Source organism: Lathyrus oleraceus, chromosome 5, assembly GCF_024323335.1.
Source record: "Lathyrus oleraceus cultivar Zhongwan6 chromosome 5, CAAS_Psat_ZW6_1.0, whole genome shotgun sequence".
Lineage (NCBI taxonomy): Eukaryota > Viridiplantae > Streptophyta > Magnoliopsida > Fabales > Fabaceae > Lathyrus > Lathyrus oleraceus.
This window is the reverse complement of record NC_066583.1, coordinates 241,102,342-241,168,310: the sequence shown is the minus strand read 5'-3', so window position 1 is coordinate 241,168,310 and position 65,969 is coordinate 241,102,342. Positions and strand designations below refer to the sequence as shown.

Below are 65,969 nucleotides of genomic sequence, written 5' to 3'. Positions count from 1 at the left end.
GTTGTAAGAGCTTGTAAGCCCTGTGTATTCGTCTTCTCCTCTAAAAAACACTTGTAATTATTCAAACTTCTTTTCTCAATAAATTGGAAGAAAAAGATTATCTGGGTGGAATATTCAGTCGTAATCCCGAATATTAGGCCCAAGTTGTAAGAGCTTGTAAGCCCTATGTATTCGTCTTCTCTTCAAAATGTTTGTAAATACTCAAACGTCTTTTCTCAATTAAATTGAAAGAAAAAGATTACCTGGGTGAAAGGTCCAGACGTAGTCCCGAGTATTAGACACAAGTTGTAAGAGCTTGCAAGTCATAAATACTCATCTTTCAAGCCCAAAACTACATCCAACCAATCAAACTATTTTTCTCCGCCGTGCGATTGATTAGAAGAACCTTTTCATAAACGAAAGACACTTTGTCTTAAGGTGATGTAAAGCAATGCTTCAGCCACAATTGTTGAGATGAGATAAGTGACATTTTCCCGAATGTTGATTTATAAATCCATTCGATGTGTGGTATACGTCCGCGCCTCATCTGTTTTGGGTAAAACAATGTTTTCGTCGATTAATACAATGTAGCTTTCGCTAAAATCGACCAACAAACAAACATTTTCTACCCAGAACTACGTAAGCCTTGAGTTCTCTATAGCACTCGGAGATACGTAGGAGCGGGATTTGTAAATCTTGTCAGGCCCATTAATAAAAAACTTAGGATTAGTCCCCTTCGTTTCAAAATCCAAAAATATTCTTCTCTCTTCTGTTATTTCTTTCCCTCATAATAACTTGAGAAGCCTAACATTTCAAGCTAACACTAACACGCACAATTAACCTAATGGTTCCCGTTGAGTACAACAGACGTGAGGGGTACTAATACCTTCCCCTTACGTAATCGACTCCCGAACTCTGATATTGGTTGCGACGACCATAATCATTGTCGTTCTTTCTTGGGTTTTATCGATATTTCCCCTTTCCTTTTTAGGAATAAATAAAGTTCGGTGGCGACTCTGTGCAGTCCATCACGAGAGCATGCGATTGCGCCTCGCTAAGTCGTGTTCTCATTTTTTGAGGTGCGACTGATGGCGACTCTGCCGCGGAAAAGACTCCCTAAGTGAGTCAAGCCTAGTTAGGTCGTTTGTGTGCCTTTGTTTGTTTACTTGTGTGGATTTTCTTTCTTGCTTTTGCTATCTTTACTGTCATATTGATAAAATCTGTTGTATTGGTTCCACTATGCTTTGGTACTTGGATACTCTTATTGCAAACCTTGTGGGAAAGGCTTTTTACCCGAGTCTCGAGTAAAAACATAAGATAGGACGAGGTTGAGTAGTACGGGTCTGCGAGATGAATTTCTCGTTGGGTCAGTACGAGAACCTCACTTAGAGTAGATCCTTTGGAGGATGTTGTTGCTCGGCAAGTAAGTTGCCGTAAGCTTCGATATTTTTATAAGGATCCATGACTCTAAGGACCATTTGTAGGACCTTAATCATGTGTCCAACTAGGAAAGATGGTTGCGTAGTGTGGGTCTGCGAGATGAATTTCTCGTTGGATCGATGCGAGAACCTCACTTAGAGTAGATTCTTTGGATGGAGTTAATGCCCGACAAGTAAGTTGCCATAGGCAGCAAACAGTCTAATGGATCCATGACTCTAGGAACTTTTTGAAACCCTAGATCATACCCGGTGAGAACCTATTCTTGGAAAGTAATCAGATTCATCACTACCTCAGACTTTTGAACCCGTGTATTGAGGAAAAAACAAATATGCATGGCTTGCGTTGCATTCATTCACATTCCATTGCATCTACATCTCATCATAATGCATGTCATTTTCCAGACAAAATACAAAAAAAACTCATCCATCCTTTGTCCATGATCAACAAAGTGATTCCTGACACGCGTTTAGAACAAAGAACCATGTCTCAAGAGATGATGGACGAGCTAAGGAAAACTCAAGAAGCATTGAAGGAGGAACTCAATCTTTTGAAGAGCCAAATGGGATGGGTCGTGGAAACCCTGCAAGCCTTATTGAGAAAAGAGGGTCATCCCATACCCATTGCTGCAACGGAGGGAGCTACTGCTCCACTTCCATCCGGTGTTACCCCAAGTCAGGGGAAATTCTAGGTGACAACTCCTCATCTACCGGCATATGACCCTCCCTCAGGATGTCATCATCAACATCATCTGGCTATTCCTCCTCAAAATCATCGAAGTCAGGTTCGAAACAAAAATCAGAATCAGAACAAGGGGAACAAAGATCACAACCCGATTCCAGTGCCATATAGCAAGGTCTACCCGCAACTGATCCGGAATGATTTAGTGACCCCTCGAGCTCTCACACCTACGTCACCATGCCTGCCATGGTACAATCCAAATGCAACATGTGAATTCCATAAAGGAGCAGTGGGACATGACCTGGATTCTTGCTTAGCACTGAAAGCCTTGGTACGAGAACTGATTAACAAAAAGAGCTTAGTCTTTGAAGAAGATCACCCGAAGGTCAAGTGCGGATACCATACTAGAACAATGGGGCACTCTATCGAGGAATGCAAGAGTTTTAAGTTCAAGCTGCAAAGATTGATTGACATAAGGTCACCAACACTCAAGGAGGAAAACTCAGGTACACACATCTTGATTTCTGGGCCAAGTAGTGAGAAAGGAAAAGGACCCCAAAACCCCCTTAAGGTTTTGTACCACAAGGAAAAGGTCAGGGATGTGGCTAACGAGATATCATCGTTTCTCCGTAAGAGCATTGAGATATCACCTTGGATTTCCAATGTCAAGGCTCATGCCAATCGAAGTAAAGGAGAAGTGAGTAGTGGATCCAAGAGGGTTCCGTCCAACGATCAGATTGAAGGAAAAGAATTTGAAGATCGTCGTGCCAATATCAAAAAGTTTGTTGATCCCAACCTTCAAGTGGCTGAAAATGAGAAGTTAGTAATGCCTAAAGTGCCATACCAACAACCACTACCTTTTGATCTTCATTACCAACAATCTTGGTTTGCTTCTCATCCAAATCAACGAGCCCAAGGCCCGAGATATCAAAATCAGCGTTAAAATCAGCCTAGGCCTCAAAATAACTTGGAAAGAAGAAATATTCCTCGTCATCCAATCCTCATGACATATAGCCAACTTCTACAACCTCTAAATCAAAACTCGTTGGTGGTTCCCAAGTCTCTCAATCCGGTTTCACAACCTTACCCACCCGGGTATGACCCAAATGTGAAATGTGGATATCATGCCGGATCAGAAGGGAATTCAACTGAAGACTGTAATGCTTTCAAAGCCAAAGTACAACAATTGATTGACAACAGGTATATCGCCTTTCAATAAGGAAGCTTGGTGGTGAACATTAACCTATCACCCGGATAAGTCTGAAGATCTCAAAAGGTGTCCCCCGAAGTTAATGGATAAAGTTTGAAGAAGTCAATTCCCTAAAGCTGGCAATCATTTGGTTGTTTCAGCATTTCTTTTGTAATGTCCTTGCATGTTGATTGTGATTTGCTCTTAAGTATTGTTGTTTTCTTTGAATTGGTAAGATTAATGAAATGTTTATGCATCTTTTGAATTAATCCATTCGTAATCACTCGTTTTTCATTTATGTTAAAAATAAAAAATACTTCTCCCACTCACTTCTGTTTATCAAACCATCGTGTTAACAAAGATTGGAATGAGGATGATGAAAACGAAACACCTAAAATTGTTGTGGTATGCTTTTGAAGAAAACCTTTTTGATGATGTAAGGCATTGTTTCAAATCCCCAAACACTGAAGAGACAAGGAGTTAATCCCTAGTCAACCACTTTGAGCCTAGAAGTTGGTGTTTCTTTCAGATTTAAAAACCCTTAATCTTAACCAGGGGCAGGGTAGTTATTTTCAGATAGTTTGAATGTGCATTCAATTTTCAAGAGGATTCACCCATCTCTACACATCCTCCAAAGAAGTTCAACCACTTGTTATTCTTCGCACATATCTTGAAGTGTTGTAGAAACTAAGAAAATAAAAAATTGTAGTGGTTCTTCCTCACCCACCAATAACATGGCAGTCACAATTTTTCAAAAAAAAGAGAAGAAAAAGCCCGCTAAGTCAAACACCCAAAAAAACGACTTAGGCAAAAATCAGGGTATCCCGATGGATCGAAAGCTTCAAAGTAGCCCAAGAAAAATTAGGGATAAAGAAAAACGAAAAAGGTCCTCAAATCCTCAACAAATAAAATCAAGATAAGGTGACTTCCATTTCAAGAAAATTAGTCTTGAATCCTCATCACACCTTCAAACCCTCTTGGAATTCGAATGCGTGTATCGAATTAACTGAATGTAGGAATTGGAGATCATCAAGAAGAAGGGGTGGGTTAAAATTAAATTTGAGCCTAATATCCTTTTGTTTAAAAAACCATGAACCATGCCACATTACAACCCTTAAAAGACCTAATTGAGGTATGGTTTATTCTAAAAGCATACTACAACAAGGTTGTGTTAACCTGACTCCAAACGATTTTTATTAATCATTTGATCGCACCGACTTGCATATTGTGAATGACTAGATCATTATTGTGATCTTATCAGTGACCCGTTCACTGTATTTCACCTGTTCATATCAATAAATTTTGATTTCAAATTTTTGCATAAGCACTGCATTAAAATTACCATTTTTGAACGAACAATCTTATTTACGAGTCAGCACTTAGCATCAAAGAAATTCCAATAATATACAGTTGAGGAACTTGATAAAGTGAAAGAAGTCCAGTCAGTGGAAAATCACTTTGAGTATCATTCAATGTGATCCAATAACCCCAAGTTTCAGTTAGCCAAGAGTAATTTACTTCAAGACTCAGACTGGGGCAAGCTACCTCAGAATCTCATTGAGTCTAACTATCCAAAGACAGTTAACCAGAAGTCTACCATTCCAGGTTTTGGTTAATTAGGGTCAGATCACTACGGTATTCGAACATTGGGGTAAGCCATCTCGAGATCGTCTCATGTCAAGTTGTTTCAAACTCACTTTCAAGGTGAACATTTTCAAAGATCCAGCAGACTAGGTCAAGATAAGCCACAGAGGGGGAAAACCTCTTTCTTCATGCTTTTAAACTGCTCAAACAAATTCTGCCATAAGTCAACAACTTTTGAGTTTAGGACGAGTGCCCAAAAATTATGCTAACACGATTCATTAATCCTAAAAAAGGATCCATTTGCTAAGTTTGTGGCTGTCAAGATTGATAAAATTCTCCTCTGACAATATCTATCACATATATTTGGCTGAGTTCTTGCTATTGAGGAATCATGATCTCCATAAAAAGCCTCTACAAACTCCCAGTCCACTTAAGTGTCAGCATTTTCATATTATGATCATTCATATATCATAAAAACAAATTCAAATCATGCATAGCCAAAATGTACCTCGTGCTCATTTTGCATTGAGCCTGGTCTTGTTGTTGATCCTATATCCTTTGACCTCTAATTCTAGTTTGTCTTTGGTGCCCTTAAACCATCATCCGATTTTCGCAGTCATTTTCAAGTCCAACTTAGTTGGCACCTATCAAAAAATTTATCCATGAGGTTCATTTCCTTTTTTTATTCTTATGAATTTCCAGATTACTCCTTTTGTCTGTCTGATGTATTTCCAGATCGAGTCTTGAATTCTGATGTATTTCTAGAGCTTACCTGATGTATTACCAGATGTGTTTGTCTCTCTGGTGTATTACCAAATGTTTCCCCACCTATCTAATGTATTCTTGGATATGTTTGTCTATCATTCTGATGTATTTCCAGAGTTTGTTTTATTTACCCGAGGTATTACCAGATGTGTTTATTATCTGATGTATTTCCAGATATTCCCTGGTATCTGTGATGCATTTTTAGAATTTGTTTCGTTTACTCTCTGATGAATTCCTGGACATGTCATTTTTGTTCTGACGCACTTCCAGAACCCTTATGCCATTCCCTAGCATTATTTCAAAACTCATTGGTGTCTCCTAAGATTCAGTTGTCACTAAGCATTATTCTAAGCTCAGTTGTTACTAGGACTCATTTTAAACCCAATTGTCGTTGGAATCATTGTCACTCCGTTTGTAAATACAATCGTAATTGGTATCTGAAGTTTAGTTGTCGCCAACATCATTTCAAGTCCAGTTGTTTCTGGAAAACTTCGGTGTAGCTGGCAATTGTTTTACTAATGCCCTCAATCAAAGTCCAATTGTTGTTGGCAAAATCCGTTAAAGGCTAGTTGTAATCCATTGCTTATGGTCAAAGTCCGATTGTTGTTGGCACCTATCCGTTAAAAGCTGGTTGTAATCCATTGCTTACGGTCAAAGTCCAATTATTGTTGGCACGCATAGAGAGTTTGATTACCCTGTATTTCCTGATGGTTCCATGAAAGTCATGTATGACTCATCATCTTGAGGAATTCCCAGAAGCTTGGAGGTTTTTCGTGTTAGAAAACTCCAATGATGTTGGTTTTGTTTGATTTCTTTATAAAGAATCATCGTAACTTTTTGCGTGGATGATCGACTTTTAAGAAGACTCCCGCTTATCTTTGTTTTACATAAGTTCCCTGTCAGAAATCTCCAAAACTGTCAGATGTATCCTAAAGTGTTAGGTCATGTATGAACCTATTGATGAAACTTGCTTTATTTGTTTTCCAATATTGCCAGGTCATGTATGAACCTGATGTTGAAGTTTTCTTTGGGTTTTCTAGTGTTGTCAGGTCACGTATGAACCTGTTGTTAAAATCTATGTGAAACCTCCAGAATTGTCAGGTCATGCATGAACCTGTGGATATACTTTCTTTGAATTTTCCAGTGTTGTCAGGTCATGTATGAACCTGTTTATAAAACTCCCTCAATTTTTCCAAGTATTGTTAGGTCATGTATGAACCTATGGATGAAACTTACTTTGAATATTCTAATGTTGAGGTCATGTATGGACCAATGATTTAGCTTCCCTTGATTTTCTAGTATTGTCAGGTCATGTCTGAACCTGTTGCTAAAACACTTTGAATTTTCCGATACTGTCAGGTCACGCATGAGCCTGTTGATGAAACCTTTTGATATCCCCCAGCGTTTCCAGGTCACATTTGAACCTATTATTGAAACTCTTTGAATATTCCAATGTCCAGGTCATGTATGAACTAACTGATAGAATTCTTTGATTTTTTCCAGTGTTGTCAGGTCATGTATGAACTTGTTGACTAAGCTTTCCTTGATATTCAAGTTGCCATCAGGTCATGTCTGAACCTGTCGTTCAAACCTTCTTTGTATGTTCCCAAATGCTTCCAGGTCATGTTTGAACCTATTAATTGAGCGCTCTTTGAATATTCCGGCTTTGTCAGGTCATGCATGAACCTGTTGTTAAAATCTCTATGCATATTCCCCAATTGTCTTTCCTCTAGTAGGATTTTTATCTCTAGTGAGTTTTTATCCTCATTTTTTGTTTTTTTGTGAGTCACCTTTACCATATGTCTCCACCATTCCCCACAGATCTTTGTTTCATTCTGTATCCATCAAAAAGCATCCTGCTAGGGTTTATCTTATGTCTGATCATATTCCTAGCATATCAAAATTAAAATGAAAGGAGTCATTCATGCATCAGCGCATATCATATCATATCATGTCATAGGGATTCAGGATCAAAATCCGGGTCTTCTTAGTATTTAACTATCTTCCACTATGATCATATGAAGAGTGCCCTACTTCATATTCTCTTGTTGAAGATACTTAAATAGGGGTAACTGTCACACCCTGATTTTGACCCTAAATCATAAATTTCATACACTCATCATAGTTGTCACATCTCTACATAGCATACCATGCATTCCACACCTCATAGTACCTAGAATATCAGTCAAAATAATTTTTTCGGATCTACAGGCAAACCGGTTGAATTAATCGACGAATGTGCGTCAAATCAGTGGACGAAAATTTTTAAAATCAAGCTTCCAGACATCAACTTTATTAATCTACGTTTCACGTAGTTTAATCTGGTGCGCTCGATTTATTTTTCAGCTAATTTTTCGGCCATTTTTTGATCAGCTCGAGCTTGTTTAACCGGTCAAAATTTATTTCAAAATAAAAAAAAAACGCTGTATTTTTCCAATAAGTTTATTTCGCACTGATCATTTTGATGCATTCATTTTAATTTTTCGAGCACTTTTGCGCCCGACCTTTATTCATTTGGAGACATTTTATTTTTATCTCTTTGTCAAAATGTTCGAAATAAATAAATAGAATTTTCTATTTTTTTGTTTCAAATTAATTTTGATTATTTAAACTAGTATAATTTTATTTAATTTAACTTGTTTCAAATTTATTTTACACTTTAAGAACATCAAAAGGGCATTGTTGGCATTTTAAAAATTAGAAAAATCCTACTAGTCACCATATATATATATATATATATATATATATATATATATATATATATATATATATATATATATATATATATATATATATATATATATATATATATATATATATATATATATATATATAGCTACACTTGGCATTTAAAGTGGGGAGAAAAAACCAACCACACACCAATAAGCGCCGCCCCGCCCCATTTCAACTGCCCAATCCCTCTCTCAGCTTTTGCTTTTGGAAGCAAATTTTTTCTTCATGTAACCCACACTCACATGGCATAACCTCTACTGCACCTTTAAAATCCAATTTCATTTTCTCTAAACAATATTCATCTTCACTACAAATCATACACACTACTCTTCCTTCCACCTTTTACACACAACCTCCTACCACATATTTCTCTTATTCCACTTCACAAAAATAATACTTCCTCTTCACATTCACCTACTTCATATCTCCCTCAATTATCTTTTTAACTCAATAAAAATACCTCATCATTCATATCTATATATACTACATTTAAAAAAAAATTGTGTTGAGCTTCATATATATATATATATATATATATATATATATATATATATATATATATATATATATATATATATATATATATATATATATATATATATATATATATATATATATATATATATATATATATATATATGTTTCCATTGTTATATATAGAGTTTTGTTCTTTTTGGTTTTATATATAATATATACCTTTTTTTAAATTATATATTTTTCGATTTGAGTATATAAACATAAATTTTTTTTTTGTTTTTATATGATTTTGTTTTTATGAGTTTTATATAATATATAATGTTATGTTTTACTCATATATTATACATACTTATGATGTTTTAGTTAGATATATACGTATTAGTCTTAGTTTTAAGTGTTATATATATATATATATATATATATATATATATATATATATATATATATATATATATATATATAATATATATATATATATATATATATATATATATATATATATATATATATATATATATATATATATATATATTTATATTGTTAATATTCTTTTCATATTTTATTTTATTATAGTTTTATTTCGATTCTATAACCATGCATATTCATTATGGGTATCACGTGTGTGTTGTGTTTACTTTTTTATTTTTTGATTATTTTGAGTTGATATAAAAACTATAAAAGTGTTATAATGATAATAAACATATTTGATTTGTTGTTTCATTTTTCATTGCGTTGCGATTCGGGAGTAAAAATCCAATTTGACTTTCGATAATCGCTTGGACGCATAGATTATGTCGCTCGACTTCTTATAAAGTGATTCACATATGAGTCCAGTTTAAGTTAGTTTAGAGTAAAAATCGATTTGCTTTCGATTTCGGTCTCGTGGCTTACTCTTGGGCCTTCTTACAATGAACTCTTAAGCAACATCAACTTAACTTTTAATAATTTCAAACCTTTGTACTTTAGTTATTTTAATTTATTATTTAAGTCATTCTCATAATTAAAATCTGAAGAAAAAGATTACCTGGATGAAATATTCAGTCGTAATCCTGAATATTAGGCGCAAGTTGTAAGAGCTTACAAGCCATAAGTATTTGTCTTCTCTTCAAAACACTTGCAAATATTCAAACCATTTTCATAAGTAAATCTGATGAAAAAGATTACCCTGGATGGAATATTCAGTCGTAATCCCGAATATTAGGCCCAAATTGTAAGAGCTTGTAAGCCCTATGTATTCGTCTTCTCCTCTAAAAAACACTTGTAATTATTCAAACTTCTTTTCTCAATAAATTGGAAGAAAAAGATTATCTGGGTGGAATATTCAGTCGTAATCACGAATATTAGGCCCAAGTTGTAAGAGCTTGTAAGCCCTATGTATTCGTCTTCTTTTCAAAATGTTTGTAAATACTCAAACGTCTTTTCTCAATAAAATTGAAAGAAAAAAATTACCTGGGTGAAAGGTCTAGACGTAGTCCCGAGTATTAGACACAAGTTGTAAGAGCTTGCAAGTCATAAATACTCGTCTTTCAAGCCCAGAAATACATCCAACCAATCAAACTTTTTTTCGCCTCCGTGCAATTGATTAGAAGAACCTTTTCATAAACGAAAGACACTTTGTCTTAAGGTGATGTAAAGCAATGCTTCGGCCACAACTGTTGAGTTGAGATAAGTGACGTTTTCCCGAATGTTGATTTGTAAATCCATTCAATGTGTGGTATACGTCCGCTCCTCATCAGTTTTGGGTAAAACAATGTTTTCGTCGATTAATACAATGTAGCTTTCGCTAAAATTGACCAACAAACAAACATTTTCTACCCGGAACTACGTAAGCCTTGAGTTCTCTATAGCACTCGGAGATACGTAGGAGCGAGATTTGTAAATCTTGTCAGGCCCATTAATAAAAAACTTAGGTTTAGTCCCTTTCGTTTCCAAATCCAAAAACATTCTTCTCTCTTCTGTTATTTCTTTCCCTCATAATAACTTGAGAAGCCTAACATTTCAAGCTAACACTAATGCGCACAATTAACCTCATGGTTCCCGTTGAGCACAACGGACGTGAGGGGTACTAATACCTTTCCCTTGCGTAATCGACTCCCGAACTCTGATATTGGTTGCGACGACCATAATCATTGTCGTTCTTTCTTGGGTTTTATCGATATTTCCCCTTTCCTTTTTAGGAATAAATAAAGTTCGGTGGCGACTCTATTCAGTCCATCACGCGAGCGTGCGATTGCGCCTCGCTAATTCGTGTTCTCATTTTTTGAGGTGCGACACTATGTATGCCATGAACTTGTCAAATCTCTTATTCCACTGTCGAGGAGATTGTTTCAGTCCATATAAAGATCTATTCAACTTTCACACGTAATCTTCCTTACCCTTTTCTGCATACCCTTCAGGTTGCCTCATCAGGATTGTTTCATCTAGATCTCCATACAAGAAAGTAGTCTTCACATCCATTTGTTCCAGTTCTAGGTCGAATTATGCCACTATGGCAAGTAACATTTGAATGGACTTGTGCTTCACAACAGGAGAGAACACATCATTGTAGTTGACACCTTCATTCTAAGTGAAACCCCTTGCGACCAATCTTGGCTTGTATCTCTTCGACATCACTCCTTCGATTCCTTCCTTAACTTTGAAAACCCACTTACTGCTGACTAACCTGGATCTAACAAGTTTCTTGATCAGTTCCCAAGTGTGGTTATTATGAAGAGACTTTATCTCATCATTCATGACCTTCATCCATTCAGTCTTATTTCAACTCCTCATAACTTCCTTATAGTCTCTAGGTACTTCATCTAGAACCTCACTTATAGAGGTTAAAGCCTAAGCTATGAGATCTACATACCCAAGTATTTAAGGTGGCTTGATGACACTTCTTGGCCTATATCGTGCCAATAGGTAGTCATCGGCAATTTCCTCATCTTCCTCAGTATCTTCAGAATCTTGTGCTTCTTCTTCAACTTGATCTAGGATACGCAGCTCAACATCGACATGCTCCACCTCAATAGGAATCTCTTATTATTTCGCCTCTTCTTCAGACATCTGTGCACTTCGACTAACGTCATCAGTTTTCTTGAAAGCCATTCTAGCTTCATTGAAAACTACATCTCGACTGGTGATACACATCCTATGACCTGGCTCTAAGAACCATAGCATATAAGCTTTGACTCCTTTAGGGTATCCCATAAACATGCATCTCATAGCTCTATCTTCGACCTTGTCCTGCCTAATGTGAGTATAGGGTATGCAACCAAATACTCTAAGTTTGTCGAGATTTGGTGGATGTCTCGACCAAATTTTTTCGGGTGTATTCATATCTAACATAGTCGAAGGACATTTGTTTATCATATATGTTGTTGTCGAAACAACCTCTGCCCAAAACACCTTCTTTAACCCAACACTAGTCAACATGCATGTAACTCTTTCTAAAATGGTTCGATTAAACCTTTCAGCCAAACCATTTTGTTGGGGAGTACCTGTAGTAGTTTTTTGCCTTGCAATACTAGAGGTTGCATAAAAATTGTTGAACGCATTATTGCAAAATTCAAGGCCATTGTCAGTTCTCAACCTCTTGACCTTCATGCCAGACTGATTTTCGATAAGAGTCTTCTAACTTTTGAAGTTCTCAAAAGTTTCATCCTTAGTCTTCTGGATGAATACCCATAACTTTCTGGAATAATCATCAACTATGGATAGAAAATACCTTGCTACTGAATGTGATGGATACCTTGCAGGCCCCCAAAGATTAGCATGAATGTAATCAAGGGATCTATGTGTTCTTTGTTTGCCTTTATTGAACTCCACTCTGCAAGATTTTCCAAGTACAGATGGTTCACAAAACTTCATCTTTTCGATTTTGTCTCCACCAAGTAGATTTTGCTTCCCCAATTCGACCAGACCCCTTTCACTGACATGGCCTAATCTCATGTGCCAATTTTTTGTCTTTGACAAAGGTTTCATGGATGCAACATCTACAGAACCACTGATAACTTCAGCCTTAAGGGTATACAAGCCTTGTTTCTTCACGCCTCTTAAGTCTTCCACCTGCATTCTTACAAGCCTTATTGTTTCGAAGCAATACAGATCTACCATATTGATCATATAGTTCCTCAAAGAAGCCTTTGTTTGAAGTCAAGTTCCAAGTGCAAATTGAATCAATAATCCACTATTTACTTGAGTCTTCGCTTGAAACCACAAGAACATCAGATAAGTCGAAATCATCTTGAACAATGGTTGTGTTTCCATTATCCTTACCTCCATGATCTTTCAAGCGTTTAAGACACAATTTTCTTGTATGACCCGCCTTCTTATAGTGATAAACTTGAATACCAAATGCATCACCACTATAAGACTTATGTTGACTTTTACCCTTCTTCTTGTCGAACTTTCCATCTTTCTTTGTGAATTTCTCCTTAATCGACAGACCTTTACCATTCAAAGATGACATGTTCTCCTTTCGTTTATTCAAATCCTTAGAGTACAAGGCTGATTGAACTTCTTCAAAGGCCAAAGACTCTCTTCCATACAAGAAAGTTTCTTTGAAATGAGCATGTGTTTTGGGTAAAACACACAACAATAACAACACATGATCTTCATCCTTGATCTTTACATCGATACTTTCAAGATCAAGAATAAGCTTGTTGAACATATCCAACTGCTAAGCCAGAACTTTGTCTTCACTCATCTTAAAAGATGTACAAAATCAATGCAAGGTCATACATATTCAACAACACACTAGCAGCCAGTAGTACAAAATTAGTGCATGATCATACATATCATAACCACATTCCCAATCATCAAACAATTACAAACAACAGTACAAAACTAGTGCAAGCATCATGTTATCATAACCGCATTTCCAAACAACAACAATGCCATGGCAGCAAAACAAACTGAACTTGCAAACTTCACATAACAGTCCAACCAAGTTAACCTCAGATCCAATTTCCAGCTCTAGACTAACTAACATAACATAATTTCCTGCAAAATAAAAAATTGTAACAGAACTCTCTCAAATACCCTTCAACAAACTCCAATAACCTGAAAACATATTAAAGAGAACTCCCTCTAACAGCTAAAAAGGATCGCTAACAAACTTCTCTGAAGGAATTTCCGGAACCACCACCAACTTATAAACTAACTGAAGTAGATTCTCCCCAAGACCATTCAAAACCTCCCTCCTAACCACATACAACCTCTAACCAAGTTCCAAAAAAACCTTCAAACAAATATTAACCAACCACTTCTCAGAGGCACATAGAGCTTGTAACAGAGGCTTCAAATGATAATAGAAAATTGAAAACAATTCTCAACAACAAAATCTCACAAAAAATCTTCATCAAACAGACGCATATAGTAGGAAAAATAAGAAAAAAAGGATAACAGGGGCATTGCAATTCAGAAACAAAAATACTTTCTCACCTTTTCACAATTACAAGTAGAATTCAATCGTCTTCACTATTCTCTCTTCACTTCAATCCATGATTCACCACTCTCGCCTCAATTCAGCAGTAATACGCAACGAACAACAACTACGATTCGCAACACGCCTACAACACAACTAATCAACGAATGAACAACAACAACAACGGAGAACAAACAAAGAAGAGGATTGAAAGACACATGGAGCCACCGTGTCGGAATCATCGGGTATGTTCCGTTTGAGCTCCCTCTGTCCACTGTACCGCTAAGTCTGGGCCTGCACCTTCATTATTTCTTAATCATCTAATTAATTATTTTCCCTATTATTTTAGGTTGTGATTAGAATAGAATTAGAGGTTAATTTTAGATTTTAGAAGTAGTTAGAAATGAGGATTTAGAATTAGGATTAATTAGAATTTAATTAGAGTTCTAATCATATTAATTATAGAATATTAGGCCATTTAATTTAATTAATTTTTGGAACTTGATTAGGTTTTAGAAATTAATTAGATTAATTTTTATAACTCGATTAGGTTTTAGAAATTAATTAGATTAGTTAGTTTTTTTAGAGCTTGATTAGGGTTTTAGAGTTCTAATTAGATTGATGATAATTAGATTTTAAAATTGGTAGAATATGATTAGAAATATTAGATTTTTAATTGATTAGTGATGGTGATAGTTAGATAATTTGGTTGTTTAGTTGTAACTAGATCTTGATTCCTAATTGTACCACTAACCTTAATACTTAGGGTTTTGAATCTTGAAGTGCATGTTCCCCTAGCTTAGGACTTATAAATCATCTGATTAACTGCTTAATCTTTAGATATGTTGTGTACATAAATCAACTGATCTTTTTCGATTGATTAGTGTTGATCAAAGTTCACTTTGATCAACGAAATCTTTTGCACTGTGCTCAATTCCTCAAACTTATTCAAGTGATTAAAGACCCTTGATCGCTTGATAGGGCAAGTCTCTGGTATTCAAGTTGTATTAGAAATGTTGTGGATCTCAAGGACTCAAGTTCAGACTTCCAGTCAAGGCATCCCAGACAAATCAAGCAGTGGACTACTATGCAAGACACATCAAAGGTGTTTCTTTAAGAGTTTGTCAATCATGATTCCAGTTGTGTGACATGAGGCTTAAGAAATAGAGAATGTCTGAGAGTGGAAAACTCCTTAACTAATTATGATATCTTTGGGTATGGAACGAATGACCCAGTTGCTCATCGTATTTACTTCTATTCATAGACTTTAGCACAGTTTGAATCAAATGATTGTCAAGTCTCTCCTCATAAGCAACATTGCAACAATCAGAACCTTCGTCAACACTTGTTAATCATGATAAGAGTTACACATAACGAGCCTTAAGTAACAAAAAATGATAAGAGTGGAGCATTCTTATCCTTGTCCAGGATATCTTTGGGTACGGGACAAATGACCCAGTTGCTCAAGGTATTCTCCTTTATTTATAGACTTTAGTGTAATTCGAATCAAATGATTGACAAGTCTTCATCACAAGAAGCAGTAAGGAGAGTCTTCCTCATCAACTTGAAAGTTATAATGAGAATCATATGCCATGAGCCTTAAGTAGTAAAGAAGGAATGAGAATGGAGAATTCCTTAACTCATTCTGAATATCTTTGGGTACGGGACGAATGACCTAGTTTCTTATCGTATTCACCTTTACTCATAGATTTTAGTATGGTTTGAAGGAGAAGGGCGATCCAAAACGCAACGGAATTTAAAATTTCTCCTTTAATGATCCTTACGAATGGGCATGATCAGTGATAGAATCATTACCTCTTGTGGCAATTGTAACCTTTGATGCAGATCTACGGAGCGATCACGAACGTTGAATGATGACAATGCCTCTACTCAGTCCACACGAACGGATTCCTTCAATCTCAGTGCTAGCTGCTACGAATGAAGGCTTTGAGTGAGAGAGAGAGAGAGAGAGAAACGAAATTGCAACTACTCAATGCTTCTACACAAGGGTTCTATTTATAGAACCACTTGTGTGGGCTTCAAGCTAAAAAGCCCACTTAAGTGTATGTGGCCCATATCTTATAATATGCCAAATTCACTTAAGCACATGGTACCTTACCATATTTCATATTCTACTTAAGTACACCGTACCTTACGATGTTCTACAATTCACTTAAGTGCACCGTACCTTACGGTGTTCCTTAGTTACTCTATCTCTCATCAATCCGTCCTTTGTGTATGACCCTGTAGGTTTTCGCGGCATTGACAATTATATTCACGTAATTAACATAATAAACAGTGAGCGGTATCTAGCAACACATCACTGCTACCCAAGACACGAAAATGTCATGTGATCTGACAAATCCTTTTGTGATAATACTAATGTGTACAATTACCCTTTTGCCCTTATGTCTATATTGAACACAAGGCATAGACCGTGTCATCCTTGTCCAGTTCAATATTGGGCCCATAGACATTTATCCTGTTACACAGGATGGGAAAATTCCATCTAGGTCACTCATGTCCCTTAGCATGCTTCGTGGAGTACCCATCAACTGTCTTTATGGTCATCCAATTACGGACAATGTTTGATCAGCAATAAGACACTCGACTCTACATCTAGGGTCCATAGTGGTTTTAGGTCGAAGGGTGGTATACACCATTATCACCATGAGAATAACTTATGACACTTTGCATAACATTCTATATAGTATTCTCATAGTGGGTCAATCCAGTATAAATATTACTCTTAATATTCATACCTATGTTTAAGACTTGATAACTCCTTATCCATGATCCATGAGATGTGATCATCAGTCTATAAACATAATAGTCTTCATGCTTTAATGTTATCCCACTTCACAATAAAGCTCGACTACGGATACTTTAAGAATAGTGTCCTTATGTTTAATGTGATCTCATGATTAAGTCATACTTGATACATTAAACGGACTAGCTATTCTAGGGACTTTATTAAACAAACATAATAAAGAAAAAGCCTTTTATTATTAATAAATGATTCGATACAAGTACCAAAAGTATTGGCCTCTAGGGCTTACACCAACATGGTTCATATCCATTGACTGCCAAGTCTTCTTCATATTTCATTAGCACCTCTCTTTCCTTAGCAATCCCTTGTTGTCTTTGTTCCGTCTTAGTTTTCTGAACTACAAAGCTCTGACTTTCTCATTGCATGATGAGAATAGTAGGCACGAGGCTCCGAACCCTTGGTGAGCATATTTATTTATTCTTTCCCGTTCACCAATCATTACCATCCCTCAACAGTATTTTATTGTCTTCTCCTTGAAACCAAATACCTTATCCCTTTAGATTTCATGCATATATTTTTAGGGAAATTCAAATGTTCATCCTCATGAACCAAGAGATGTTTTCCTTTATGCCAAACACTTAATTCCTTTGTTTTTTGGCTTGATGCATGTTTACTCTTTGGTTCATAGTTTATTCCGTCATGGCTTAAATATAACATTCTCTTTTGGTTTCAAATTGCTTGTTCCTCCATAGTGATATACTGTTTCCTTGGACCAAATATGATTTTCCTTTGGGTCCCATACGTATCCTTTTAGGGCAATCCCAGTGCCTACCTTATGAACCAAGAGATGTTTGCCTTTATGTCAAACACTTAATACCTTTGTTTTTCGGATTGATGCTTGTTTACTCTATGGTTCAAAGTTCATTTACCTTTGTTAGTTCCCATGCTACCATTTTCTTTTGGTACAAGTTATACTTTTCATCACTTCCACCAAATCTATCATTTCTTTGTTCCGTATTAGTTCCATGAACTACAAAGCACTGACTTTCTCATTGCACGATGGGAATACATAGGCACAAGGCTTCGAACCCTTGGCGAGCATATTCCTATTATTCTTTCTTCTGCCTTAGGGCTCAATTCATATCTTTCATGATCCATATCATCTATCTTCAATCATAACCATTCATTTTAGTGACACATTGTCTCTCTTTGAAACCAAATACCATATTTCTTTGGAATTCCATATATAGCCTTTTAGGATGATTGTCCACCTTTGTACCAAGAGTTGTTTGGCTTATTGCCAAATATTTAATTCTCTTTGTTTTCGTCCCTTCCGTATAGTGGTACCATGACTTAAGACCCCTCACATATTGGTTCATGCCACCTTTACTATTGGTTTCAAACATAATTTCCATTTTTGGATTCCAATAATATCCTTACCTTTGGTTCCAAATTATACCTCCTGTCACTTTTACCAAATCTTTCAGTTCTTACCTTAATTATTTTTCTCTATCACTCCATTTGTTTCCGTTATTCACTATTTAATATCTTCATTCAATATCATATACCATCATTCACTCCATGTGATATACTCTCCTTTTGAGCCAAATACATTATTTCTTTGAGCTCCATCCAATGTATGCCTTTGAATCGAGACTTGTTTGGCTTATTATCAAACACTTAATTCTCCTTGTTTTCAGCCCTTCCATATAGTGGTACCATGCCTTCGGCCCCCCATATATTATTTCATGCCACCTTTACTCTCTGGTTCAGATTTCATTCCTTCATGGGTTCAAAAAACATTATTCTTTAGTTCAAATCGTACCTTTATCACTCTTCTTTCATCTCCCACCAGTAGTTTTGTGAACTACGGAGCTCTGAATTCCTTATTTCACTATAAGGATATGTAGACATGAGGGCCCTAATCCTCACTGAGCACTCTATCTATTCTCTTCCTTTATTTTTCCATTTCACGAGTAATATTTAGATAACACTCATTCGAGCATATAATAATTAAAATAGTTCCCGTCGAGTACAATGAATGTGAGGGGTGCTAATATCTTCCCCTTGCATAACCGAATTCGTTATCCATTTTCTCTTCCCCCAGGTTTTATCGATGTTTCCCTTTCCTTCGAGAATAAATAAATTTTGATGGAGACTCTGTTGTACCTTCGAGCGTGCGATGTGTTCGAGTATATTTCTGCTAGCATTAAATGCAAATTAAACATAAAATAGTCATGGTCTCAAAATACACTTATATTCCCACGGTAACATCAAATCAACCATTAAAGCAAATCCATTTTCAGAAGCAACATAAAAGCTTCCATTTTCTTATTTATGTACTTTGTAAACATATCAAATCTCTTCATTGCATATCTAATAGTTCAAGTGTGTTAAAAGATCTATTGTATGACCTGTGTTGAATTTGAAACAACCTCATTATGTCTTCTTATACTTCTAATGGGTAACATACCTTCAAAGTGTATTTTATGTCTTTGTATTAGGTTGCATGCAATTTTCTTAGTTAATAAATAATATCGTTTGCATCTCTGTCTTTGCAGATTTTTATCTCTTGACATGAATGATATTTATGAAACCTCGGAAAAACTGTCCAAGAAGTTAACCAGCCTTTGAATGATGTTTAAGTGAATGAAATGTTCCCTGAGATCAATATGACCCAATCAAATGGTCCTTCTAAACATGTGAATCAGAACGTAGTAGTTCAAGTGGATGAATTGTTTCCTGAGATCAATATGCCTCAGGAGCATGTTCTAGATGAACAAGTGAATCAGCACGTAGGAGGGTTGGCACCTGATCTCTTTTGGGAGGAAAAGATCACCAATTCACTAAAGGGAGGAAATCAAGTTTTGGTAACATGTTACGCAAATTCTAACATCAAAAAATATATATTATGTTTTTCATTTTTTTATACGAACTTATAATCCAATGATGATGTTAAGTTGCAAAAACTCATATTATGCAGCATTTCCCAGATAAGTTATAAGGAGGGGTCTTCGTCTATACCAAATTGAGTGTACCCTAATAGATCTTGACACTATGGACTACTATGATTGTGATATCATTAAATTAGAGAGAGAGAGAGAGAGAGAGAGAGAGAGAGAGAGAGAGAGAGAGAGAGAGAGAGAGAGAGGGTGGTGATGTACCTCATGCATGGGTGGTATGAATACGCTAAGAAAACAAATCTTAAGGTGGGAATATGACATTATGTCACTACCACTTTGATTCTCAGATGTTATACATCAGGTTGTGGAGACGTTTCCAAAGGAACAATGCTTGAAGGAAATGATTATAATTTCCATAGACTGTCTAACTCTTATTACTGAAGTTTAATGTTACCCTTTTAGTTGTTTAATATGGAAGTTGTTATTTACTGTTTACCAAGTTGTGTTTGGGTTTTGTGTTTTTTTATATCTAAGTTGATGTTGTATATGAACTTCTGCAGTTGGTCTATCTGATTTGTTTCATTTCAAAAATATTCATTTCAATGTTTGGCATATATCAGACATGTGTTTTAATGTTATTTGTATCTTAAAGTGTCTTTTAAAATATTTGATAATTTAAGTTACTAATACTTATTATGTTTTAGACTCTAAGTTGGAATAAAGAAATATTAAAAATCTGTTAACATCTTTTTTATTCAAGTTGCACAATATCATTTTTATTCAAAATGAGACTCATATATATATATATATATATATATATATATATATATATATATATATATATATATATATATATATATATATATATATATATATATATATATATATAAAATACATACAGTACAATACCACTGATGTACTTTAATAAATGTAATTCATACAAATAAGCCATGCATGTGAATACAAACAAATTTTTTATGCACTTGGATTCGACAAGCCACTTATGCTTCTAAAGCACATAGTGTATATACTCACTTTATTAAGCATATTTTCGATGAACTTCCATGATTGTTGCATCCTATACTAATTAATGTAGTTGGTTCTTTGATCATTTTGCATGTTTTAAGGCTATTTTGGATTTCTATGATAGTGATCATCAATAAATTGTCATTTTCATGCTAACCAATTTCATCTCATCGTAAATTATTTAATATCATTACTAAAATGTTAAACATTAGAATATATTAATGTATTATCAAGTTATTGCATGAATCATGTTACTTATGCATTCATAATTTATAATATATATGTTACAATCATATAATATTATATATCTTCAGAAGTCATGGAACATGGAACTAATAGAGAACATATGTTTTTTTACAAATACTTTGAAGAAGAAATTGGCTAAAAGAGAAAGGATGCTTAGAAAGACCTTTCTTCAACAGAAAAAATTCAAGAGATTGAAGACCGGAAACAAGGAAAATAATATATGCACATCTAACTGCATCAGCATAGCATCTTCAAGTAAAAGAACACCATTAGCTAGTATTGATACTAACATTCCAACTGATGTAACTATGAACACTCAATTTCAAGGTACCAACATTGCTTCAACAAGTTCTTTTCGACATAACAAACAACTTTATAGATCCAGACCTCAACCAAATACAATGTTTAATATCATATCCAAAAAATGAACAACAATCCCAATTAACAGGCTTGGAGTTAATTTGGCAAAAAAGTTTGATGAGACATTAGCTCATAGAGAGCCAAATATGCCAAACGTAGGTTATGATACACATCCTGAACCTAATGATCTTTTTGATGACTCTTCTGAGGATGACTCCGATGGTACATTTATATTATATCGTATATTATTTGTTATTTAGCTTCTTAATTCTATTGTATATAGCATTTTGTTCTTTGATTGGTTTAGGTTAGAGTTCAGAGTCATATTCAACATTCGAGGGGGAAGAAAATTTGAATACAACAAATTATACTAACAATAACGCATTTGTTTTAGGTTTGTTAAGATAACATTGAATCTATATAAGAATTTAACCTTATAAATTGTTATTAGGTGGTTACTACGATATAGGAGATCCAATAATACAATGTTAAGAATGTGGAGCAAATATGTGGTATCATGAAAGGACAAGAAAGAATCAAAACGTAATAAATCCTAATTTTTCTATATGATGTGGCGATGGTAAAGTCCAACTGCCTTTGTTAAAGCAACCATCCAAGGTTTTGCAAGATCTTTTGTTTAACAATGAAAATAATGAGTCAAAAAAATTTCAACAACAAATTCAAGTGTACAACATGATGTTTGCATTTACATCTTTCGGTGCCAAAATGGATAATCGTTTTAACAATGGTAAAGGTCCTCCCAATTTTTGTATTCAAGGTCAATCATATCATAGGATTGGTAGCATGTTACCAATGCCAGGACACAATCCAAAGTTTGTGCAGTTGTATATATATATATATGATAAAAAGAACAAAATAGGAAATAGAATTCACGGAATCAGGTATGTGTTGCCTGTATATTTACAGTCATAAACAATTATATTAATTTTAAGTGATTCCTTGTTGTTCTATTCCGCCCAATATACATTTTTTACATACTCTTTATCCATGTTTTATTGAAATGTAGGATCAAAAGTGGTTTCGACATTGAGATTGTAAGCAAGTTGTATGAGATGTTATATGAAAAACAACGTTCATGCTCAATCATTCAGAATGGTCAGGGATATATTGAAAGAAGGGAATGTTTATGATTTAAAACGTCGTGTAATTTCTGAGTGTAGTACTGATGGAAGGATATATAATCAACCAACACTTTCCTAAGTAGTTGCTTTGATCGTTAGGAATGTTGATAATGAAGAAAAAAGAGATATTATTATGCAAAAACAGGGCAGTGAACTTCAAAGGATAGATGAATACCATACCAATTATTTAGGGTATCAATATCCATTGCTTTTCCCGTATGGAAAATATGGTTATAAATCTAATGTCAAGCATCGAGATAATAATTCTAACATTGATTTTGATCTAGAATATCAACATTCAGAAATTCAGCATGAAGATATTCGGTGGGAACAAGCAACAAAGAGAAACCGACTTACAATCATAGATTGGTTGGCACTCAGAATACAATCCAAAACAAATGAGCCACATAAATTTTTGAGATCAAGAAGGTTGTACCAATAATTTTTGGTCGACGAATTTACAATAATGGAGTCTGAGAGGCTTAGGTGGCTTAGAAAAAATCATTCGAAGCTCAGAGTTGGAAAGTATCGCAATTTGACTGAATCAAATTGTAATTGTGACACAGAAGGATCAAGCTTAGGAAAAAGGGTTGTATTGCCTTCGTCTTATGTTGGAAGTCGTAAGTATATAGATCAATTATATTTTGACGAAATGGAAATATGAAGCTATGTTGGATTTCTAGATCTTTTCATTACATTCACATGTAATCTAAATTTTCCTGAGATTTAAAGGCTAATTGGCACATGTAATTTAAAACTGCATGAAAGGCCTAAGCTTATTACTAGGGTTTTCAAAATAAAGTTTGATGAGTTGTTGTCTGATCTGACAAAAAAAGGGGTCATGGGAAAGGTTATTACATGTAAGTCACATATTAAATGCACTTTTGGTCCCTCTAGTTTGAGCATTTTAAACAATTGGTCCCTCTATTACAAAATCAGCGATTCTGGTCCCTCAATTTTGATGGTCTTTGGATTTTTGTGACCCCTATCCACTTTTACATACGTGGCAATGATGATTGAGATAAAAAATCATTTTTAATTGCCTATCATTGATGACTATGATATTTTAATATTTAATAATATTTTTAACTAATTTAATATTTTAAATATTTTTTAGAGAATTAATAATTTAAATTGATATTTAATTAATTAAAATTTTGAAAAAGCATTCAAGGTCTAAAGCCCATTTCATAGGAAGATATGTTTTTCTCTCAAAGGTCCACTTCCATCCCAACCCACTTATGTAATACCTTAAACTTGATCAAGCTTTATAAACCCTTCCATAATACTAGAAGAAAACAATGTCGGACTTTGCAATCAGTTGCCTTGGAAAAGAAATGTAACTTGCAATAACATTCCTCCATTGATTATATTTATGTTATATCTTCTCTATCAAATCATGTTGTGTCTAAATTGAAATTGTTAACTAACGATTTACTCATCAATAACAAGGTGTTAGCCAGTTGTCAAATGATGTCCATACCAAGTATCAAAAACTATCGTTATAATTGTCATGAAATCATATAACAAACAGTTAAAGAGCAATCAATTTAATGTAATTGCATTGCATGCTTACATAAAACAGTTAGTCCAACTGTCATGAAATCATATAACAAACAGTTAAAGAGCAATCAATTTAACATATTTGCATTGCATGCTTACATAAAATAGTTAGTCCAACTCAAATAAGTGATAGATTAAATGATTTTAAACTTGAATAAAATAACTTTTCAAAGCACGATTCAAAAAGGAAATATTAAGAATACAAATTTGAAAGCAACTTCCACAAAATATAAGAACTGTAACAAACATATGTTCCTAGAATTTCATATTCAAAGAGTGATGAGCTCCTATCATTATCATCTAAAAAAATCCAGATAAAGATATAAACCCGATCCATAACATATGCCATAACCAGAGACTGTGAAATATCAACAACATTTGATCTTTGACCGGAAGTGAAGTTGCGCATACAAACGGGCTCATCCTTGACCCGAGGGGTATGAGTTTCCCATGACTTTTTGCCCAAAACCAAAAAATGAGAAAGTGAATAAACTTCCTTCCTAGATACACAATTATTTGACCTATCACTCTGATCCTTCTTCTCGCAAGTTTCGAGCTCCACAAGTGGAAGATCAACAACCAAGAAACCAACAACAAATGGGTGTTTAACCATGGGAAGAAATATAGCCTTACATTCAGGGACAACCTTAACCTATAATTAACATTCACACTAATATTGACATCTATCCTTTCATTTTCGTACCTGCTTTATTGTTAAAGGATCTTGCTCCAATTAGCTTATTGTTACAAGTTATGTCATTAAGTTCGCATTTCCCTTCCCATTTCGATAGTGGTGGTGATATTCCTGCATCACTAAATGAAGGATGACCAAGTGTGATTCCATAATCCCATATTTTTCTGCAACCTCAACATATTTTGGTATGAATATATCATTCGTGGTTGTTCATTAGAGCTCATAACAGTTGGTAGCATGAACAAATGGTGCCAACTTTCTAAATCTTCTCCTGATTGAAACATATTTAGTTCATTGCACTGTTGATGAAAGGGAAATAAATTTAATATCCTTTTTACAACAGTGATTTCTAGAAAATTCAATAATTTTTATGAACATGACACTGTATTTTTAAGTTCCATCATGTTAACTTATTTCACAATACCATAAACATCATAGTATTTTGAACACATTCTTAGCATGTGAATTTCAGAAGGATTTATAAGTGAATGAACTCCTTGTGCCTTTTCTCAGAGTCCCACATGGTTTTCTTCTTAGATTATAGAAGGGTTTATAAAGCTTGATCATGTTTAGGGTATTGCATAAGTGGGTTGGGATGGAAGTGAGTCGTTGAGAGCTAAGCATATCTTGCAATGAAATGGGCTTAGGCCCTGAATGCTTTTCCAACATTTTAATTAATTAAATATCAATTTAAAATACTAATTATCTAAAAAGGTATTAAAAATATTAAATAAATTAGTTAAAAACATTAGTAAATATTAAAATATCCCAGTGATCAATGACATATATTAAAAAAAATTATCCTAAGCATCGTTGCCACATATGCAAAAGTTGAGGGGGGCACAAAAATCCAAAAGCCATCAAATTTAAGGGACCAAAATCGCTGGTTTTGTAATAGGGGGATCAATTGTTTAAAACGTCCAAACTAGGGGGATCAAAAATGAATTTAAGCCTAAAATAATGTTTGATGAGTTATTGTCTGATCTGACAAAAAAAGGGGTCATGGGCAAGGTCCTTGCATGTAAGTCACATATTTTTTGGAATAAAAAACATGTAACTATTTTGTTGAATTTTCTTACATTATGAGATTGTCTTACATACTTCATTGACACATTGGTATTTTTCTTTCACATATATGCATACCACTGAATTTCAGAAAAAAGGTTTACCTCATGCCCTTGTTCTAATTTTCCTTCACCCATTGAACACGTATCCGACTCCAAGTGATATTGATTGGCTCATCTCAGCTGAAATTCCCAATCAAGAGTCGTATCTAGACTTATATAATTTGGTTATGTCCCATATGATACATGGTCCACGTGGAAGTGGTAACCAGTCTGCACCGTGTATGAAAGATGGAAAATATTCAAAATACTTTCCAAAGGATTTTCAAACAGATACAATTGTTGATCAAGATGGTTTTCCTGTTTACAGAAGAATAAACAATGTATCATATTGTCTGATCTGACAAAAAAATGGGTCATGGGTAAGGTCCTTGCATGTAAGTCACATATTTTTTGGAATAAAAAACATGTAACTATTTTGTTAAGTTTTGTTACATTATGAGACTGTCTTACATACTTCATTGACACATTGGTCTTTTTCTTTCACATATATGTACACCACTGAATTTCAGAAAAGAGGTTTACCTCATGCCCATGTTCTAATTTTCCTTCACCCATCGAACAAGTATCCAACTCCAAGTGATATTGATTGGATCATCTCAGCTGAAATTCCCAATCAAGAGTCGTATCTAGATTTATATAATTTGGTTATGTCCAATATGATACATGCTCTACGTGGAAGTGGTAACCGATCTGCACCGTGTATGAAAGATGGAAAATGTTCAAAATAATTTCCAAAGGATTTTCAAACAGATACAGTTGTTGATCAAGATGGTTTTCCTATTTACAGAAGAATAAACAATGGGCACTATGTTCTTAAGAATGAAATTCATCTAGATGATAGGCATGTTGTTATATAAAATCACAAACTATTAAAGAAGTTTCAAGCTCATATAAATATGGGGTGGTGCAATCAAAGTACTTCTATCAAGTACTTATTCAAATGCATTAGCAAAGGATAAAATAGAATAATTGTTGCCATTGTTTCAAGTTAAGGTGGAAGTACTACTGAGGAACAGTGTATTGATGAAATCAAACAATACATTGATTGTAGATATGTATCTCCAAGTGAAGCATCTTAGAGAATTTTTTCATTTCACATACATGGAAGAAAACCATCTGTTTAAAGGTAATTTTTCCATTGTGAGGGGGGTAATTATGTATATGATAGAGACACTGAACATATTAATATTGTTCTGGATAAGCCAAGTGTCATGGAGTCGATGTTTACAACATGGTTTGAAGAAAACAATAAATATCTGAGGCTAGAGAGTTAACATACATCAAAATTGTTTTCTGGTTTGTTTATGTCAAGAAAAAAAGAGAATGGAAGCCCCGATAAAAAGGTTACATAATTGGTAGGTTAATTTGGGTTCCTCTAATCACTGGTGAATTGTATTATCTCTGAATGATGTTAAACCATGTCTGAGGGCTGCATAGTTATGACGAGATAAAAACTGTTAACAATGTCAAATATGATATTTTTCGTGATGCATGTTTTGCTAAGGGGTTTATAGGAGATGATAAGTAATTCATAACAACAAATACATCGGCAAACCATTAGGGATCATGTCACTTTTTTAGAGTGCATTTTGTTCGTATGTTGTTGTCGAGTAGCATGAATATGCCAATATATGTTTGGAGTAAAACACAACATTTATTATCTGACGGTATACTTTATGCTTAACAAACACTTGTAAGGAATAAAGGTATCAAATAAGGATTTTAACGATAGTATTATGCATGTGTCTGTATAGTTATTATGGAAATTATATACATAACACAATATGAGTGCTTTTACATGATTGAGTTTGTCGGATGAATACATTACCAATTTAACATTGATTGAAATTAAAACTTCTTCAAAAGAATCATATAAGTTTATTTGACTATCCTGAAATACCCAAACCATTAGGATGTGTGCTTGAACATTTGGGGAGTAAGCTGATTTATGAACAATGTAACTATGACTCGACTGATCAACGCGCTGAATTCAATCAGTTGTACCAACATCTAATATGTATTATAGAATATTAGAACTTTTTCATCAAGTTAGCTCTTTGACAACTCAATTAATTGATACTTATTATGATTGTAATTTTGTTACATGTAAAAATTTCACTTATCTATATATGAAAACATAATTGAAAGTATGATATGGTTATACCTTTTATGTTAATCGATGTTAACACTATCAAATTTATAATACATCATCAGTTATTGCATATTTATTGACTTCTTCCTGATGCATGTTGATTATTTATAAAGAATGTTGTATTTGGCAGAACTAAAGCATGACTTATAAAATACCATGTAGATTGCTTATGCAATCATGTATAATATTTGAGTATGCAACTATTATATCATAAGTTTGACACAAAGGTCTTAATAGTATGTTTATTGATTTAAGTTTGTTGAGTTTTTGTAGCATATGTTAATATTTGTTACTGTATTTTATTGTAGTAGATATGATCTAATACATTATTATTGTATGTATGTAACATTGTCATAAAAAAAAGATGAACAAAGAGATGTGTTCAAATCAATAACCAATGTCGTTGAGAATAAAAAAGGTGGAGTATTTTTTTATATATGGATATGGAGGAACTGGAAAGAAATATATATGGAGAACATTATCTTCTTACATACGATCGTAAAATCAGATTTTCTTGACAGTTGCTTCGTCTAGAATACCTTCAGTTTTACTTCCAGGAGGTTGAACAACACATTCGATGTTCAAAATTCCAATACCAACACTAGAATCGTCTACATGTAATATAGAAAAAAAAGTGATAGTGCAAAGCTACTCAAACTTGCCAAGAACGAAGCTCCAATGGGTCACAAATATTGTTTTAAAGCATTGGATAAAACAACATAGGACATTATGACAGGGTCGAAATCTTCAAACATAATATTTGGAGGAAAGATTGTTGTCTTCGATGGTGATTTCCGGAAAATTCTACCAGTTATACCAAGGGAAATTCGTTCTGATTTTATTCATGCCACTATTAATTCATCATACATATGGGATCATTGTAAGGCTCTCAGGCTTACAAAGAACAAGAGACTTCAACGGTCCAGTATCTTTGAATTGGAACAATTTTCAAACTGGATATTACAAGTTGGAAATGGAAAATTGGATGAACCTAATAATGGCTATGCAAATATTTCCATTCCTTCGAAATTGTTAATCACTGAATTTGAAGATTCCATCCAATCCATTATCCAATTCGCATATCCAAACTTTGAACAAAATTACCAGAATGAACATTTCTTACAATGTAGAGTAATTTTGGCAGGAACCATTGAGATAGTTGATGTTATCAACCAGTATATTTTAGGTTTGATTCAAGGTATTAATATCTTTACATGCTTCTTATATTTAAATATTTGTACATATCATATATGTATTATATTATTGTATTAACCTTATGTATTCTATAATGTAGGAGAAGAAAGGGAATATTTAAGCTCTGATACAGTGGACATATATGATGTCAATGGCAATGAAGCTTTTGATGTTTTGACCATAAAATTTATTAACATACTTACAACATCGGGTCTTCCTAATCACCAGATTACATTGAAGATCGGCACACCAATAATGCTTCTCAGAAATATTGACCAGTCTGAGGGACTTTGCAATGGAACACAACTTATTTTAACAAGATTGGAAAAGCATGTTATAGAAGCAAATATTATATATGGATATTCCATAAATGGACATTTCTTCTACACAGTCGCCATATTTGTTTAAGCTAACAAGAATACAATTTATTATCATTGTATCATATGTTATGACAATTAACAAAGTTCAAGGTCAATCGTTGGATTGTGTTGGATTATATTTCCCACTGGGTGTCTTTAGCCATAGTCAATTGTATGTTGCAATATCGTGAGCAAAAAGCAAAAAGGGCCTCAAAATATTAATACATGACAAAGAAAATCAAGCATTGCAGTCTACCACCAATATTATTTTCAAAGAAGTTTTTAAGAACATATAAAGTGTAAGTTACTAAATGCATTTGACCATGTTAATAAATGCTTTCACTATGTATAACAAACATATTGGTTAGACTTCTTTCTAAAACATATCAACATTTGAATTTTATTAAGTTTTACATCTCATCAATTTTGCTAATCATTGAATTTTATTTTTATGTCAATTCTGATATTTTATTAAACATGAAGTAGTTGTGGGTGGAATGAAGAGATTCCTACAAACTACATTTGGTTTAGCCTGGCATCTTATTTAGCTGGAAGTTGAGATGAATGGAATGAAGAGATTCCTACAAACTTTTGGTGGTAATTAAGATTTCAGTCTATTTTAAAATTCATATTTAATAGTTAATAATAGTTAAACCTCAATGCAATGTTTTTACCGTAGAGAAATTCCATTCGATTGTGTTTTGGTTTATAATCCAATTTGGTTTTTTGCAGATTTTTAATTAAGGATCCAAGTTGCAGCAGATAAATAATTTGCAGCTGATAAATTGGTTAATCTACTGCCTTACTGTTGTATGTTAATCGATTAATGAACATTGTTAACAGTGTTTACATTTATGTATTCTTATTTATGGGAAATTCTGAGTTGCTTATATGATATTTGGTTAAACTATACATGAATAATGTACTCCCATACTGCATGATTTTGGATTATGATAAGTTAGTTTATGTATTGCCTTACTGCATGATTTTGGATTATGTATTTCAAGCAACATATAAGTGGTATTTTAAACTATACAAAATTTGTAAAATTATTGCAAATTTTGAATTGCTTATATGAAATATATGCTCAATATTGACTGTTACAAATATAGTCACAAAATGGTTTCATATTTTTTTCTTTAAAACATCTTTTGAAACAATTATATGTTTACCATGGCCAATTTTAAAATAATTGGATGTAATAAATACTACAATCTTTTATCAGTAATATAAAATAACAAGCTGAGTTTTATTTTATTTAATATCAGAAAATACCATCTTAATACCAACAAGTACCATCTTAATACATAGATTTATTGTTCAAACGGATACAATGGAGTACTATCTCATGCGTCTGTCCATTGAATAAACTTGGTATAAAACATGCATCAACACATCTAACATCACACAAACTTTGAAATAAAATATCTCTTCCACCAACTAATTCTATTAACAATAAAAGATAGAACAACACACATCAACCCCTAATTAAAAAACAAACATAAAATCTGCATGAGGTCTCATGTTAAAAGATAACACATCTCCGGCTTCAAGCTTTTTCTCTTTGAAAAATTCGTACCATCCATGGTCGATATCCTTCTCTTATGAATTCCATCCAGCTATATGAATAACACAATTATATCCCTTTCCAGCTTCTAGATCTATCATCTTTATCACGTCTTGCTTTTCACTAAATTTTTTCTTTAAAATGTGAATTGGAATATGCTGCAAAAATGATCAAATTTGATTGATATGTGAACTCTCATTTTGATAAGAATAAAATGTATACCTTAATAACGTAATGGACACTTACCATCATATTTTGCCCTCACTTATTCGATTCTATTATATTATAAACCCAATTGACATCGTTATTATCATCAATTATTTTCTCAGCCTCATCAATCTAACCATCCTTAATGAGAGCTTCAATCTTTTTGTCATGCTCTTCTTAGAACTCTTTTCCTATCTTAAGTACATGTGTCTTCATTTCTTCATTCGTGTAGCTGAAAGACAATTAAAATACAATTATTATGCAATGAAAGAAACAGTACAGAGTCAAACAAATAAAGTATATTAATATCCTATAGAATACAATTCACAAAATATCATCCAAACTATTGTAGCAAATTTTCAAATTGTAAAATGAGGATTGAAAATGATGTTGAAACCATAGCATTAAGGCTGAACATGCATACACTAAATTGAAAAGAACAATCCAAGCTGACAAATTTTTAAAAAATCGGGAATTCCTTCCTAAAGAATATATGTCATAGATGTTTCCAAACATTGTTTGCTGCCAATACTTCCAATGATATTATATTTGTGAACATGAAAACCTATTCCACAAAATATATAGCCATATGTATATGGGCTTGGATTTGGGTGGTTATTCCCGCAGGCCCATAAAATTTTATGGGACCCTTATGCACATAAAATATTAAGACAGGTGGCAAATGAGAATATACTATCACTTATTGATCCATAATTAACTTATATTTTTTTGTATAAATAGACCCATTTTATCTACTGTCAATAATTAAATTTAATTTTGTTTTGTACTCAAAAGCCAACTTTTTAGTAAACTATATATAATTTTTTTCTTATAAATTTCACTATAAATTATATAGTTAAAAGAAGTTTTCCTTTAGCAATGATATCACTGAATATAAAATTGTTCATAAGTAGGATACTAAACTTTGCATACTTTATGTGTAGAGAATTTAAACAGAAAAAAAACTAAAAGCAATGTGTACTTCATGCATAACTTTAGACTAATAGAAAGAGCCATCATAATTGTACTTCAATCATAACAACTACCAAAACATCTACAAAATATAATAAAGTACATATCTCATTGACTATTCTAACCAACTTTCAAGAAAAAACACACAAAAAAGCAAACCCCATCATGTTCAGAACTACTTCATATATTAAACCCCACAACTATTTCTAAAACATACCAACTCATCAGCCCCTCTTCAATGTTGCATACAAGTATGGGGAAAAACGTCCCATTTTTAAAATCGAGGGATCTCCATCACAAAAATGTTTTCTTTTAGCATATTCATACCATCTTTGAGCCATGTACTTCTCATATCTGTTAGGGATATTCTTCTATGACGCCGTGTTAACTGCGCATTTGAAGGTCTTATAAGTTTCAACATCAACCAATTTGATCTCCTTCTAGTTTCGTGTGAGGCATTTCTTAGCTACGATTCTAGGATAGTGCTGCAAAACATTACAAAACTACATTACTGAATGTCATTAAAATCTCAATAATAAAAGAATAAATAACCAATGCATATACGTTTACCAGTACGTTTCTTGCTTTGCTACTTGCATTTTCTATTATGCTCTCCTAGACATATACATTGTTCCTGATATAGCTTTCTTCACGAACTTTATTTGAAACAATATTGTTCAAAATAATTTGTTTCCTCCCTTCTGTTCGCAGTACATTACCTTCAATTGGTTTCTTATTTGCAACATGTGTGTTATTTGCATATGATTTTTCAAATCAACTCACCTTCTTCATTATTTGTGAAACATGTGAGATGTCATCAATCTCATCTTCTACCTTAATAGCTTTCTTAACAGTCTTTCCTTTTTCCAAAGTTGATTTTTCATGTTGACTATCATTGGAAAAAACATAGTTTGTTTGACCTTTGTAACAGCTGCATTACCATTCCCACCTTTCATAGAAATTTGTTTCCTCCCTTCGATGCACATCACATTACCTACAACCAGTGCCTTCTCTACTACCCGTTTTTTCTTTGTAACTAATTTTGCAATCCTACTCACCTTATTCATGCTCTGTGAAACAATATTACTGTCATCGATCTCATCTTCTATCTTAATAAGATTCATAATATCCTTTCCCTTTTCCGAAGTTGGATTTGCAACCTCAATTTTTTTGGCAACCAATGAGTTGTTGACGATCTTTGTAACAACTGCATTACCATTCCCACCTTTCACAAAAATTTGTTTCCTCCCTTCAGTATGCATCACATTACCTACAACAGGTGCCTTCTCTGCTACCCATTTTTTCTTTGAAACTGATTTTTCAATTCTACGCACCTTCTTCATGCTCTATGAAATAATGTTACTATCATTGATCCCATCTTCTATATTAATAGGATTCATAACATCCTTTCCCTTTTCCAAAGCAGGATTTACAACCTCAACATTTTTGGCATCCAATTCGATGTTGACGGTCTTTGTAACAACTACAATACCATTCCCACCTTTCCTATCATATTTTTTCTTTACGGAAGGTTCGGTAACTTCCATCACCATATGCTCAATGATAGGAATAATTGTGTTTCCATTAAAATATTGATATCAATATTATAAATGTTAATTTAGCAGACATACATAAATATATATTCGATTACAGAATAGTAAATAAAACATACTTCCAAACATTGCAATTGTTTCAAAGAGTTATATTCCATGGCTAAAGGATTCTTTCTTCAGACATATTATACGCAAGGTATGGAGGTTTGATTGCAATTTTTGCTGGAAATTGAAAAACAACGATACAAAAATGACCAAAAAACGCATTATAAGCTGAACTAATTAACAATTTCTTACCTTATATCTGACAAACAATAATCTGACATATATCCATGGCATGGCTTACTTGGACCAAACATGTTTCCACTCCCCCGAATATCGATTTTCTTTGAGCTGGTAGTAGGAGCTGAGATGGGTTTGGATTTTTGAATGAACATGCATGAATGCAACTTCCAAAACACTACTTTTATGAAACTACAAGAAGACTGCTAGTATTCTCAAACATTTGGGTCATGGTGAGACACTGTATTTCAAATATGGGTCATCAATGCCATATTTATTTATACCATTGTATATTGGAAAACTTTATACCATATAATAATGCATTTTATTTTTTATTTTTTTATTCAATATAATTTTGGTTTAATAACAATTAAAAATATTATATATGTATGTAAATACTATATATTAATATTTTTTACATTTAAAACAATTCTTAAAAAATAATAAACTACATTAATATTTATATAACAATCATCATTTTAAATATTTTCCCCTCTTAATTAGTATACATTATAATATGTATTTATTAAACATGATTAAACTTTTATTTTATATTTACTTAACATTTTATTGGAATTTTTTACAAAAATAACCCATTTTTTCAAGGAAATTCCCAAAATACCCCTGGTTTCAAAAAAATTCCCAAACTACCCCTCTTTTAGGAGGAGACGCCAATTCAATTGGCGACGCTTCTTAAAAATTGAATGGAGGCGCCAATTTGATTGGCTAGGGCATGTTCCCTAGCCAATCCAATTGGCGCCCATGTGTATTACCTGAGAGGAGGCGCCAATTGGATTGACACCTCAGTGTAAGATGTAATTTTTTTGTTATAAATAGATGTGTTGTGTGAGTCATTGTTCCATATCTCAATTAATCATTTGGAAATCATGTTTGGTGTTCGTCGTCGATACGGAAAGGTGATTTATGCGAGAGACAAACCTTAAATGTTGATGCTGTTTCGGAACATCACTATGTTCGATCAACTGAAGAGGGAGCTGGTTCGTTGGTTAGATGGGACAATACCAGAAGGGGAAAAAGTTATAAGTATTGAGAGACTCGGCAGTATCTTTGGTTGGGTGCGAATGAAGACTGATAAGGATGCTATGGAAATGATGTTCGGTCGAGATGAGATCAATTTGATTGTTGTAATCAGTTAGAAATATTTATGTTTTCAGATAGCTTAGTTTGTACTGATGTTTGTTGTGAACCTCGTTGTAACAAAAACTTAATGATATATAATGATTGAAGGTTACAGAAATATAATGTTACAAAAAGCTTAAGACCCAGATGATGCTCCTCGATTGGGACAGTTGTTCTTGTTGTGTCCTGGTTGACGACATATACTATATAATCTTATCATTTTATCTGTGGAATCCATTTCTATCCTGATACGTGTGTTGTTTGGCCTTCCTTTTTTCTTTCTACGCATCTCGTCGTTGTGCCAAACTATATCACCTTCATATGGAGGCCAGTATTCCTCCATTGGTAGTACCGAGAAGCTTTGATTATATACACTCATGATAGTGACGACCTTGTACACATCAGATAAATGGTTGTAAGTGTCTTGATGAGTATAAGCGCATTCTGCAATGACATGGGAGCAAGGAATGCGGAAGGCCTAGAATTTTCCACAATCGCACCAACTTCTGTTTAGTCTAACAGCATATGCTAAATTTGGTCTCCTCTCGTTGTGGTCCATTGTTTCCTGGACGCTGAAATTTTTCCTATGATGGTCAAAGAGTGTTACAGCATGTGTGCTAGCTTTGATGCTCTCCTCTTTGATGACTTTCATGTAACACTCACTGAATACTTTCCCAAACATTAACACCGCACTCCATCTTTCACCTCTGGTTGCGAACATAGAAGCCAACCTATAATAGGTCGATCTTACCAAGGTGGTTATTGGCAGATTTCTAATTCCTTTGAATACCCCGTTCAAGCATTCCACAAGGTTTGTTGTCATGTGGCCCCATCGACAACCTCTGTGAAATTCCCTTGTCCACTACTCTACGGGTATGTTATTTATCCATCTTCATGTGTCTTTATTAGACAGTCTAATTTCATCACGATAATATTGAAATGACGGCTAAGTTAGAGCATACCCAACATTCACCGCCTTCTTGCGAAGATTCTTATCTTTTATTGCGTGCCTGAATTTTTATGCAATATGTCTAATGCAATAGACATGGGTAGAACGAGGATCATGCCATCCGTTGTCATGGTTGTTGTAGGCACTCTCAATGGAAGCATGTCTATCAGAAATCAAACAGAGATTGGCTTATGGAGCCACATGCGTTCTGAGATGTCGAAGAAAGAAACCCCATCCGCCAACCGTTTCACCTTCAACCATAGCAAAGGCAATGGGAAATACATTGTTGTTGCCGTCTTGTGCAACTGCCATAAGCAAAGTACCCTTGTATTTTCCGTATAACCAAGTGCCATCAATTTAAATAATAGGTTTGCAGAATACGAAACCTTTGATGCATGGGTCAAACGCCCAAAAGAGATGGTGAAAGATTCTATTACGTGTAACACAGGTTCCGTCTGGCATCATTGTTGGCAATGTCTCCATAATTGCCACAGTTCCTGGGACATATGTTTTTAGTGCCCATAAAAACTGTGGCAATTCTTTGTATGAATCCTCCCAATTGTCGAATACCTGTTCAACAACCTTTGTCCTTGCAATCCATGCTTTCTTGTAAGATGGAGTATAATTATATGTTGTTCTGATATGGGATATAATTATACCCACCTTCACTGATGGGTCTTTATTAACCAACGGTAGAATGTCTTGACATATCAATGCAGCGCTTAGTTTACGGTGATCTTGTTCAACGTTAGTTGCAATGCAACTGTGAGGTGGGTCTATTGAAGCAATCTCCCAAGAGTCATTTTTATTTTTGTAAGACGCAGCCAACCGAAACTTACAAAGGATGTTACGACATTCGATAACATACCTTCTTGAATCAGTGCGTTTCATTGTAAAACCAGCAGAGTTTTTCATGTGGAATTTTTTGATAGCTTGCACACATTCTTATTTAGTACGAAACATGTCTCACATCTTTAATTCGCCTTCTGATCATGGATACGGGTTATAGAAAACACTGTTGGATGTATCATCGTCGTGCGAATCCATATTTATCATATGTTGAGCGGATTGTAGACATGACTAGGAGGTATTGGTGGTGATTGATCATCATCTTCAATGTCGTTGTTCAACATGTGATCAACCTGTATCTCGGTCTCCTCTTCTTCTTCATCAATGACGTCCACTTCTGCTTCTGCTTCTGGGTTGACGTCATCTGACCATTGTGGATCAAATTCACCAGATTCATCCTGACTGGTTATTTGAGACTGCTGAGACGGTATACATAGTTGAAGAGTAATGTACAACTCAATACAGTTGCAGCCTGAATGTTCATGACTAACAAACATGTATTTAACATCTTCATCGTCTCATACCTTAAGCGGGAAAAACTTGCATTGACTATTCAAAAAAATATTGGATTTTGATACATGATCTTTGACACAATACCCGATCCTATACAGGATTGTATTCTTTTTTTCAAATGCAAGAAGGTTGCATTTCTCTTGATCGTAAGTCTAATGGTATCAGCGTTTCGAAAACAAAAACCATATAACTCAGACTCGTATGTTTCACCGTTGCAGTGAACGTTGACACTGTATTTTAGTGAAAATGACATTGTGCAGATGAAAACTATTTTCTTGCTGCAGATAAATGTGAGTGATGTGTCTTGGATGTTGATAGTAATACACTTAAATTGGGAAATGATGTGTCTCACATGCTAGCTAGTTCGAAGTGATGTGTCGCACATGCAAGCTAGTCCAAAATGATGTGTCAACCATGCAAGTTACTAAGAAGTGACATGTTCAGCATGCAAGAGAGAGGACAGCTACGTGTCAGACATGCAGACACACACTCCAATTGAATTGGCGCCTCCATTCATTCCTTGCACATGGGCGCCAATCCAATTGGCGACACCTTGTCTTGCATGCATGCAGACCTCGAAACCAAGAAGTTAGACCCAGGTCTTGCATGCATGTCCCTATGGAGGCGCCAATTTGAATGGCGACACCATGTACAAAATGCACATGGGCGCCAATTCAATTGGAGATAACATGCAAGCACAACTTTTTGTGCTCCCATTCATTTGCCTATAAATACATCCACACCATCAACACTTCTTCCACACCATCACTCTCACTACTTCTTCTACAATACTTCTTCTACAATTTCATCTGCAACAACTTATTGTAGTTTCATCTGCACCAACCGCTTTCATCCCCAACAAAATGTTTATCCTAACAATGGGTGAATCGCATAGAGGAACGGTTGCAAACATCGCAACTTATGTAAGTTTTTTTTATTTTGTTATTTGTTTTAATAGAGTCCCTTTTATTTTAACATACCCACTTAGTCAAGTTTTTTGTTCTTTCTTTTATAGGATGTTTCAAAGTTCCGGACTCGGGTCCACGAATATGTCCATATGGACCCGATTATTCAACCTTATGTTGAACTCGCCGGTTTTGGTCACATAAGCAAGATTTTGTCTTGGTCTGTAGATAAAAAATTCATTCTTGCTTTATGCGAAAGATGGCGTCCAGAGACACGCACAGTTTGGTTTCCAACAGGTGAGTGTACCGTGACGTTAGAAGGCGTCTACATGCTTTTGGGACTGCCCATTGAAGGTAAGGCTATTAATGGTAAAACCAACTATGCAAATTCAATTTGCATGGACCTCTTGGAGACTGATTTGTTAGATGATAACTCAAGAGGTCAAGGTATACTACTTTCACGCCTTAAGTCATACTATAATAGTTTATACTTAGATGAGCATTCTACCGAAGATGCTCGAACAATAAAAACTAGGTGTTACACTATGCTGTTAATTGGTTCGTTTTTATTTCCCGAAGGTAGTAGTTCTAGCATGCATATTATGTATTTACCTTTACTTAGACATGTAGATAGAATATGAAGTTACCGTTGGGGATCTTCTTATCTAGCCTATCTCTATAGCTCCTTGTGAAAAAACTCACACAAAGACATATCTACATTTTCTGGATGTGCTGTTTTGCTACAAGCATGGGGTTGGTCAAGACTACCGTCCCTAGCATCCGTCAACAACAACCCTTTCACATTCCCGTATGCACAAAAGTAAGTTGTTTAAATTGTTATATATTTACTTACTTCTTTAAAGATTATTATCTCTAACTAATATTCTTACCTTTTTGGTGTAGATGGTCTACACGTGGTATGAGTTATAACAGATATCCTAGACATTGTATTACTCAGTATCGCAATCTGTTGGATCACCTTCGACCGATAAACGTAAGGATAATAATTTTATTATTTTGTTATAATTTGTTAACTTCTTCTACCTAGATTATAATCCTATATTCTTTCACATTTCAGTTCATTTGGCGTCCATACCTTAATTTGGATCATGACCATGAGGTCAACGCTGAAGACACGGCCGTATGGACTGCATGCACACCGATAATACGGTTCACAACTGTGGAGATGCACAACAGTGATCGTGTGAAGTTGCAGTTCGGTATTCCCCAAAACATCCCAGATCCCCCAGCAAGCCTAGGAGAATGGCATATGCGCAAAGTTAACGACCAATGGAACTTTAATCCATGGCAAAGCTTCACAAGATCGGAGTGTCGCAAATGGAAGCACCGCCATGACCATGTTTTAACTGACGCAGTCATGCCAAATGAAGAAAAACCAAGTGGTACTTATATGGCTTTGTACAAATCGATTGGTTCTCAGTTCATCGTCGAGGATATGTACCTGTACGACCCATGCCAGATGACTTACACACCTGACACCTCAACATCAAACCCCTAACAACAGTGTCAGACCGGATACACACAACCCCCTGTCCGTCAAACGTTCTATTCAACCAACACACAAACATACAACCAAAATATGCCATACACCCAACCCCAATACCAAGAGCATACCCCATACCACCACCAACAAATTGACCATCAACCTGAGACCCAACATCGCTTTGCACCCACCCTGTCACCCTACCAAAGTCGCCTTAGCCAGAACACCCAATGATCATTCAACACCAACCGCCCCTCCTCCTACCATAGCCAAGAAGCCCAAACCTCACAAAACCAAAACATCCAACAACCCTATCTCTACCAAACACCCCAACAACCTTTCCAACCTTTCCTCGACGCATCATTCACACCCATGTCTCCCTTCAACCGTGTCGATCGCCCACCAATGAGTCAACCATAACCCAACTACTCTGGCATGGGTCATGAACTCAGCTATGGCGGTACACCCTCGATGCATACTGAAGACTATGTCGACTTGTCTGACCACCTCAAAAGGCCATCTCCTGTAGTTGGTAGTGACGCTCCATGCCCCTCAGATGCTCAAACACCAGTGGTGAATCAACAACGGGGTTAGGGCCACGGGTTAGGGTAGCTAGGGGATGTGGGGCCGGAGGTCAGTTAGGTGATCCTGGTCATCACCATTAGGCTTTTTTGTGCAAACGAAAATTTTTATTAATATCAATTGGCCATATTTCAAATTTATGTATCATGTAGACCACTTAACAAAAAAAATGCATTTTACATTGAGGTGTCATTCCAATTGGCGTCTCCTCTTAAGTAATACACATGGGCGCCAATTGGATTTGCTAGGGCATGTGCCCTAGTCAATCCAATTGGCGCCTCCATTCAATTTTTAAGAGGAGTCGCCAATTGAATTGACGTCTCCTCCTAAAAGTGGGGTAGTTTGGGATTTTTTTTGAAACCGGGAGTATTTTGGGAATTTCAATGAAAAAGTGAGTTATTTTTGTAAAAAATTTATTTTATTGTGCTCTACGGAACGAACACATATTTCTTAATAGTTTACTTTATAATATATTTTCTAAAGTAAGCATACCTTAATAACTAATTACTAAAATGTGCAATTTAATTTGATAATTACTTTATAATATATTTCCTAAAGTAAGCATATAATTAAAAATGGAAGATGTGACAATCAATATCATAAATTAGCAAGTGTGAAATATTATATTTGAAAAAAATCAATTGAAAATTAAATAAAGTATTAATCATAGCAATAAACTATACTATTAATGTGAAAAACATCACACATAGTAAAAAGGATACAAGGTTAGTAAAAAGGATACAAGGTTGTGTTGCATTGCGGTGGAAGTTTGTTAGCCAGCAAATTTTGACTATGCCAAAGAGAAAAAATTGAAGCAAGAAGAACAGAATTATAAGGAGAAGGGTCGAGAGGGGTGAACTTAGTCGAAGCGGTTCGACAATCAAGAAGGACATAATTCAGGGCGAAAGGAGGCCAACGGGGGTGAGCTGGTCGAAGTCGAAACCAAGCAAGCAAAAATTGATATAATCAGTTGAGCAGAACGCGGGGGAAGTTGCAAAAAACATGGATTTACAGGTTCAGACGCCTGACACATTGTAAATGGCCAACAACCATGTAGCAATCATTTTTTTATTAATATTTAAGTAGATTTGATTTCTAGTTCAAGGGAGGTGGCATTTGTAACATTGCAAAAGGAAAACACTCAAAGTATCAAGCATCTAAGAGAAAAGAGTTAATCTCTACAAAAATATATACTTACTTCCATATTTATCTTCAAGCAATTTAAATTACCAAGTCTTTTTAGCTGCTTTGCCATTTACAGTCTTATCTTGCCTTTTTGTTCATTTATTTTAAATGCACCCTTTTACACTTAATTTTGCCCATCGTTTCCTTAATCCAAACATTCCAACAAAACACTTTATATACTTAACACTTAGTCTAGGATTTTTTAGTCGATCCTGCAAGTAAACCTCAATAGGAGGCTATAGATTGTTCACGCGAAAACCATGTGCGAACAAACTGGCACACCTGGTGGAACCCCTTGTGTCTTCGGGAGGAAATACAGTTGTGTCACAAACAACTGATGTTGGTTATGGCACTATATCTGCAATTTCAATTGCACAAAGTGGACCAATATTGCCACCACATCAGTTTGAGACTCCAAGGCCGACGATGATTGGGACTTTAGGGAAATATGTGCCCAGTTTCATAGTGCCCATGTATCGAACCTTAGGAATGCCAACTGAATTTATGGCAATATGCATAATAGCAGTTCGACATTTGGCAAAAATTTATCATCACCATTCCCACCCTACCAGGGGTTAGGACCTTTGGTAAACCAATTCATTCGACCCCTAGGTTTAGGTTTTTCATCTCAGTCGATCCCAACTTTCACATCGAGCTCTATCGTAGTCATGAGACAACAGATGGACGAAAGCAATCACGAAATGGTCCATATGCTGGCTCAGCAAATGGGTACCATACTTAGACCATTAATTCAAGATTCAAATCAAAGTTACCAACAACTGGCAACTCAAATGACCTAAATAAGGGATTTCCTAGGGGCTCCCATAGCACAGGTTCGACAAACTCCCCCACCTCCACCTCCACCAGAAACCCCATTCCGACATGAGGAGTTGGTCGACGAAACGATTGACCAAGAACACCAGGTGGTCGAACTAGTACCCAGGGTGGACCAAAGGCATCCCGTTGTGTTAGTCAATAGAAATCAAGATCCCGACCATGTGGTCGGGCAGGTTCGATAAGAGGAAATGGTTGGGGAACAAAATTTAGAGGCCATTGTCAAACAGATCATGGTTCAAAATGGGGTAAACCCAGGCCTTCAAAGGCCAACGTATTTGTCTTCCTTACCGGATTTTGCTTTACAAACAGAATTACCTAGGGGGTGGGAGGTTTCAAATTTCACCAAGTTTGCCAGAGACATCGAGGAGTCCACAGTCGAATATATCGCCAGATATCAAACTAAAGCTGGTAACATAGTAAACAATGAGGACTTGAAACTGAAATATTTCTCAAGTTCCCTCACAAAGAATGCGTTAACTTGGCTTATGATGCTACCTCCATAATCCGTCCATACGTGGATGCAATTAGAGAGATTGTTCCATGAACAATTCTACATGGGACAGTCGTAAATAAGTTTGAAAGAACTGGCCAGCGTCAAACGAAAGACCGCTAAGTCAGTCAATCAATATCTCAATAGGTTTAGACTTTTAAAAGCTTGATGTTTTACTCAAGCCCCTGAGCACGAATTGGTTGAAATAGCTGTAGGTGGTCTAGACTATTCTGTAAGGAAAAAGTTAGACACACAATATCTTAGGGATATGGCACAATTAGAAGATAGAGTTTGACAGATCGAACGCTTGAAAGTCGAAAAAAACCAGAACTGGTAGATACCATAAGAAAGAGAAAATGTCTTATCTAGAAATTGATGAGCACTCTTCTGACAATGAAGAGCTTGTCGATGAAAGCGAGGTCAACATGGCTGAGCTCAAGCAAGGATCTCCCTACACGTGTAAATTATTGATACCATCAAACGGGAAAAGTCCCATCGAAACAGAGAAAACAGATAAATACATTGTAAAAACTTACACTTTCGATGTGTCTAAATGTGACAAGATATTTGATTAGTTAGTTAAAGATGGTCAAATTATTATTCCTCAACGTTTAAAGTACCCCCCTATAGAGCAGAAAAAGAAAAAGGGGATTTTGTAAGTTTCATAACTTTCTTGGTCATAAAACATCTCAATGTGTTCTTTTCAGGGATTTGGTGCAGAAAGCTTTGAAAGAGGGTAGACTTCAATTTGGAGAAAGGCTAAATATGAAAGTAGACTCAAATCCTTTGAAGTTCGAAGAAGCCTTATACTACAAACCTTTTGAATGTATGATGTTTGAGACTACTGATGGTCCCAACGAGTCTCTGGTTGCTGAGTCCTTTGAATGTATGATGGTTGAAACTACTGATGGTTTCGACAAAAAGACTGTGGACAAACTAGAGGTAGTTTATCCTCAAGTTGGAGAAGACCTAACTAATTTCCAGTAGAAATGCAGAGTGAGTGGGTCGAAGGCGGTACTATGTCCAAGGTGCAACGCTGTGTTCAATGAGAAAGTCACTGAAAAGTTTGAAGCTAACAAGAAGAAGGCACTGAAAGAAGAAATGCCCAACATCCCAAGGTTTGTGTTCGACAAACATGGGGCACCTCGCTGAAATGAGGAGTAAATAAGGTAATTCTCGAAGCCTCGATCAAAGACCTTTCTTCCTTCGTCAGATATGCCACAGGAGAAGTGGGTGGAACCTGTGAATTAGAAGGGGAGCAAAAGGCCAAAGTGGAGAGTGCTTGATCTAGAGAAAGAAACAAAGACTCCAGGGAAAAAGGTCGAACCCAGAGGTTATATGGTTTCCCCTAATTACAAAAGGAAAAACCCTATGAATAGAACACAGTGGAGGCGTTATCAGAGAAACAAGAAAGCTGGGAAATAGGCTTTCACTTCATAGCTGAAGCCTGTCGAAACCTCCGGACAGAAAAGACAACATCCAAAAGGAATGTGGATTCAAAAAGGGAAAATCGTGGCAAACCAGACAATGGCCATGACTATGGAACCTTCAGGAGGAAAAGGGATAATGTCATCCCAAAGCATAACATGCATATCTCAGGCTGAGGATAAGAAAGAACTTAAGTACACACCTCAGTCGAATAAGGAAGAGCCTAAATATTCTCCTTAGTCAGATAAGGAAGAACCTGAGTATTCTCTCTAGTCTGATGAAAAATATAACCTGTCACTAGATGACGATATGTATGATGATACTAATGACGATACTTATGGTGAAGATTTCTTTGTCAACTACGGCATCATGTCGATATTGCCTGCAGAATATGATATGGTATCAGAAGTCTCTGAAGTAGATGAGGATTTCATACTAGATGAAACTGCTGAAGGTAAACAATTATGCTACTATGTTATGAACAATGGCGTGGTGGAGGAACAAAAGGCTATGTTTGAAAGGCCTAGTCTAGAAATGATGTATCATTTGAAACCATTGTTCATAAGGGCAAAAGTCGACAAAATAGCAGTGAACAAAGTGTTCGTGGATGAAGGAGCAACTATCAACTTAATGCCTCACACTTTGTTTAAGAAAATGGGAAAATGTGATGCTGATCTCCGACAATACAACATGGTTTTATCCAATTATGAGGGAAAAAGCAGTAACATTCTAGGGGTTATTCAAGTCGAACTAGCTGTTGGTACAACCACACGATCGATGCTTTTCATGGTGATAAACTCTAAAGTGAATTTCAACTTGCTCTTAGGACACAAATGGATCCATTGGATAGGAGCAATGCCATCGACTGTACACCAAATGTTAATTATCTGGAGGAAAGATGGCATTGTTAAGAATATCGAAGCGGATCAGAGTTATTACAAGATCGACGAGGCCAAAGGCGCGAAGAAGTCTTTCAACTAGCATTTGGTGAATATCGTACCTTGTGATGATGAATTAGGATCCTACACTTTAATTAACACAAGTCGTATCCTGAATCTTGATCCTGATTATGGATTTATCTAGGATGCTGAAGAGGAAATGAAGCCTGAAATGGTAATTCCACCTAGGGGTGGTCTGCAGTTGATGAAGATGATTACTGATCAGAAAGTTTGGCCTATTTGGCCGAGAACAAAATAAAATTGGCACTAGAAGCTGAAAAGCTACAAAATTTGGCTATCGAGGCCAAAGTTGAAGAATGTGAAGATGACCAACAAGGCCAAACAACAACTTCAGAAAGCTAGAGGCTAGATTGCATTTATGACAATAAACCTTTGAGGTTTGAGAAAGACACATTAAATGAGTTGCAGAGAATGCAAGCGCAAGACCCACTTAAGGAGGTAGATTTGGGAGATGGGGTCACAAAAAGGCCAACTTATATAAGCACTAAAGTAGGGTCAAAGATGAAGGCTAAACTGATTGAAGTATTGAAAGATTACAAAGATTATTTTGCTTGGGACTATGGAAAAATGCCTAGCCTAAATCGAAGCGTAATAGAGCATTGATTGCCTATTCATCTAGGAAAATGATCAATAAAGCAACATCCTCGACGATTTTCTCCAGAAATCACAATGAAGATTAAGCAGGAGATCGAAAGACTGCTCAAAAGCCAATTCATCAGAACTGCAAGGTACGTTGAATGGTTAGCCAACATAATACCTGTTATCAAGAAAAATGGAGCACTTAGAGTCTGTATAGATTTTAGAGAATTAAACAATGAGACTCCAAAAGATGAGTATTCAATGCCAATGGCAGAAATGTTAGTCGATTCAGCCGCAGGTTTCGAATATTTGAGTATGCTTGATGGTTATTCTGGCTATAATTAGATTCTCATAGCAGAAGATGATGTTCCCAAGACGTTGTTTCGATGCCCCGGAGCTTTGGGAACATATGAATGGGTTGTGATGCCACTTGGTTTAAAAAACACCAGAGAAACCTATCAAAGAGCCATGAATGCCATATTCCATGATTTTATTGAAAAAATTATGTAGGTATACATTGATGATATTGTGATAAAATCTTCATCTGAAAATGATCATTTGGGTCATCTTCGACGCTCATTTGAGAGGATGGGAAATTATGGATTAAAAATGAATCCATTAAAATTTTCTTTTGGTGTACATGCATGAGACTTTTTTAGGTTTTGTGGTCCACAAAAAATGTAACACCCTTCTAAATACCCCAATTATTTAGTTAAAATAACAATACGTCAATCAGAGTAATATGCAATCAAGGGTGTCACACAGTTCAACACAATAACTGTCATGCTCTTTTATTAATCCAAACATAAACATTTGCATAAACCGCAGCGGATAGAAATCTCATCAATCATGTAAAACATGTAACATATCACATGTGAAATTATTCAACAAAATAAAAACATCCCATCCCGATGTTACATCTATCAGAGCACGACCCACTAAGGAGACTACACTAGACTCCAAGCATTAGCTTCTACTCAACTCATTGCTCGTTACCTGAAAAATAGTTGTAAGGGTGAGTTCCTCAATCGATATAATAAGCATTATAAAACATCATGTAATGCTAAGTAAATAACACATTTCATCACCCAAATCAGATTACACATTCAGTAACAGCAATGTCAACTCAATCATACTCAACATCAACACAACACACAACACACAACACACAACACACAACACACATATAATACTGGAATACATCCATTCATATTATACGCCATATATCAATTATGCAATGAGACTCCATGCATGCGGTACCGACTCTTTGTGAACATATAGTTCACCTCACCGTCCAAATCCAGGCACGGCTACCAAGCCCACTAGTCCCACTCATTTGAGACCTAGTGACTCACTCACTAATTCCTCACCATGGGAATTAGCTACCACCCCAAATGGGCCATGCTATGCACGCTAATCACCTAGCATGCAAACATCAACAACAGTCCAAAATGACTAACTCACTAATTCCTCACCATGGGAATTAGCTACCACCCTAAAGGCCACAATATGCATGCTAATCATCTAGCAATGCAACATCAACAACAAAATCCACAATGGACATATGCTCACACTCTAAGCCATACAACAGTCCATTCACAATTGCATACATAACATGTACATTCACAACATTATGCATACTATCAACATCATCAAAACATGTATCAAAACATCATATCATGTTAAATAATTAACCACAGTATTAGCACACTCTACTAATACCTATACTGCTCAAAATAGCGGGAATTAATCCCTATCACACCATACGCTACCATAGGCCAAACATCAATTATGTACACAACATTAAAATGTCAATTTTCTCACTTTTCAACAGTGTTAACCGGTTAACGCCCTGGGTTAACCGGTTAACGCAGCATAAACACACTTTCTGGCAAAACGCAACAGTGTTAACCGGTTAACACCCTGGGTTAACCGGTTAACGCAGGCAAAACAGCACTAATTTCACAATTCGCAACAGTGTTAACCGGTTAACACCCTGGGTTAACCGGTTAACGCAGACAAAACAGCAGTTCCTGCGTTAACACAAAGCAGAATGCAGAATTCTCCGCATTTTCCGCCGTTGGAGGACTTCCGGACCTCCGATTCCAATTCCGTAAAAAGCTATACGTTAGGGAATTTACAACACACTCAATTACAGGTTCAAATTCCAGTTTTTACACGACATATCCATCAAAATTTTCAGCATTCAACAATCCCAATTAGGGTCAATTCAACGGTTTATCACTACCCATTACATGCTAACCCATAATACCCATTAAACGACGATAAACCCCCCTTACCTGAGTTAATCCGACAATTTTGAGCTTTCAAGCTTCTCCGTTCTCCAACCCTTGCTCTCTAGCTCTTCCTCTTGCTCTGCCTCTTTCAGCCGCTTCTCTGAGTTTCACGTGAAAACCTTATTTTCCAAAATGAACTATTTTTACTTATTCCAGCTTATATATATTTTCAAATAATTATTATTCCAATAATAATAATAATTTAATAATTCCAAAATAATAATAATAATAATCCAATTATCTAATTAATTAATAAATATATTATTAACTTAATTTAAATAATTACCATATTATTATCGGGGTGTCACAACTCTCCCCCACTAAAAGAGCTTTCGTCCTCGAAAACATACCTCAAGCGAACAACTCTGGGTAAGACTCCTTCATCTTACTCTCCAGTTCCCAAGTCATATTGCCACCTGCTGGTCCTCCCCAAGCTACCTTCACCAAGGCAATCTCTTTACCCCGCAACTGCTTCAACTCTCGATCCTCAATCCTCATAGGTGATGTTTCAACAGTCAGGTTATCTCTCACCTGTACATCATCTATTTGGACTACATGCGAAGGATCATGAATGTACCTCCTCAGCTGAGACACATGAAAAACCTCATGCAAATTTGCAAGTGATGGCGGTAAAGCGATACGATAGGCTACCTCTCCTATCCTCTCCAAAATCTGATAAGGACCAATAAATCGAGGTGTCAACTTTTTCGACTTCAAAGCTCGCCCAACACCAGTTATCGGAGTAACACGAAGAAACACATGATCTCCCTCTTGAAACTCAAGTGACTTCCTCCTCTTGTCGTGATAACTCTTCTGACGACTCTGAGCAATTCTCATCTTCTCCTAAATCATCTTAATCTTTTCTGTAGTCTGTTGAACAATCTCCGGTCCAACCACAGCACGCTCACGGGACTCATACCAACATAAAGGTGTCCGACATCTCCTACCATACAAAGCTTCAAACGGTGCCATACCAATGCTCGAATGAAAACTATTGTTGTAGGTAAACTCAATCAAAGGTAAATAACAATCCCAAGCACCTCCCTTTTCCAAAACACAAGCTCTCAAAAGATCCTCTAATGACTGAATCGTCCTCTCAGTCTGACCATTAGTCTGCGGATGATATGCAGAACTCAATCTCAGCTTAGTTCCCAAAGCCCTCTGCAAACCTTCCCAGAACTTCGATGTAAATCTAGGATCTCTGTCCGAAACAATACTAGACGGAATACCATGCAAACTTACAATCTTCTCAATATACAACTCGGCTAATCTCTCTAACGGATAATCCATTCTGATCGGAATGAAATGAGCCGACTCCGTCAATCTATCAACAATCACCCAAATAGCTTCACAATTCTTACTTGTCCTCGGTAAACCAGAAACAAAATCCATACTGATACTATCCCACTTCCACTCTGGAATAGCCAACGGTTGCATTAGCCCAGACGGCTTCTGATGCTCAATCTTTGACTTCTGACAAGTCAAACAGGAATAAACAAAACTCGCAATTTCTCTTTTCATTCCCGGCCACCAAAATAACTTTTGCAAATCATGATACATCTTCGTAGCTCCAGGATGAATACTCAAGCCACTACGATGTCCTTCTTCAAGAATACTCTTCTTAAGTTCGGTAACATCCGGAATACACACCCGATTACCAAATTTCAAAATGCCATTCTCATCAACTCTGAATTCACCACCTTGACCTTGATTCACTAGAGTCAACTTATCAACCAAAAGCACATCAGATTTCTGACCCTCTCTGATCTCATCCAGAATACCACTCGTTAACTTCAACATTCCCAATTTAACACTATTGTGAGTACTCTCACACACCAAACTCAAGTCTCTAAACTGCTCAATTAAATCCAATTCCTTAACCATTAACATAGACATATGCAATGATTTCCGACTCAATGCATCAGCCACTACGTTTGCTTTACCCGGATGGTAATTCAAACCAAAGTCATAATCCTTCAGAAATTCTAACCATCTCCTCTGTCTCATATTCAGCTCTTTCTGATCAAACAAATACTTTAAACTTTTATGGTCACTGAAAACCTCAAATCTTGACCCATACAAGTAATGCCTCCATAATTTCAGAACAAATACCACAGCTGCCAACTCTAAATCATGTGTCGGATAGTTCCTCTCATGAACCCTCAGTTGTCTCGAAGCATAAGCTATAACCTGCTTATTCTGCATCAACACACCACCCAAACCCAACAATGAAGCATCACAGTAAACCTCAAATGATTCTGACGAACTCGGTAATATCAGAATAGGAGCAGTAGTTAACCTTCTCTTTAACTCTTGGAAACCTTCTTCACATTTTGAGTCACAAACAAACGCTTGCCCCTTCCTAGTCAACATCGTCAACGGTAACGCCAACTTAGAAAATCCCTCAATGAATTTCCTATAGTAACCAGCCAATCCCAGGAAACTGCGAATCTCAGCAACAGACTTCGGAGCTTCCCACTTAGACACCGCTTCTATCTTAGAAGGATCAACAGCAACACCACCTCTTGAAATCACATGACCAAGAAAACTAACCTCTTCTAACCAAAATTCACACTTTGACAGTTTAGCAAATAACTTCTTTTCTCGTAGAACTCTTAAAACCATTCTCAAATGCTCAGCATGCTCTTCTTCAGATTTCGAATACACCAAAATATCATCAATAAACACCACAACAAACTTGTCTAGGTACGGATGGAAAATCCTATTCATATACTCCATGAATACTCCAGGCGCATTAGTCACACCAAAAGGCATTACAGAATACTCATAATGTCCATACCTTGTTCTGAAAGCGGTCTTCTGAATATCCTCAGTTTTCAAACGTATCTGATGATACCCAGATCTCAAATCTATCTTGCTGAACACACGCGCACCAACCAACTGGTCCATCAGATCATCAATCCTCGGCAAAGGATACCGATTCTTGATCGTCACTTTATTCAGTTGCCTGTAGTCCACCCACAACCTCATAGTACCTTCTTTCTTCTTAACCAATAACACTGGTGCACCCCACGGTGACACACTCGGACGAATAAACTTCTTATCCAACAGATCTTCCAACTGACTCTTCAATTCAGTTAACTCAACAGCAGACATACGGTACGGAGCCATCGATATCGGTCTAGTACCAGGTACCAAATCAATCGAGAACTCAACTTCACGCTCTGGTGGCAATTCATTCACTTCTTCAGGAAACACATCAGGAAAGTCACACACCACGGCTAGATCACAAATCACCAGTTTATCTTTAGCCTCCAAAGGCGCTAACAGCATAAACAACTCTGCCCCATCTGCTACTGCCTCATCCACTTGTCTCGCTGATAGAAACAAATCCTTTCCTTCCTCAACCTCAGGAAATATCACAGTCTTATCAAAACAATTGATAGAAACTCGGTTAAACACCAACCAGTTCATACCCAAGATAACGTCAATCTGCACTAGTGGAAGACACACAAGGTCTATCCCAAAATCTCTACCAAAAATACTCAAAGGACAGCTCAAGCAAACTGAAGTAGTAGTCACTGAACCCTTCGCAGGAGTGTCAATCACCATACTACCATACATCTCAGATATCTCTAACTTAAGTTTCACAGCACAATCCAAAGATATAAAGGAATGAGTAGCACCTGTGTCGATAATAGCTACAAGAGGAAAGCCATTAATATAACACGTACCTCGGATCAACCGATCATCTGCAGAAGTCTCAGAACCCGATAAAGCAAAGACCTTGCCTCCCGACTGATTCTCTCTCTTTGGCTTAGGACATTGTGGACTGATATGACCCAACTCTCCACAGTTGAAACAAGTTACAGTCTTCAACCGACACTCTGCAGCCAAATGACCACCTTTTCCACACTTGAAACACTTCATCTCAGCACTGGTACACTCATGGACACGATGTCCAGCCCGAACACATCTATAACACTTAGCAGGGGCACTAGAGTCTCCCCCACTAGGCCTCTTCATCCCACTCTGCCTCTGGAAACCTTTGCCAGCTGCATACGGTTTTCCACGATCATTCTGATTCTTGCCTCTTCTATCAACCCTTTGCTGATAGCTCTCTGCTCTGGCTTTGGAATCCTGTTCAAAAATCCTGCAACAGTCAACCAAGTCGGAAAACACTCTGATCCGCTGATATCCAATAGCCTGTTTGATCTCGGGACGCAACCCGTTCTCAAACTTCACACATTTCGAAAATTCTCCAACAGCCTCACTATAGGGAGTGTAATACTTCGACAGCTCTGTGAACTTAGCAGCATACTCAGTAACCGACCGATTGCCCTGCTTCAATTCCAAGAACTCTATCTCTTTCTTTCCTCTAACATCCTCTGGAAAATACTTCCTCAGGAATCTCTCTCTGAACATAGCCCAAGTGATTTCAGCATTCCCAGCAGTTTCCAACTCAGTGCGGGTAGCAACCCACCAATCATCAGCTTCTTCTGATAGCATATGCGTACCGAACCTGACCTTCTGGTTATCAGCACACTCAGTCACTCGGAAGATTCTCCCTATCTCCTTCAACCACTTCTGAGCGCCATCTGGATCGTATGCTCCCTTGAACATTGGAGGATTGTTCTTCTGGAACTCACTCAGTTGACGAGCAGCTCCCATTCCCATCACATTCGGATTCCCTCCAAGTACTCCAGCTAGCATGCCCAGAGCCTCAGCAATCGCAGCATCATCTCTACCTCTTCCAGCCATCTCTATTCTGAAAACCCAACAAGCTAAGACAATAAGTACTGATAGGGTTACACAACACCTATCCCGTACAGGGGAAACAGAATAATTACGACTCGACTCGACCGACTATGCTCTGATACCACTAATGTAACACCCTTCTAAATACCCCAATTATTTAGTTAAAATAACAATACGTCAATCAGAGTAATATGCAATCAAGGGTGTCACACAGTTCAACACAATAACTGTCATGCTCTTTTATTAATCCAAACATAAACATTTGCATAAACCGCAGCGGATAGAAATCTCATCAATCATGTAAAACATGTAACATATCACATGTGAAATTATTCAACAAAATAAAAACATCCCATCCCGATGTTACATCTATCAGAGCACGACCCACTAAGGAGACTACACTAGACTCCAAGCATTAGCTTCTACTCAACTCATTGCTCGTTACCTGAAAAATAGTTGTAAGGGTGAGTTCCTCAATCGATATAATAAGCATTATAAAACATCATGTAATGCTAAGTAAATAACACATTTCATCACCCAAATCAGATTACACATTCAGTAACAGCAATGTCAACTCAATCATACTCAACATCAACACAACACACAACACACAACACACAACACACACACATATAATACTGGAATACATCCATTCATATTATACGCCATATATCAATTATGCAATGAGACTCCATGCATGCGGTACCGACTCTTTGTGAACATATAGTTCACCTCACCGTCCAAATCCAGGCACGGCTACCAAGCCCACTAGTCCCACTCATTTGAGACCTAGTGACTCACTCACTAATTCCTCACCATGGGAATTAGCTACCACCCCAAATGGGCCATGCTATGCACGCTAATCACCTAGCATGCAAACATCAACAACAGTCCAAAATGACTAACTCACTAATTCCTCACCATGGGAATTAGCTACCACCCTAAAGGCCACAATATGCATGCTAATCATCTAGCAATGCAACATCAACAACAAAATCCACAATGGACATATGCTCACACTCTAAGCCATACAACAGTCCATTCACAATTGCATACATAACATGTACATTCACAACATTATGCATACTATCAACATCATCAAAACATGTATCAAAACATCATATCATGTTAAATAATTAACCACAGTATTAGCACACTCTACTAATACCTATACTGCTCAAAATAGTGGGAATTAATCCCTATCACACCATACGCTACCATAGGCCAAACATCAATTATGTACACAACATTAAAATGTCAATTTTCTCACTTTTCAACAGTGTTAACCGGTTAACGCCCTGGGTTAACCGGTTAACGCAGCATAAACACACTTTCTGGCAAAACGCAACAGTGTTAACCGGTTAACACCCTGGGTTAACCGGTTAACGCAGGCAAAACAACACTAATTTCACAATTCGCAACAGTGTTAACCGGTTAACACCCTGGGTTAACCGGTTAACGCAGACAAAACAGCAGTTCCTGCGTTAACACAAAGCAGAATGCAGAATTCTCCGCATTTTCCGCCGTTGGAGGACTTCCGGACCTCCGATTCCAATTCCGTAAAAAGCTATACGTTAGGGAATTTACAACACACTCAATTACAGGTTCAAATTCCAGTTTTTACACGACATATCCATCAAAATTTTCAGCATTCAACAATCCCAATTAGGGTCAATTCAACGGTTTATCACTACCCATTACATGCTAACCCATAATACCCATTAAACGACGATAAACCCCCCTTACCTGAGTTAATCCGGCAACTTTGAGCTTTCAAGCTTCTCCGTTCTCCAACCCAAGCTCTCTAACTCTTCCTCTTGCTCTGCCTCTTTCAGCCGCTTCTCTGAGTTTCACGTGAAAACCTTATTTTCCAAAATGAACTCTTTTTACTTATTCCAGCTTATATATATTTTCAAATAATTATTATTCCAATAATAATAATAATTCAATAATTCCAAAATAATAATAATAATAATCCAATTATCTAATTAATTAATAAATATATTATTAACTTAATTTAAATAATTTCCATATTATTATCGGGGTGTCACAAAAAAGGCATCGAGATCAATCAAAACAAAACAAAAGCAATTTTGGATCTCAAGCCTCCTTCGACAAAGAAGCAACTCCAGTCTTTGTTGGGGAAGATAAACTTCTTGAGAAGATTTATATCAAATCTAAGTGGCAAGACGAAGTTTTTTTTGCCACTGCTCAAGATCAAGAAGGAAAGTGATTTTCACTGGGGGCGAGAGCAACAAGAGGCTTTCAACGCCATCAAAGTGTACCTCACAAAGCCTCCCATTTTATTTCCACATAGTATGAATAAGAATATGAGGTTGTATATTGTTGAGTTGGACACGATCATAGGAAGTATGTTAGCACAAGAGGATGACAGTGGTGTCGAAAGTCCCATCTATTACCTCAGTCGAATTTTAATAGATGCTGAAACTAGGTACAATATGATTGAAAAACTGTGACGATGCTTGTACTTCCCATGTATGAAATTAAAGCAATATATAAAACCAGTTGATGCTTTTGTTTCATCTCATTGTGATGTCAGTAAACACATGTTGCCTAAACCCTTTCTACATAGTCGAATTGGGAAATGGGCACTAGCATTAAATGAATTTTCTTTAACATATATGCCTTTGAGGGCTAGAAAGGCCATATAGTGGCAGATTTTATTATAGATCAAGCAATAGTCGAACCATCATTAAACATGGTTGACACAAACCCTTGGAGGTTATACTTCGACGGGTCAAGTCACAAAAATGGAACAGGCATTGGGATCTTAATATTATCCACACAAGACATTCTGACGAAGATCAAATGTAAAATCGACGGAAAGTGTTCCAATAATGAAGCAGAATATGAAGCCCTAACCACTGGCCTCAAATTCTTGAGGGATTTAGGTGCCAAGAAGGTCGAGATTAAAGGTGATTCAGAGCTAGTGATCAAACAAATCACACGAGAATATAAGTGCATTAAAGAAAATATGCTAATGTATTTTGAAATGGCGAAACACTTATTAAAGTACTTTGAGGTTGTCAGCATCTCACATGTGCCTAAATTAAAGAATCAAGAAGCTAATGATTTAGCAAAATTTGCATCTGGGTATAAAGTTTCGAAAGATAGGCTCAAGGATTTTATTAAGGTGAAAGAAAAAATGGTGTCGTCGTCACCCAAAATGGCAATCCCAAAAACTGTGTGGGGGAGATGTATTTAGTAAAAATTTAAAAGACATGAAGTTTTTGCCATTGACAATTTATCACAGTCTGATTGGAGAAAACCAATCATAGAGTACCTAGAAAATCCAGTCGGAAACACTGACAGGAAAATCAAGTATAGAGCGTTAAGCTATGTAGTCTGGGAAATGAGTTAAAAAAGACTCTAGAAGGAGTGTTGCTCGAGTGACTTGGAGACACATAAGCATAGTCTGAGGTACACAGTGGAATATGTGGGGCCCACTAAGCTGGACATAAAATGAAATGGTTATTATTTCGACAAGGTGCTTATTGGCCAAGTGTGTTAAAGGACAATGTTTACTTCGTCAAAGGGTGTCAAGAATGTCAGATACACACAAGCATCCAACATGTGCCAGCCAGCGAGTTGCATGCAATTATCAAGCCTGGCCCTTTCGAAGTTGGGCATTAGATATCATCAGTGAGATTCGACCAGCCTCGTCGAAACAATAAGAATTTATCCTAGTAGGGATAAACTATTTCACAAAATGGATAGAAGCTATACCTTTGACAAAAGTGGATCAAGAGGTTGTGATCGAATTCATTCAAAAACACATCGTGTATAGGTTTGGAATTCCTAAAACCATTACTACAGACCAAGGTTCAATTTTTGTGGGTCAAAAGATGCAAGAGTTTGCTGCTGAAACGAGATTCAAGTTGGTTACTTCCACACCTTACAATGCCCAAGCAAATGACCAAGTTGAGGCAACCAATAAAGTGATAATTGGTTTAATAAAAAAAACATTGCCAAGAAACCTAAGAATTTGCATAAGACATTAGACAAAATTCTATGGGCTTGTCGAACATCCCCAAAGGAGGCAACTAATTCAATGCATTTTCGTATGACATTTGGGCATGATGCCGTGTTGCTTGCAGAAATCTGTTTACAATTAGTTAGGGTGCAACGACAAAATGACATTCCTTTAAAACAATATTGGAGACTGATGTTCGACGAAATGACTGATTTAGACGAAGAAAGGTTGGCTGCAATCGACATGTTGAAACGACAAAAAGCGTGTGTGGCCAAAGCGTACAATAAAAGGGTTAAGATAAAAACTCTTGCAATAAATGATTACATTTGGAAGGTGATTTTACCTATGGACCGAAGAGATCGAACTTTAGGAAAATGGTCACCAAATTGGGAAGGACCATTTCAAGTAATCCAAACATTTACTAATAATGCCTACCAAATTCAAGAGCTGGGTATTGATTGACGAATCTTAAGGGTAAATGGGAAATATTTGAAAATATATAAACCTATGCTCTAAGAGATTCAAATAAAAATGTAATGGAACTGATCATTAATTATAAAATCCAAGATGGCATACAAAATCGTCAATCAGAGTTACAATTGTCTCGACAAAGAAATACATCAGACAGGAAACCTAGACTTAAAATCTTCAAAAATGGCATTCTCATGTCTAATCCTGCTGTCAATGAGGCCTTTCTTCTTTTGTAGTTGGCCAATCCTTTCTATGATTTCAAGGGCCTTCTCACCATGTGCAATCCTCTTGAGAATCTCCTGGTCGACAACGCCTTGAGCCGGGAGAGGTTCAGTTGAATCCAAGAATGCCTTTTGTTCCTCGACTTCAGCAATCTTCTTGGCAAGTTCAGCTATTTGAGCTTGATAGTATGAGATTTGCTGGTCAAGGGCTTGTTGTCTGTTGAGACGTTCTTGCTTCTTGGCCTCAGAATCATTGAGCTTTCTCTCACAAACTTTACTAAAATCCCACTCTCATCTCATCTCGTTGATCTTCGTCTTAAATTGAAAGTCATTGTGTCGACAAAGAGTAAGGTCTTTGACCAATTGCGTAAAGAAAGCTTCAAATTTAATCAGGTACTTGGCCACAAGAGCAGGAAGCTTGTGTCGAGCAAGCTTGTAAAGCAGCTTGAGGATGTCGAGTCCCAAGGCCTCTTCCTCTTCGACGACAGTCAAAACCTCACACTCAAACAAATAGCTTTTCAGTTGTTAGAGTTTGAGATTGACAGAAGCATCCATTTCTGGAGTAGGCGTGGTAGTCGAGGAAGAGGGTTGAACCTTAGTTAACGCTAGGCTAAGTTTCTGCAGCTTTCTCAAAGTCTCTGCCGGATTCTGCTGCTTCATGGATAGAACCTCCTCCGGAGTAAGAGTGATATGGGATGTACCTTCGCCAACAGCAGTTGAAGGGGCCTAAATTTTCTGAATGTCGAGATTTTGATTGGTCTCAGGCGAAACGCTTCATAACTCATATTTCCTTTGAGGGTTCAAGGGATCAGTAGGATTCGTCGAAGCCACAACTACGGCTGCATCATCAGCGTTTGCAATGCAGGTCGACTTAGCCAGAGAACCCTGAGGCAAGAACGCAAAATTAGTATCAAGGGATAATCTCACAAGAAATTAGATGAAGAAGAATGTCCAATACCTTAAGAGTCGTAGGTTCGGGAGGAGAAGCTGGAATAGGCTCTTCGTAACCAATAAACTTAAAGACCTCATCGAGGTTGTCAAGAGTGGAAGTCTTTGCAGCGCTCGAAGAAACGGTTTTTGAGCTAGTTTTTTTGCTGAAACCTTTTTCTTCTTCTTGAGAGGGGTGGATGGAGTTGAAGTTGGGATCGTCGAAGAAGGTAAGATGTGAGAATGCATGCTGGTATCAGAACCCTCACCTTCAGCGACTGATGTTTTTGGTTTTTTTTGGGCCTATTTAGGGCCGACACAGCTGAGGCATGTTTGTGACCCTGGAGAGAAAATTCACCAAATAGTCAGTTTGTTTTCCTAACGAATAAAAGAAAATCCAGAAAAAACAGTGGTTACCTTTTTAGGAGGATTCTCAGCATCATCGAAGATTCGGGCATCCTCGGTAGGAGCAGTTGGAGTGGATGATTCGCCATCTAAAACAGAAAAGGCATCGACCAGTTTCTACAAAAACATCGAGCTGGAGAAGTATTAACGTTGATAGGAACTCCATCATTTATCAAAGTCTTCAGTGGTGAAGAAGGAATTTTGGAATTTGAACACAGGAAGTTCAAGTTGTTGAGTTTTCTTATGGAACTTCAGGAAAGCCACATGGTCGTCGATGGTCAATTGTCGACCATCCCACACGATGTTAGAAGAATCAGACACCAAATATTTTGGCAGCATTTGGCTTAGACCAAAATTTTCGAACCACCGGGTTGGGTTGGTAATTCATGAACCCATACCCTTTCGACCCGGTCTCGATTCTGAAAGACATCATTGTAGGAGTCCGAAATACTCTCCACACAGCGTTCGATTGTGCAGCCATTTGTAGAGAGACTCCAGGAAAAGGGATTTGTAAAACATGTCAGACCAAAGTTTCGATCCATAAAAGGAGCCATGCCCGACATGAAGGTGGTGGTTTCGCTGAATAAATTTGTATACTTCATGAAGAGGGTTTTATTAGGAACCTCTTGACAAGTAGTCAAGTCCAGTCGAACACCTTCGATCGAGCGTTCCTGCGTTAAGCGCATAATCTGCTATGACACTGGTTAATCCAGTTTGTATTCAAAAGTGGCGTTTAGCCAATGTTGTAGCAACCACAGAGGGCCCGACAGGTTCAAAGCCTTAGGAGTGGAATGTAGGAGTTTCAGCTTCAAGGAGGCAAGTCTCAATTAATGATGAAGGGACACCAACAAAAGTTTCCCCAATGATATTTTTCGACCCTCGTGTAGCTGAATCGCTAGAGGAATGAAGCTCTTGGCTATTTGTAGAGAGCCAGGATAAAACACGTAGTAAGAAAGCCACAGAGTTAGAAAGGAAATATGTTCCTCATCAAAAACTTCATCAACATATTTGACATGATGATCAACAATATAAAGTTTAAGACTTGGACGTTTGAAAGAAAACTTGGTCTCTGTTGGATGAGTTGGGTCGAAGGTTTCGCCCAAAGTTGAAAGACCGATGATGGCTTCCACGTCAAAGAGAGTGGGCGTCAGCATCCCACAGGGAAGGTGAAAGATGTTAGTCGAACCTTCCCAGGAAAACTCTGGCTTTTGGGTCCATAAACTTGAGATCGATGATGCCAACATTCTCGAAAGCAGCAGGAACAACATGGTGAAGTAAGGAAAAAATTTCTGAACTTTTCTGGGTTGCGTTCTCTCTTCTGGGAGTAGTCCATGGAAGGCGAGAAGTTTCTCAACCACCATGAAGGAAATGAGTATTTGTCGTTGCCAAGTTTCCACTTTGGATGGGTCATTTGAAGGTGGTTGAGGAACAATGGTTAAACTCTCTTTTTCAGCAAGGTTGAAAGCAATGAGATTGTTACCAGTATCGTGTGTAACTGTATCCACAACATTAGCAGATGAGGCTATTGCAATGTAGGAAAGAAAGGGAATGAGGAAAGTATTGTTCTAAAAGTTGCAAGAAAAATGCGCAAATGAAGAAGAATAGAGAAAAATAGAAAATGTAGAAAAATGATATTTATAAGCAGACAAAATGGAATCAAGAGTCAGTCGATGGCTGACAACTGTCCGATTCAATGGTAGTGGGAAAGTTAGTAGAGGTAGTTGAAAACCCACGACCTAGGAAGTAGCTGCAAATGATGACATTTCCCCTTGGAAATCGTGGCGCAGAAAGGTGTCATCATTATGCATGACATCATCAATGATTAGACGCCTAGTCGAAATTGGGAAAGTCAAAACGCCAAGTTTCTCGATCGAAACGTTTCTTAGTCGAAACTGGCCTTTTAGGGGGTAATTTGTTAGCCAAAAATTTTTGACTGTGTCGGAGAGAAAAAATTGAAGCAAGAAGAACGAAATTATAAGACGAAGGGTCGAGAAGGGTGAACATAGTTGAAGCGGTTCGACAATCAAGAAGGTCATAAGTCAGGGCGAAAGGAGGTCGACGAGGGTGAGCTGGTCGAAGTCGAAACCAAGCAAGCAAAAATTGATATAATCAGTTGAGCAGAACGTGGGGGAAGTTGCAAAAGACGTGGGTTTACAAGTTCAGATGCGTGGGACATTGTAAATGGCCAACGATCATGTAGCAATTATTTTGTATTACTATTTAATTAGATTTGATTTCTAGTTCAAGGGAGGTGACGTATGTAACATTGCAAAAGGAAAACACTCAAAGTATCAAGCGTCTAAGAGAAAAGAGTTCATTTCTGCAAAAATGTATACTTGCTTCCCATTTATCTTCAAGCAATTTAAATTACCATGTCTTTTTATCTGTTTTGCCATTTACAGTCTTATCTTGCTTTTTTGTTCATTTATTTTAAATGCACCCTTTTACCGTCAATTTTTGCCTATCGTTTCCTTAATCCAAACATTCCAACAAAATACCCCATATACTTAACACTTAGTCTAAGATTTTGTAGTTGATCCTGCAAATAAACCTCAATAAAAGATTAGAGATTGTTCGCGCGAAAATCATATGCGAACAAAGTTATGTTACAATGTTCTTACGTGGGTATTTGGTATTTGTTTTTTTTTTCTTTTCATTTTAATAATCAATAGAAATTCTAATAACTAGGCAACGGATAAATATGAAAATAAAATAGATGACTCCATTTTCTCCTATGTATTTATATATAGTTATAGGTAAAAAGATGTATTATAAGAATTCAATTAATATGTTGATTTATGATATAAGAATTTAATTGATATGTAAAAATACTTTAGAATTAATCTGCTGATTTATTTGAATTATTTAATTTTTATTTTAAATTTTTTTAAAAAAATTTACACCACCATTACAATTAAACTCATAATATAATTCTTAATTTATTAATATAATATTTATATTGATAGACCATGAAATAACCACCACATTAACAATATATAATGTTAAAAGAAAATAAAACATGCATTATTAGTAGAAACTAATATTTTGCCAACTTAAAAATAATTTTAAAAGAAAGTTGTATAATATGATAGGTTAATGAGTTTTTATTGAATTAATATGGCTAAAAACTAATGTGACAAGTTACATGACAATGTCACATCTCTCTCTAACATTTTTAAAAAACAAAAGGAGATGATTAGAATTTATTCATAACACTGAATTATTCGAAAATTTAAAAACTTCACTTCTCCTTCTTTTCATTTTCAAGATTAAATTTAGTAACTGCCTTTTCCAACTGACTCCATTTCTGCTCCAATGTTCCAACATATCCAACAGATATCCTCACAAGTCCAGGTGTGATTCCAGCACGTTTCTGTTCCTCTTCATTCATCTCACTACTTGTGCTACTCCCAGAGCAAGAAATTAGGGTTTCGTAGTACCCTAAACTAACTGCCATAAAACCAAATTGAGAGTAGTTTTGCAAGTAATTCATCACCTGATTAGCCTTTGCCGCTGATCCCACGTCAATGCAAAGAATTCCACCAAATCCATACTCCTTATTGCCTATGGATTTCAAAAGTTCGTGTTGTGGATGATCTTCTAAGCCTGGGTAAAGGACTTTGATTCCAAGTTTCTTGAGCCTAGTCGCATATTCCAATGCACGACGGCTATGTTCTTTCATCCGAATGGCCAAATGTGGGATTCTTTCTGAGATTTCAAATGCTACCTTTGCATTCATTGTTGGACCTAACAGCATTACTCCACCTTGTTGAAGGTCCATCAAGGAATTCACAAAGCTTTTAGTTCCACACACAGCTCCTGTCAATTTTCAAGATTAAAATTATTTATTACACATAATGCATGCATGGTTAAATTGCAGATTCCAACCAATATTGTTGATGCAGACCCTGCACATCTACATCGGACTTAATTGCGGTGTAAATTAAAATTATGTTTCATCATTACATTGGACAATTTAATCCATATTTCTGTAAATATTCATTTTAAAACTTAAAATATCATAACTCAAAACTCAAATTACTTCCTATATAATAAAAAATATTAACATCAAATACTTTTTAAACATATGCAAAACTCATTTTACTTCCTATAGAAAAATTTAAGATGATTTTGTTTAAAAGGAAATACTAAAGATAGAGGTAAACCTGCAATGATGTCACCACCTCCGCTGATAAATTTGGTGAGGCTGTGAATGACGACATCTGCCCCAAGACGAGCCGGAGAAATCACCATGGGAGCAAACGTGTTATCAACAACCACAGTCACTCCCTTCTTGTGTCCAATTCTAGCCAGCTCAGGAATATTCGACACCTTCAAGCTTGGATTCGCCATAGATTCAAAATACAGCACTTTTGTCTTCCCTTCCACAATCGCATTCTCCACCTCTTCCAAATCGGCGATATCAACAAAAGTTGCTGTTATGTTGCATGTTCTGGCAAGGAAATGCTCGATGAGGGAGTGGGTTCCACCATAGAGAGTACTAGAAGCCACCAAATGTCCTCCGCAATTCAAAAGCTGTAGCAAAGCACATGCAATGGCGGACATGCCACTGGCAGTGCCATAGGCCGCCTCGGTGCCTTCGAGCGCTGCCAGCTTACGGCTGAGATTGAGGACGGTTGGGTTAAAATGACGGCTGTAGACGAAGGAATCAGTATGGGGACCACGCTCTCCGACAAACATTTGTCGGAGATGGTCCGGCTCCATGACGGTGTATGTCGCAGATGGTTCGATCGACATGTTAACACCGCCGTGTTCCCCGAATTCATGGCGGACGTCTGCTAATGCAGCGGCTGGGTCCACGTTATGGTGGTCATTCCCATTGCTGTATTTCTGAAGCTTCTTTGCGTCTTTGCTCTCAACGACGCCGTTTTCGTGGCTACGTTTGTTGCCATTGTTAGCATTAACCTTAACAAACGTATCCGCCATGTTTTCTTGAAAAGAAAATCTAGAGAGAGATTAATGTTATGACAGTTTGAAAATGCATGTTGGGTTAAACCTCTATTTATATATGTCTCGTGAATTAATGTTTCATTTTTATGTGATGAATCTAGACGCAATGTTCGTGTGATTCTTCCTCTTTTTGTGCGTTCATGAAATGGATCAATCTAAAATTAATTGCATGAATTGGATCCAATGGTTATTCACGGTGCTGCAGGTATAGATATTTGGTTTTGGTTGTATGTGAAGCACGTGATACTCTATATAGAGAGACACTATTTTAGAAAAACATTATATAGTTAATAGTAGTATACCGTTTTAAACTTTTTATCAATATTTAGAAATGCAGTTGTAATGGGTCAGTTATAAAGTGTTAAATTTAAAACATTTTACGACTATGAGAATGTTTCTTGGATATTGTTTGGAGGTGGTTTTTTTTAAGATTAAGAATGTTTCTTGGATATTGTTTGGAAGTGGTTTCTTTTTAAATTTAAAACATTTTATGACTAAAGAGTGTTTACTTGTAATGGATTTTTAAAGCTGTTCTATTATTTAATTTAGGTTTTAATAATATTCGAGGGATAATTTTTTTTTCCGTTTTAATATGTAAAATATCAAATTTGCTGATAAATTTTAAATTTTCATCATCAACAAACACTAGTAACAACAAAAACAAAATCAATAGAATCCTTAAACATTGAATTTTAACAACAATAACAACAAGAAAAACAACAAAATCCATGAAATCTTTAAACATTAAATCTCAACAACAACAACAACAAAATAAAAACAACAACAACAAAATCAATATAATAGTTAAATACTAAATTTTAACAACAATATTAAACATTTTACTTGGTACGACTACAACTAACATTAATATGCTACTTTCATGTTTTCTTAACTAACACTAAACATTTTTAACCAGAATTACTAGAGAAAAGATTACATTAAGAAACTAACCATGAAATATTTGTCCGCTCTTGCTTTCATTATCATTGTTTTCAATATGTTAAGTTTAAATTCCAGCATTTTGAATTCAAGATGGATAGTTGTGGCATTCAAGTTTTGATTTGCTATTGAGAGTTTCACGCGAATCACTAATGTTTCATGTGGATCGATGATTTGACAATGTTTTGACCATTATTACTTTATAAATGGATGGTAAAGATCCACTCCTTAATTTTTTATATCAAATTGGTCATAAATAAAAAAAATAAAAAATAAAAATACACCAATTTACCCCTCGTTTTTCAGCAAAGTCGGGGTAATAGGTCATAATTTTAAAAAAATAATTAAAAGATGATAAAACGTAGTTGTTGGAATTCGAAGAGGTGTCCTCTAAATACTTTACCCATCGGTTTTTAAAAAAACGAGGTAATAAGTCATAAATTTGTTTTAAAGAAATCAAAAGTGATAAAATATAGTTGCTGAGATTCGAAGAAGTGTCCTCTAAATACTTTATCCATATGTCATAAAAAAAAATTAAAAATTAAAATGTGATAAAATGTAGTTGTTGGGATTCAAATGTGTGCCCTCTAAATACTTTACCCCTCAGTTTCCATCTAAACCGGGGAAATATATGGTATTTAAAAAAACTAATTAAAATATGACGCGTTTATGATTTACACCTCGATTTTTTGTTGGGTGAGGTGAAAGTTTTGTCATAAAAAATATTATTCTTAGT

General features: G+C 36.1%; 3 protein-coding genes and 1 long non-coding RNA gene across 4 annotated transcripts; 2 read left to right on the top strand and 2 right to left on the bottom strand.

Annotated features, from left to right (window-relative positions):
• Positions 1 to 13,593: 13,593 nt before the first annotated feature.
• Positions 13,594 to 14,657, bottom strand: LOC127083419 (uncharacterized). The gene is made up of 2 exons (XR_007788405.1): positions 14,270 to 14,657; positions 13,594 to 13,828 (listed from the first exon to the last, which is right to left on the bottom strand). It is a non-coding gene; the product is annotated as an uncharacterized LOC127083419 (long non-coding RNA).
• Positions 14,658 to 28,964: 14,307 nt separating this feature from the next.
• LOC127079967 (uncharacterized) lies at positions 28,965 to 29,837 on the top strand. Its single transcript, XM_051020315.1, has 2 exons — positions 28,965 to 29,433; positions 29,530 to 29,837. The coding sequence occupies exons 1-2, from the start codon at positions 28,965 to 28,967 to the stop codon at positions 29,835 to 29,837; spliced, it is 777 nt and encodes a 258-aa protein (XP_050876272.1).
• Positions 29,838 to 56,024: 26,187 nt separating this feature from the next.
• On the top strand, positions 56,025 to 56,531 carry LOC127079966 (uncharacterized). Its single transcript, XM_051020314.1, has one exon. The coding sequence runs from the start codon at positions 56,025 to 56,027 to the stop codon at positions 56,529 to 56,531; it is 507 nt and encodes a 168-aa protein (XP_050876271.1).
• Positions 56,532 to 62,383: 5,852 nt separating this feature from the next.
• Positions 62,384 to 64,321, bottom strand: LOC127083418 (methionine gamma-lyase). The gene is made up of 2 exons (XM_051023729.1): positions 63,490 to 64,321; positions 62,384 to 63,142 (listed from the first exon to the last, which is right to left on the bottom strand). Exons 1-2 carry the CDS (start codon positions 64,268 to 64,270, stop codon positions 62,565 to 62,567), a joined length of 1,359 nt encoding a protein of 452 aa, XP_050879686.1. The 5' UTR covers positions 64,271 to 64,321; the 3' UTR covers positions 62,384 to 62,564.
• Positions 64,322 to 65,969: the final 1,648 nt, after the last annotated feature.

Bases quoted from the DNA above. Each gene is read 5' to 3' on its own strand.
- LOC127079967 (XM_051020315.1), top strand. From the start codon at position 28,965: ATGACAGGGTCGAAATCTTCAAACATAATATTTGGAGGAAAGATTGTT. The intron at 29,434-29,529 runs GTATTAATATCT...TCTATAATGTAG, and splicing joins TATTTTAGGTTTGATTCAAG to GAGAAGAAAGGGAATATTTA.
- LOC127079966 (XM_051020314.1), top strand. From the start codon at position 56,025: ATGGTTGACACAAACCCTTGGAGGTTATACTTCGACGGGTCAAGTCAC.
- LOC127083418 (XM_051023729.1), bottom strand. From the start codon at position 64,270: ATGGCGGATACGTTTGTTAAGGTTAATGCTAACAATGGCAACAAACGT. The intron at 63,143-63,489 runs GTTTACCTCTAT...GAAAATTGACAG, and splicing joins AGGTGGTGACATCATTGCAG to GAGCTGTGTGTGGAACTAAA.